Source organism: Oreochromis niloticus, linkage group LG1 (assembly GCF_001858045.2).
Source record: "Oreochromis niloticus isolate F11D_XX linkage group LG1, O_niloticus_UMD_NMBU, whole genome shotgun sequence".
NCBI lineage: Eukaryota > Metazoa > Chordata > Actinopteri > Cichliformes > Cichlidae > Oreochromis > Oreochromis niloticus.
This window is the reverse complement of record NC_031965.2, coordinates 4153056-4224403: the sequence shown is the minus strand read 5'-3', so window position 1 is coordinate 4224403 and position 71348 is coordinate 4153056. Positions and strand designations below refer to the sequence as shown.

The 71348-nt window shown below is 41.4% G+C and overlaps 4 protein-coding genes across 4 annotated transcripts; 3 read left to right on the top strand and 1 right to left on the bottom strand.

The window, feature by feature from the left end:
• The first annotated feature begins 16764 nt into the window (after positions 1-16764).
• On the top strand, positions 16765-22843 carry fgf19 (fibroblast growth factor 19). The gene is made up of 3 exons (XM_003456559.5): positions 16765-17014; positions 17116-17219; positions 20072-22843. Exons 1-3 carry the CDS (start codon positions 16807-16809, stop codon positions 20384-20386), a joined length of 627 nt encoding a protein of 208 aa, XP_003456607.1. The 5' UTR covers positions 16765-16806; the 3' UTR covers positions 20387-22843.
• Positions 22844-39519: 16676 nt separating this feature from the next.
• On the bottom strand, positions 39520-48490 carry zgc:153993 (apoptosis regulator BAX). Its single transcript, XM_003456558.5, has 6 exons — positions 47930-48490; positions 47017-47065; positions 42435-42596; positions 41112-41244; positions 40562-40666; positions 39520-40465 (listed from the first exon to the last, which is right to left on the bottom strand). Exons 1-6 carry the CDS (start codon positions 47991-47993, stop codon positions 40367-40369), a joined length of 612 nt encoding a protein of 203 aa, XP_003456606.1. The 5' UTR covers positions 47994-48490; the 3' UTR covers positions 39520-40366.
• A 4333-nt stretch (positions 48491-52823) lies between these two features.
• On the top strand, positions 52824-54032 carry LOC102076931 (paraneoplastic antigen Ma1 homolog). Its single transcript, XM_019354813.1, has one exon. The coding sequence runs from the start codon at positions 52824-52826 to the stop codon at positions 54030-54032; it is 1209 nt and encodes a 402-aa protein (XP_019210358.1).
• Positions 54033-62221: 8189 nt separating this feature from the next.
• On the top strand, positions 62222-64302 carry LOC109199456 (zinc finger BED domain-containing protein 4). Its single transcript, XM_019354814.2, has 3 exons — positions 62222-63427; positions 63649-64032; positions 64158-64302. Exons 1-3 carry the CDS (start codon positions 62355-62357, stop codon positions 64300-64302), a joined length of 1602 nt encoding a protein of 533 aa, XP_019210359.1. The 5' UTR covers positions 62222-62354.
• The last annotated feature ends 7046 nt before the right edge of the window (positions 64303-71348 follow it).

Here is a 71348-nt window from a genome sequence, read left to right as displayed (position 1 = left end):
AGGTCAGGGATGATCGACAGATCGTTGTAGCTCCATCAATAATAACACAGCACCTTTATCACACAATGTAAAGGAACTTGAGATATGATTGGGTGCTAACGCTGAATTAATCTGCAGACCTCTGTAAAAAACAGGAATTAATTTGTACTTCCAGGCAATTTCTGCCTTTTTGTTAATATTATCGAAATCCTATTTGTTTCTAGAAGTGCTAAAAGCTCTACACAGGGTGTCACACTCATTTTAATCACAGACCCACAGCCCACTTTGATCTTAAGCAGGCGGAGCAGTGTGTGGCGGAGGTGTGGTCCCGGCGCGCTGCAGGGGAGGAGTGGCGCAGTGAGCTCAATGGGGCGGTGCTGGAGAGGCAGGTGAGAACAGCTGATGGCGTTTGGACTGATGACAGTTTCCTGCCTTTTTAGTGAGACGGGAGAGGAGCGGAGGAGAGCCTGGGACTCAGCTGAGACCGGAGCTGTCAGACTGTGTACTGTCACAACAAACCAAAAACTATAAATAAACGTGGCCGCTGGCGACAAAGAACTGCGTGTGTGTACGCGTGTGAAGTGTATTTCACACAGTGAAACTCTCCTTTCTGTCAGTGTAAAGAAGTTACATATTTAATTGCTGTGAAGGAAGAAATCTGTCAGCACGACTCTTGGATGTAAATTGTAAGAAATAAATGTGTAAAATTACAGAAAAAGTTCTGGTAGCTCATTATCCATACTGTCCAGTTTGTTTGTTTGTTTGTTTTTTTAGTCATAAAAAACAGACATTTCTTTTGCAGAAAGTGAAAAACAGAAACTTTTCTGTTTTTCATAAAGTTACAGAGGGTCGTTTTGTAATTTGGGATAGTGTTTGAAAGTTGACATTTCTTCAGTATTGCATAGCCAAAATTAGGCTTTCTTGTCAGAGGTCATTTTGGGGAAAAAATGAAAAATGAAAATAAAGAAACAAGCCGACAAAAGTAGACTGGTGCGTAACAAGCAAGCAAATAATGAAGAAAACAGAGGTTTTTCACAGGAAACTGGTCTTGAAGTACACTGAGAGATAGAGCTCTGCAAGAAGTGGGATTTTATCGTGGTGGAAGCAAGACAGCCACAGTGTGGGGATTACAATGTTTTGCAAATGTGAAGTGACATTTTGGTCTTCTTCTGTTGGTGGCTCAGTGAATTTTGGTCGAAGAGTGACGAAATCTGCAGTTTCACAATCTGTAACTGTCACAGTCTGGCTGAGCAGACTGTATGTGTTATGAAGAGCAGACCCAAAATGCAGACACGAAGGAACTTGGACCAAAACTTGAGTGTCAACAAAAAGCGAGCCGTTTAATATGGCTGATAAAAAGTACAAAAACAAAAGGCAGATGCACACAAGAAAGAACCTAACTACAACTAAACTGGGAAAACTAGATGCTAAACACAAAAGGTAAAGAAGAACATTGCAAAAAACCTAAACATGGAAAATCCTAGAAACATGACGTGGAACAACAGACAACCTGACAATGACACACTGAAAACAGAGGACTTAAATACACAGGAGGTGATTAGGGGAAGTGGGAACACATGGAGGAACAGCTGACTGACATGAGCCTAATGACAGGACAAGGGAAGTGAAACTAAATACAATGAACAAAGAACACACGACTCCTTCAAAATAAAACAGGAAACATGAGAAGACATGATAATACAAACTTGATAACATAAGACATAAGCATGAAACACAAAGGTGAGGGAAACTTAAATACAGGGGAAGAAAACACAAGGAGTCTAATAACCAAATGAACTTCGCTAATCTAATGAACTTAAACATAACAACATGCAAATAAACTAAAACTTAAAACGCTGGGTCAACAGACCCAGGAACATGACAGTAACATGTCAGGTTTCAGCGCTTGACGGCATGTCCGTGTATGTGTGATCCATGCTTTGTGGAATTTTTTTACCTGCTCTTTAATCATTTGTAGTTTTAGCTGTTAGTGGTTCTTGAAATTGTTTTATGGTCTTATAGCTGAGATTTGGACGTTTCTGTGGATACCACACAATTCTATGTTTTTACTCACAGATGTGGCGGTACATTCTGTAAACCACATGTTCTCCCTCTCAGAACCTGTAGAAATGTTTAGCTTATTTTAGAGTTTAGACATGTAGGAATGTTTAGTTTGTTTTAGAGTTTAGAAATGTGTTAAGATAGAATGTAGAATTATGGTAGAGACACTGACACTGCCCTGGATATAAATAAAGGCCTGACTGTGTCATGAACTTAGGAGTAGATCTTAGGAGACCCTCCCCAGTTGAACTGTGAAAGTAAGACAAAGAGGAGTTAATGCTGAGTGGAAATTCCCCAGAGGATACCTGTGTGGGGGTCTCAACATGTAACTTGATAACTGTGGTCTGGAAGGGAGATGGTTTTTATGGCCCCTAGGAAGAGACACACACCCACAGTGCTTAAACTGTTACACTCACACATCACATGCACAGGCACTCACGTGCTCGTGCACATAGACACAGACACAGAGTTTGCAGCACATTGTGGGGGATTTATGATGGGGTCGCTTCTATAAAGCTGGGTGTAACTAACAAAGGGGTGAAGATCTTTACAGAGGGACACCGGCCTCGTCTTCCCTTCTAGAAGTGCATGCTTAAATGAAGATGAATAAAGATTTTGTAAAAATAACTACTGAGTTCCGGTGCCATCTCTGGATCCTTCGACGAATAAAAGAACCGGGGTAAAACTGATTTCGCAACAAACCCTACGTTCAACTTGTTTAAGGCACAGGTTAAAAACTGGTTATGGACAAATCAAGTGTGTGATCATGTATAAGTTGTATAGTTTTAATGTTTTATTTGGGAATAGAATGGTGTGTATGTGTGAGTTTGGTGATGGAGTTTTTATTATGAATGAATTATGAATTTTTTATGAATTATTATGTCTATTCTTTTATGTTTTATGGACAACAGATGGAAATTAGCCCTTGGCTATAATCTGGTATGTTTACATTCATGCAATTTTTTTACATGTATGTTCATTAACATGCACTGTCCTAAATTAAAAAAAAAAAGTGGGCATCAAAGGTACGGCCTTAGAGTGGTTCAGGACCTATTTATCTCAGAGAAGCTTCTCAAGCCACCTTGGTGGCTGTGTATCTCCACTCTGGCATGTGGTGTTAACCTGGGGCTGATTTTTTTAAAACATGGCCAAGCCTACCACTTCTATGCGAATCACACCCAAATTTACATGCATATATAAAGAACTATGTCAGCTCCTCTAAACCACTACTAGAGTGTCTGAAGTATATTAATGTGTGGGTGGCCTTAAATTTTAATTTCAGTGAAAGTAAGACTGAGGTTATTGTTTTCAGACCCAGTGGTGTGTGCTGCTCCTCTCTTTGACCTGGTTCTCATAACAAAAGGCTGCCCTCTGCAGCCGGCTGCAACAGTGACTTACCTCTGGAACAAACTGGACTGTGACTTTATAATAGATAAGCAGATAAATTCTATTATCAAAACAGAATCCTAGGTTATGAATACCATTACTGGTATTATGGTATTACCATACCAATACTTGACTCCCTGGTTTAACTCTCAAATGCGCACCTTAAAGCAGATAATTCGTAAGCTGGAGAGGAAGTGGAGTATCACAAATTTAGAAGATCATCATTTAGCCAGGAAAAATAGTTTCCTGTTTTATAAACAAGCCATCCATAAAGCCAGAACATCTTACTATCCATTATTGATTGAAAAAAATAAGAACAACTCTAGGTTTCTCTTCAGCATTGTAGCCAGGCTGAAAAAGAAGTCAGAGCTCTGTTGAGCCAACCATTCATTTAACGTTAACTAGTAATGACTTCACGAATTTCTTCACAAATACATTTTTAACCATTCAAAAAAAAAAAATTACTCGTAATCACCTCACAGATGTAGCATTAGCTACAGCTACTTTCAGTACTACTGATATTCATTTAGAGTCTTTTTCTCCAGTTGATCTTTCTGAGTTAACTTCAGTCTACCATTCAGTCACAGTAACATTCAGTCTTAAATATGATCAACCTATCTCTAATAATCAGCTATGTACCACAGACCTTCAAACTGCCCTAAAAATCTTAGAAATATGGTATCTAAACAGATTTTTTCTCTGGATGGCATTACCTTGGCGTCCAATAACACTGCGAGGAACCTTGAAGTTGTTTTTTACCAGGATATGTCCTTCAGTGCACATATTAATGAAATATGCAGGACTGCTTTCTTCCATTTGTGCAATATCTCTAAAATTTGACACATTCTGTCTCAGAGAGATGCTGAAAAACTATTTCATGCATTATTATTACTAGGCTGGACTACTGTAATCATTATTATCAGGATGTCCTAAATCTCTCTAAAAAACCTTCAGTTGATTTAAATGCTGCAGCACTGCAGTATTGAAGGGACTAGAAAGAGGGAGCACATATCTCCTATATTGGCTTCCTTAATTGGTTCTTTGTTAAATCCAGAATCAAATTTAAAATGCTGCTCCACACATACAAGGTCTTAAATAATCAGGTGACCCTAAATACTCCTTGTTACACTGCATAGCTCTAGGCTGCTGGCGGATTCCCAGGATGCACTAAATATTTTTCTTCATTATCTTTCACTCACATGTGTTTATGCGCCCTTTCCATTCAGTTATTAGTTATTACTAACCTCTGACTCTCTTCCACAGCGTGTCTTTGTCTATCTTCCTTCCCTTACCTTGCACACCACTGAAGATGGATCCCCTCCCTGAGCCTAGTTCTGCTGAAGGTTTCTTCCTGTTAAAAATTAGTTTTTCCTTCCATATTTGGCAAAATTAATTGATTCAATTCAAATTTAAACCACAAACAAAGTTGCCTCAAAGCGCTTTATATTTTAAGGTTAAGACCTCACAGTAACACAAAGAAAACAGAGAAAATGGCAACAATCATATGAGCCCCTATGCACAACAGCTGGAAGGAAAATTCTTTTAACAGGAAGAAACGTCCATCAGGCCAGGCTCAGGAGGGGCAGCCATCTGCCAGGACAGGTTGGGGTGAGGGAGGAAGAGAGGAGAAAGACACAGATAACGGGGAAGAAACAATGAAGACAGGCTGTGGAAGAGAACCAGAGAATAATACTAGCTAACTAGAATGTGCAATTCCTGGACAAATTGCATTGTTGTTGCTATAGAGTGAAAACAACTGTACCTAATAAAGTGCCAGACATTGTGAAATTGATGTCTTTATGTTACCCATATGTAAGCTGTAAGAAAGCAAGAATGACAAAAAAAATGTCATAGTCTCAAAACCATTCAGCAGACAAAAGTAACCTGTTCAGAATGACTATGTCACTAAGCCAGTAAGTGAACAAAACTTACTGGCTTAGTGACTCAAAAGAGTAGAGATATCATAGAGCAAAACTTTAAACATGAAATCAGTGTCAGAATTATGGTAAATAGTTCAACCTGCAAACTTTTTACATGTACAGTATGGGTAACATGCGTACATATCTCTTATCAGATAAAGATTATGCGAATCGTGCCTCATTGGGGTGGAGGGGTTTGTCTGTCCAGGGATCCAGGGCTATGTGGCTGAGGGCTTTGCCCCTGACAAATTGGTCCTGGGTGACGGACCAGACAAAAAGCGATTCAGAAGACCCTGTGAGTACACGATCAAGGGAACAGTTCACCCTGCCCAGGACAGGGTTACAGGGCCCTAACCTCCATGACACCTCCAGGAGGGCCATCCTCTGCAGGTTCACCACCAGCAGGAGGTGTGGGGTGCAATGTGTGCCGGGTGGACCGATCCCCGGCTACAAAGACTAGCAATTGGGACATGGAATGGAAGGTTGAGAGGTAATGGCTATATATAGTCGGGCTCACCTCAACGCATGGCTTTGGCTCTGGAATCAGTCTCCTGGAGAGGGGCTGGACTCTGTCTGGAGTTGCCCTTGTGAGAGGTGGCGGCTGGGTGGGTATCCTAGTATCCCTCATCTGCTGCCTGTACCCTGTTGGGTTCTCCAGTTAATGAGAGAGTTGTTCCCTGCGTCTTTGCGTCGGGGAACTTGTCCAGACTGTGGTCTGTGCAGCATGACGGTTCAGAGTAGCCTTCTTGGCTAGACATAGCTGGGCGGGGTGCTTGAGGGTGCTCCACCTGGGAATTCTGTTGTCCTACTGGGAGACTTCAACGCTCATGTGGGCAACGGCAGTGAGACCTGGAGGGGGATGGGAGGAACGACCTCCCTCATCTGAACCTGCGGGTGTTTTGTGTTGGACTTCTGTGCAAGCCACAGTTTGTCCATAACGAACACATGTTCCAACATAAGGGTGTCCAAAAGTGCATGTGGTACAGGTGCCACGGGGAGAACGCTGGACAGACATGGCACACCTAAATGTATAGTGAAGGTGCATAAGGAACCCCGGCAGAGGCCCCAGTCCATGAGATCTTCAACACACCTCCGGCAGAGCTTCAACAGCATTCCAGGGGAGACTGGGGACATTGAGTCCGAATGGACCATGTTCAGCAGCTCCATTGCCGAAGCCAAAGTGGTTCTTAGTTCTCTGTATGTATTCTTAGCTTCTGCCCTTGCCTTTGTATCTTTTTGGCCAGTTTATAGCATTAAAGCTGCCTTCCTAGTATCATGAGTCTTGCATTTGGGTCTGTAACCTGCCTGAAAGGATTAAGAAGGAAGAGAGTCCACAGAGACTTGATCACTGTTCCTCTACTCATTATGTTGCAGAGTATAGCATGGTGGAAAATGATGGAGAGATCCCCCACTAAGCTTTTGGGTTGGCATGATTTAGATTTTTTTGTATTAATGCTTTGGTGTTCTTTGTGTTTGGTGTGAGGTGTGGGCCACACCCATGTGGGAGTGGAGATTCTACTCTAGTCCAGCTGCCAGCTATATGGAGTTGAGTACTGGGGCAGCTGATTGGGAAGGATGGAGCCCTCTCTATAAAGGGAGAGGAAACGGGAAGGGGGGTTTGTTGTTGTTCTTTTAGTAGGACACTGGTGCAGCAGGGAAGCCTCGGAGACTCCAGGATGAAGTGTGCACATTTAAAGGAACAATTTTTAACCTGGCCTGGCTTGCTTTTAAAACAATCTGAGGATGTTGGAGGGAAGACTCATTTTAATTGGGATTGTGTGGACCTGCTGGGAGGAAAAAACACTGGATTGGAGACTCTCTGTGCCATGAACGGAAACTGGACAAGTTTTTGGGAAGTTTCAGCTTGAGAGTGGAAGCCCAGGATTTGATGTGGAGACCCAACTCGAACGACGCCAGGCCTGAAAGATGGGTGGCAAGCCTTTCTGAGGAAGATGCAGGATTGATATGTTTTTGGCTGCTTGTTCTTCCAAGTGACCACCTTTCCCTGTTTGTAACCAGGCTAACAACCTGACCGCGGTGGCTTTGGGCCTTGGATTTCTGGCCAGAGTTGTGTCTTCAGCCAGTAGTTTGAGTCTGAGGAAAAAAATAAATCTTGTGTAAACCACTGCATGGCGTGTGTGGTGGTTCCTTACTGGTCAATATTAGAGCTACTACTTTCTTGTATGGAGGCCATTTTGGGCCTTACGTAACATCTGGCGTTCGTCGACAGGATTTGTGACCAGTATACAAAACCACCTGCCTTAGACTGATCAATATGGCTGATGAGCTATCTGAAACCATTAATATGGTGTCACCATTCTTTATTGGTGCACCTTGGGTACCAAAATTTGTGGGCTTAATACGAATTATGAAGACTGGGAGAGCCAAATTAGTGCAATGCTCCGTGCTCAAAAGTGGTTCATAGAACAGCAGTGTGATTTTGTACTGAGTGCATTAGGAGGAGAACCACGATGCAAATTCTTATTTTGGAGCAAGTAGAGTGGGATACGCCAGATAAGATCTTTCTTCAACTTAAAGAACTGCATGGGGATAAAACAGCTGTGGGTACCTTGCGTGCCATGTTTTATGAGTGCAGACAAGGCCAGAAGAGCCTATTAGAAAGTTCACTTTGCGTTTAAGGGAGATAGGTCATTGCCTGCAAACAAAAGAGCCACAAGACCCTTGGTGTGCCGACCTGCACATGCGTGATCAGTTTGTCTTGGGCCTCAGAGAGGGTGAGATACAGTGAGATCTACGGCGTGTGTTAAGGCATGACCCTAATCTCTTGTTTGAACAGCTGTGTAATTGGAAGCAAATGCTTTGCATAGCTCGTATGAAGACTCCGCTTGTGCCATAGTAAAAGGGGATCTAAAGTGGCAGGATACCTTGAATTGGAAAGATAAATTTAAAGCAGAGATTCTTGCAGAAATGAAGGAGAAAATTATGGATCTCAAGAATACTCTTCAGGAGGAGCTGAGGGAATTTGTTTGACCAGCACCACTGCCACAGACGTGTCCAGCTCCCAGAGGTGAGAGAGAAAGGCAGAACTCTAGTTCCTATCAGTATAGGAGATGTGCTGAAGTGTCTGAGCCACCCCCAGCGACAAAGCAAATTTCATGGTTGGTGGAACGACCACGGCATAAGTGGGATGAACAAGGGCGACCCATCTGTAGTAAGTGTGGAGCCAGTGAACACATGGCAAGAGAGTGTTGGGGCACTCCATCTCAGATGGCTTTAAACGAGTAAATCCAGTCACTATGGGCCAGGTGACTGGAAAAGATGACCATGGTCCAGCCCAGCTAAATCACTCTCAATTTTTAGGGACATGCCGTCAAGTAGAGGTATTCGTTGACGGTAAGGAAGTGACATTTTTGCTAGATACTGGGTCTAATGTAACATTAATGCCAGAAGCCTGTTTTAAGACATTGTTTGGTGATCAGGAGCCAGGAAAAGAAAGTGAACTCAACTGGTTAAAGCTGAAGGCAGCAAATGGATTAGCTATTCCTTATGTGGGCTATGTGCTGGCTGAAGTACAGGTGGGAGGCATTACTTTGAAGGATATGGGAATTGTGATTTCAAAGGATGATCCCGATAATCGTAATGCATTACCTATCTTAGGTATGAATGTCATCGTTCCATCCTGGGATATGCTTTTCTCGAAACCTCAGATACAGACCCAGACCTGGCCTGTTGGCTCAACTGTAGACACTCAACAACCGTGGGCATCCACTTTTCAGGACTGTCAGAGAATTCAGGCGGGTGCTCCTGTACAACAGGTGGGGACCCTTCGACCAGCTTATCGCCATCTGGTGATGATCCTGGGCACAGTGAGCAGGTGATTTGGGCCAGGGCTCCACAGACACTGAGGAAAGGACAATGTATTTTGGTGGAGCCACTGAAGGGCCTAGTACAGTTGCTGTTGCTCGATCCCTAGGAATTGTCCGTAAGGCCGAGTCCCCATCAAAGTAAGGAATCTCAACCCTTTTCCTATCACTTTACGACGTTACGAGGCCCTTGCTACATTCTCCACGGAAAATGTTGACATTCAGGAACCTTTGAAGTTACTTTGAGCAAACCAGGCCAGGTATTGTTGAAGTTGGTGTGTACCAGGTGAGCCCGGAACCACCTGGTAACGCTCATCATATTGAAGTTATGACACAAGGGAAGTCAGACCTATCTACAGAGGAGCAAGAAAAGTTAAATGGTCTCTTGAGGAAATGGGGCGATGTGTTTGCTGCCCACGAAGAGGATTATGGCCACACGGATGTAATCACGCACTCTATCCCTACAGGTATGGCACCTCCCATTAGAGAGCGGTACAGGCCAATTCCCCTAAATGTATCAGGAAGTGCAAGAGTTGCTGAATAATATGATTCGATCAGGGGTGGTGAGGGAGAGTACAAGTCCCTGGGCAGTACCCATCGTCCTGGTACGTAAAAAAAAATGGGGAATTGAGATTTTGTGTGGATTACCACAAGTTAGATGCAGTGACACATAAAGATGCCCACCCACTACCTAGAATTGAAGAGACCTTGACAATGCTGACTAAATCAAAATACCATTCCACTCTTGATTTAGCTAGTGGGTATTGGCAAGTGAAAGTTTCCAAAGCTGACAGAGAAAAGACTGCATTTTGTACTCCTTTTGGCTTCTACGAATTTGAAAGAATGCCTTTTGGTTTGTGTAATGCCCCAGCAACATTCCAAAGGTTGATGCAAAGTTGCTTGGGAAGTCAAATCACAGAGTCTGCTTTGGTATACTTGGATGATGTGATAGTATACTCACCGGATTTCAACAGCCATCTAGAGCATCTGCAGGCAGTGTTTGCAAGATTGAAGAGCTATGGGTTGAAGTTGCGACCAGATAAATGTGTTCTTTTCCAGCAACGGGTTAAGTTCCTGGGTCACCTAGTGAGCAGTGAGGGTGTAGCTCCGGACCCTGATAAGATTGCCGCTGTACAGAATTGGCCAGCCCTGCAGACTATTCATCAGGTGTGTTTCTTTTTGGGCTTTGCCGGTTATTATCGGCGGTTCATTGCAGGATTTGCAAGTGTCGCTAGGCCTCTTAACTCATTGCTGGTCGGAGTACCTAAGAATAAAAAACAGAATATTCCCATAAACTGGGATGAGAATTGTCAACAGTCTTTTGATCTTCTGAAGCAGAAACTGCTAGAGGTGCCTATTTTAGCTTCTGCTGATTTCAAATTACCTTTCCGGCTCTACACGGATGCCAGTAAAGTGGGCCTTGGTGCAGTACTTTCTCAAGTACAAGATGGGAAAGAATGTGTGATAGCCTATGCTAGCAGAAGCTTGGCACCCACAGAAATAGATGATGCAAAGTATAGCTCCTTTAAATTGGAGCTGCTGGCTTTGAAATGGGCGGTGATGGAGAAATTTAAAGACTATTATGGGGTCTCTGTTTACAGTTTATACTGACAATAATCCATTGGTCCATTTATCGACTGCAAAAGTGGGCGCAGTGGAGCAACAGTGGGTAGCACAACTTGCAAATTATCAATTTGATATCAAGTACCGGCCCAGCCAGGAAAATGTGAATGCTGATGTTCTGTCTAGGATGCCATTACAGGTGCAACCCCAAGATCTGGTGTCCCCACAGAGGATGGGTGAAGGAGCATGGGTTCAGGCTGTGAACATTGATTGGGATCCAGGACACTGGAAAAGCTTACAGGAGCAGGACCCCACTTTGTATAAGGTGAGACAGTATGTGGCCCGAGGAACGAAACCATCGGGGGAGGAGAAGCATCAGGAGTCTACTGCAGTCTTAAATTACATGGGACAATGGTCACGGCTGCAGCTGTTGGAGGGTGTGTTGGTCCACAGGGAGTGGATTCCAACACATATGAGGTTTATTATCAAATTCTCATTCCTTTGCAGGAACAACAATTAACATGGAAGGCTTTCCATGAAAGGAATGGTCATCTGGGGGTGGCAAAGACGCTCTCAATGTTGCTTTGTAGTTTTTACTGGCTTCAAATGGAGAAGAGAGTGTGTGACTGTACGGCATCCTGTGAACGGTGTGTATGTCATAAAGGCCATGGTGATGGTAAGGCCCCGCTCGTTCCTGTTTATACACATGCACCTCTCCAAATTGTGGCTGTTGATTTCCTTACACTAAATAGACCAGCAGACTCATACCAGTATATTTTGGTTGCTACTGATATGTTTACCAAGTATGCTTGGGCAATACCTACCAGGGATCAGACTGCTTCAACCACAGCTAAGATGTTGTTGAAACACATTATTCAGCCAACTGGATGTCCAGAGCAACTGCACTCAGACCAAGGCGCCAACTTTGAGTCTGCCCTCATAAAAGAACTCAACCAGACATTAATAACATGTTGTCCACCCTGGTGGAAAAGAAGCGAACTCGGTGGGTGCAATATTTACCAGAACTGCTTCAGGCCTATAATAATTCTGTCCATGCATCTACAGGTTACACCCCCCACTACTTGATGTTTGGACGGAATGCTCGTCTGCCAGTTGAGCTGTCTATGGGGATAAAGAGATCCACAGAGCCAACAATCACCCAAGAGTGGGTTAAGAGACATCATGAACGCTTGAGGCTGGCATACCAAATGGTGGAGAACAGCAGTCAGAAGGCTGCAAGCCGGATGAAGGACAGGTATGATGTTGGAGCTAGAGCAGCTCCATTGCTCCCAGGAGAAAGGGTTTTAGTCCATACAACAAGAAGAGATGGACAAGGTAAACTGGCAGCACACTGAGAGTAAGAGATCCAAATCATGATATAGCGACAGTCTCAGATCAGTGGTTGCTTCTATGGAGCACAGCACAGCAGAGGCCAGGGTCAGATCACTATCCCCCTCCTACTAGTCTGCCCCTGCTGTTCAGGAGGGTCTAAGGAGATCTGCCCGTGAGAATTTTGGGAAACCCCCATGTCGATATAGTTAGTAGAGTGCCCGAGGACGGGCTACGAAAAGGTTGGGGTGTGTGTTGCAGAGTATAGCATGGTGGAAAAGGATGGAGAGAATCCCCCACTAAGCTTTTGGGTTGGCATTACTTTAGATTTTTTTTGTATTAATGCTTTGGTGTTTCTTTATGTTTGGTGTGAGGTGTGGGCCACACCCATGTGGGAGTGGAGATTCTACTCTAGTCCAGCTGCCAGCTATATGGAGTTGAGTACTGGGAGCAGCTGATTGGGAAGGATTGGAGCCCTTCTCTATAAAGGGGAGAGGAAACGGGAAGGGGGTTTGTTGTTGTTCTTTTAGTAGGACACTGGTGCAGCAGGGAAGCCTCGGAGACTCCAGGATGAAGTGTGCACAGAACAGATTTTTAACCTGGCCTGGTTTTGCTTTTAAAATAATCTGAGGATGTTGGAGGGAGGACTCATTTTAATTGGGATTTGTGTGGACCTGCTGGGAGGAAAAAACATTGGATTGGAGACTCTCTGTGCCCATGAAAGGAAACTGGACAAGTTTTTGGGAAGTTTCAGCTTGAGAGTGGAAGCCCCATGATTTGATGTGGAGACCCAACTTCGAACGCCTGAAAAGATGGGTGGCAAGCCTTTCTGAGGAAGATGCAGGATTGATATGTTTTTGGCTGCTTGTTCTTCCAAGTGACCACCTTTCCCCTGTTTGTAACCAGGCTAACAACCCTGACCGCGGTGGCTTTGGGCCTTGGATTTCTGGCCAGAGTTGTGTCTTCAGCCAGTAGTTTGAGTCTGAGGAAAAAAATAAATCTTGTGTAAACCATTGCAGTGCGTGTGTGGTGGTTCCTTACTGGTTAATATTAGAGCTACTACTTTCTTGGGCCTTACGTAACAAGTACATATGCTGTTTAGAGTGTTGTCTGTAATGTGTTCTGTGATGATCCTGATGAAGACCACGGCATAAAATGCATAGGTCAAGCAATCAAGTTTTCATATGAAAGGGTTTCAGGAAAAAAATGCACTTAAAACCTAGCTAAAAAAGAGATACAGTTACCAGCTTGTGGCGGAGGTGTGATCCCTGGCTCAGGTGCAGGGGAGGGGCGGTGCCAGGGAGGTTGGAGGGACAGGTCGATGTGATTGTGCTGATTAGGATTTCTCTTTTTCAGTGATGTTGGAGACCAGAGGGAAGTAGAGTGCACAGCTGACTGGAAGGTTGGCTGCCGTGTGTGTTGAGCTAGGAGAAAAATATAACTGTGCATGCAATAAAAGCAAAACAAAACGGAAACACGGTGTGTTGGGTCGGAATCCTTTACACAGCTGTTGATGGTTTTGCTTTGATTCAAGAGTTCAATGCATTTCTTACAGGTAATAAAATATACTTTTTGTAAAGCAAAATAAGATACACTGCTACATGAGTGGAACAGGAGTGTAAATGAAAAGGCAGTAAAACATTTTTACTGACTCAGCACTACTTGAATACATGTATTAGCAGATACACACAAGATTATGACTGCACATGTTGCTTGTGCATGTAATCAAAGTCATAATCTAATCAGCTTCACTTCTAATTTTGAATGAGATGAATACAATTGTTTTTTATGTATTTTCTCTCCGAAGAGAGGATTTTCTGTCCCTTTCTATTTTGAAAGTGTGGATGTGTTTAGCCAGTGCTCCTTGGGGTGCAGACATGGCTTATCATCCTGAGGTTTCTTTCAGCAAAACAAGCAGCACCATCAGTAGCCATCCTTCTCAAATGTCCGCGCCGGTCAACCCACTGCATTAGTCTGTAATGTAAAGCTGCTTTTCATTGCCTGTTAACAAGCAAAGCAATATTCACAAACAACTGTAATTTTTTCCTTTAAAAGCTAACATTCTAGGGAACATTTAGGGAACTTAGTGGATCAGTTGAATGAGTTTTTCTTTTCTTTTCTTTTTTTGTGTACAGTATACACACATTTATGCCAGGACAGTAATCAGAATACTGCTGAAAACCTTTTCAGGCCTGGGAGCACTGAAAAGCTGTTCAAATTAATTCACTTTAAACCAGTGTCATTTATTCATTTAAATCACAGAAATACTAATCAGAAGGAGATTTATATAGCAAAACAAGTTTTTTTAAAGAAAAAGGAAGATGATTCCTTAAGAACCAGATTGGGTTACCAGCTGTTTAACAGGAATGATTAGGGCTGAGGTGAAAAAGAAAAAAGAAAAGTATAAAAAGACAACAGATGCACACAAAAAGTAGAATTGAAGGAGAGGGAAGACACTCATTTAAGGACATGCAGCAATGGCATATAAATGCACTGAGAGAGAAAGGTACTGATACTGTCAAGCATATCATTATACTTTGATGCATTTTGCCACTTTATTTTGATAGATGCTTTCTTATAAACAGTATTTCTAATTAGACTATGTTTTTTGTTGTTGTTTTCATTTCACTTAGCACAGTTTATTTTATTTCATAACTCAACTGACCATAAATAACCCTGTGATGCTAAATTGAATAAGTGATGTACTAAATGGCAGTTAATCAGTAATGGAATTTTGATGATAAATTGTTTATGATTTTAATGGAATACTTGCCCATATCAGCAATGAAAGCAAATCTTGAAAAACAAGAGCGTAAATCACATGTTTGTTTTCACTGACAAAATTTAAAGGCCTCGCACCACCCACACGATCACAAGGTCTATACTCAGACACTCCATAATGTTAAAATTGGAATGATAAGGAAAAACAATGCAAAAGTTTTTGTGACTTCCTGACTGAATAAATCCCAGTGTCCCCTGCATGCTTTAAAGAGAAGAGAAATTCTAGTCTGCCATCTAGTGACAGAAGCTATGTAGACAGATTAAGTGATAGAGATAGAGCAGACCTGCATAGATGTGCAGTTTATGTCCTTATTGACTAGGCAACAAATAGACAGGAAATAGATGGTATTTGGATAAATGAGGATATAATATTGTTATTGTAATGATATTTAAAATTCAGCAATCATTGGCTCATAAAGTCAGCTTGATAAAATTTCAGACTCTTCAGTCCTAGTGATAATGCTCAACAACTATGGGTTCCACAAAGTTTCTGAAAGATGTTGATGTTAAAAATGATTTCTTTATCCATGATCATCAAAGTGTTTACCTTTCCAGCTTTTATATTATATGGCAACCAGAGCAAGTGGAAATACTGCATAATCAGAAGTAAGAAGAGATTCCAATAAAAAATAAATTCTTGTTGCAAATGTCAAGCAGCAAGTTAAGAATATGAAAGAGAAAAGAGCACGGCTTCTACAGGACAATGATCCCAGTAAAACCTTAAAATGCAACAACTATTCCTACAAACACAAATTAAAATCTTTAGAGTTCTCTGATTTGAACAGTACTGGAAATCTGTAGGGATCTTAAAAATGGTGTAAGACTGAGACTCTGCAGTAACATCAGTAACTTGGCCAAGGAGGTCACTGAACACTAACTAAGTAGACGCTGAAACTTTTGCATACCTTTACATTTTAAATGAATTTTACATTTTTGACCAGCTGGAAAAACTGCCATAGCCCAAATGGACATTAACACAATCTGCCTTCAGAAAGAATTAATTTACAAAGGTTATGGAGGTTTTTCAGATCTGGGCCTCGGGTTTCATTTTAGTGAATGGTGATATTTACTCTGATTACAGTTTAACTTGTATGTAAATGCAACACAGAACAGCGGAAGCACAGGCCAGAATGTGATAAGAGCGGAAAGAAGTCTGTTATTTTAGTGTAGAGTGACCCAATCTCACAACTTTGCATGGATTCTGACCAATGTGTAGACTTTACCCTATCCTCAAATAATGTGCAATTTGACAGTGTACATTTGGTAGCACTTTATGTAATGTAATTATGCAACACATTATTAATATAATATATCCCGAGGCTATAGGCATGAGCTGAAATTTACTTGGATTGTGATGGCTAATGGTATTTATGATATTGTATATATTACTGTGGAGGTATTTATAGTAAAAGTAAGAAAAGAAAGTTTTTTTTCTTTGAAATTGTTCCTGATTTTTTGTTTAAAAAATGAAATGCAGTCTTAATCCACAGTGCTTTGTTGCATTTGTATATGTCCTTCACATTTTGAGTGTGAAATATATCGTATTCATACAGCAGCGACTGTGAACAAGGATGCACAACAATATTGGCGATTAATTTACAACATACAATTGCTAAAACTGAAGTCTCCTACAGTATTTTTCTGTTACTAGTGATCTCCTTTTATGTGCTGTTTTTAACATCATATATTGTGCATAAAGAAAAACCTATATGATTGTGTTTATAGTCTGCACAACAGTCCGTATATAATGGCACGTTCAGCTGATCTTTGACTCTAACATGACTTGGGCTCGGTTGGGGCCAGCGGAGAGCCATGATTCAGTTGGATGTTGTGCAGGGGTGTGTTGTGGTATGTTTCTGGGAAAAGGGGTTATCTGCTGCTGATAAGAGCCACGTTTAAAAGGCTGTGCAGGAAGAGGTCCACTTACTTCACTACCAGCTGGAGGGAGCCACAACACGCGAATCATGCTGCTGCTCCTCATCGTATCCATTGTCAATATGCTTTTTGGTGTTGGAATGGTTTGCATGCCCCTGTCAGACAACGGGCCCCACATCGCCCACGGCTGGGCCCAGGTGGTCCGGCTCAGGCACCTTTACGCCACCAGACCGGGAATGCACCTGCTGATCAGTGAGGGTGGACAGATCCGTGGTTCTGCCGTCCAGACTCTGCACAGTAAGTGGAACACTTTGAAGCGCAGAGTCAAAAGGCTGCAAACTGCGGTACTTGTTACTAACCGCAGTGTTTCTTCGCTGTGGGGAACATTTCCATTTTAGGCCTAATGGAGATTCGTCCAGTCGGTCCAGGCCGTGTTGTCATCAGAGGGGTAGCAACCGCAAGGTTTCTCTGCATAGAAGACGACGGCACACTGTACTCATCGGTGAGCATAATAATAATACTAATAATACTAACAAAAGGAGAAGAATACATATTTTTATTTATACCACTTATCAAAGCAAGAGATACAAAATTCTTTCCAAAATCACACATAAAAGAATAAAATACAATGTAGAACGATGTAGCATATCTAATTAAGTGACAAATGCAGTTCATTAAAAACATGACAAATGTCACACACTTGTATTGCGTGCAGAGTGAATGATACTGATATCAAACAGTAAAGTATACATTTGTAGTAAAAGTTTGAATTGCACAGTGACACTGCTCACATGCAACGTTTAAGCTTAAGTTAAGAGAAATATTCAAATCTCAGAGTGCAAATAGAACAAACAAAATAGAAAAATGGCAACATAAACAAATGAAAAAAACTAATTATTACTAAATATTTTTAGTAATATCTGTCAGTTATTACATGTTTTTCGAGTTAAGAATACAATTTTTTTTTTTTAATGTTATAAATTAATTCAGTTATAGTTTCAGTTCGTGGGTTAAATTTTATGTGATAATTCCAAATAATAAAAGTTGTGAGGGAGGGGGGTGTTTTTGTGGTAGCTAACATTTTTTCTAAATGTTACATCTCAAGATGGAGTCATGACCAGCTTCTTCCTCCTCATCTTTCAGCTAGTCCTAGAGCTCAAACAGATTCACAAAGCAGCTCCAAGCAAAAGTAGACACTCTGCTTGTACGTTTTTCATGTGCCTCATTTTGGAAATGTCTCTGAAATTCCAGCACTGGAGAGTTTGTTCTGTATTAACAAGCAAACTACCCAACCCTTTGTTTGGAAAGTAAGAATATCTACCCCCACACATAGACCAAGCTTATATTGATGCTGCTTGTGGACTTTCCCGTGAAACATAACGTTTTCACTCTGTGCAGTCCTGTACGAAATTAAGTGCACACCATGATTCAGTAGCTTGTAAAACCACCTTTAGCAGTAATGCTCATTAGAAAGACTTTATTCTCTCACATCGTTGTGGAGGAATTTTGGACCACAATGATGTGCAACAAAGTCGCTTTGGTTCATTGCTGTTTGCAGACATTTGTTTATGCACAGGTCTCTTAAAGTTATGCCACAGCATGTTAGTTGGGTTGAGTTCTGGACTTTGACTGGGCCACTGCAACATCTTAATTAATTTTTTTTCAGCCATTCTGTTGTAAATGTATTGCTATGCTTGGGATCATTGTCCTGTTGAATGATCCATTTTCAGGCAAGCGTTTGGCTCAGCATACTTTGGTATACAGAAGAATACATGGTTGACTCAGTGATTTTAAGGTGCCCAAATGATCAGCACTCCACCACAGTGCTGACAGTTGCTTTGAGGTAATTGTGCTCATATACTGTGCTTGGTTTTCTCCAAACGTGGTGCTGTACACCATGGCCAGACATCTCCACTTGGACTTTGTTCCAGAAGTTTTGAGGTTTGTTTGTTGTTGCTGTCATGTTCTTTTTAAAGAGAAGAAGCAAGCCATACTTGTTCAGTCTTTTTCGAAATTTGCTGTGAAGAATTTTAACGTTTAACATACAAACTGAGGCCTATCGAGTTAGAGATGTAGGTCTCAGGTTTTTTGGCAGTTTATCTGAGCATTGCACAGTCTGACCTTGGGGATAATTTGCTGGAACATCCACACCTGGGAAGACTGAGACACGTTAACACAGACCTGCAAACTGCCTAAAGTTCTGCTTTTGTGGAGCATCTGGCTGCCTCTTCTCCTCTTAATTCCTATGGAAGTAGTACAGGTGCATTTAAGCGTTCACAAGATTGTATAGCCATGTGAATATTCATGATCCTTTCTGCCTGTGATTGCGACTATGTTATATTTATGTACTGCAACAGCTATAATAGTTACAATACCAGCTGCAGTTGCATCTCATGCAACAAGTGCTAATACACTTTACCTCACACAGACAATCACAATGTAACCATGATGACCACCGGTCCATCTAAAATGGAGCCTTTCTCAGCAGTGTCATGTTTTTTTCTCTTCATATGAGGAGACACACATGACAAGTAAAATACAAGACAGCCAAAATAAGCTTCTTCTCCATCTTTGTCCTATTTGTAAACTTTCTAAAGCAAAAACCTGTTGGAAAAATGTTTTAACTGATTAATCTGATTGATTAATAATTAATCTTTCTCTATTTCATAATCTGCACAGTTCTACTGAAATGCGATTATTACTGGTTTAAACTTTATATTCTGATACAGTGCTTTTACTTCAATAAATACTTTAGTTTCACTTGGTGTCAAGCTGGCATTTGAACTCTAAGTGGTGAACTGTTATTCCATAAAGAAAGTAGATGTAATTTTTGACTACAAACTTCTTCAGTGGCTATTCTAGAAAGGTTTCTGTAGACACAAGTGACGCAAGGTCTGCCGTGCTTGTGATATGTTGTTAATCGGCTTCCATATTCACTGCATGCAGCAGAGTCATTCATTCAAATAGTCGACCAGTTCATCAACCTTTGTTCAGTGTGGTGCAGGGCAGGATGTGTTTGCAAAGTGGAAAAACCTGAATGAAAAGACCCAGCAGCACCAACAACAACCTTGGCCTCTGGCTGGGTATCTTTGGTCAAAGTAAACAGCCATCGAAGAACTTGCAGTGCCATTTACGTATGTTTTTTTTGTGTGTTTTTTTTTTTTTGTTAATAGTCCCTGTTAACCCTTACCCCTCATTGTACAACATGTATATAGGATCAGCAAACAAATACATTTTTAGTCGAAACAAATGCCAAAAAGCCATATTTTTTACTTATTTCAAATAAAGGATACAATAAAGTATATTGTAGAATGTGGAGAGTGATACATGTGAATGTAATGTCAACTTTTCCAGCACGCCTACAGCAGAGAGGACTGCATCTTCAGAGAGCAGATCTTGCCAGATGGGTACAACATCTACATCTCTGACAGACATGGAGTCCTGCTCAGTCTGGGAAACCACCGGCAAAGACTGCAGGGCTTAGACCGAGGAGATCCAGCCCTGGCCCAGTTCCTCCCCAGGATCAGCACTCTGAATCAAATCCCTTCCCCTGGGGCAAACATCGGTGACCACATGAAAGTAGCAAAAACAGAAGAACCTGTGGACACAATAGATTCATTTGGAAAGTTCTCTCAGATCATTGACAGTCCCAGCTTCCATAAGAGATGAGACTGCAACTCTAAGACACCTGTTAATGCATGTGCCAAGGGGTGTCTGTGCACTCTTCTCTGAGTGTTGTAAAACCAGCGACTGGGTGCAGCATTCCTGCACCGGGGAAAGTACCTGCCAGCACTATTAAGTCCAAAAGACTACAAGTGACCCAAAAGACTACAAGAGCAGCATCCAACAGAGTGGAGAATGACAGCTGTCGTCTGTATGCTCTACAGGACACTGGTACGACAAGGCGAGGGTGCTCACTGATCACAGGCAAACAAAAAGCAGCACAAACACATGCAGGAAAAGGAATTAGAAGTCAGACTGACTGAGAAGGAGCAACGTAAATGCTGTAACATTAAAGAAAGAGTCCGACGTTCTGCCTATTAGGCCTTTCCATCACGTATTCCTGAAATATGAAGCAGGATTTGGGCTTAGTGAGGAAACCTCTGGTTTAACCTTGGGTTTTACTGTCATTGAGGTGCTCCACTTTTCACATCGCCACAGTAAATTATGCTCTGGAGCAGATAGTGTTCAAGATAAGCAATCAACACATACAAAACCTTGGCGTGCAGGCAATGAGAGGGTTTCTAGTTTGTGAACATTTTTAAAGACTTTTCCTGAAAACCATCAATGGATTTTTTTTTTTACTTCTGTGTTAAGCCAGACCCTCTTATGCATATATGATGTAGCAGTGATGCTGATAAGTTGACACGCAACTGGATTTTTTACTAATTTATTTAATTTCATTTTAACCTAATTTAATTTTTCCCAGCTTTTCAGTTTTACAGACCACTCAAAACTCTTAACACTATAAATTAAACACTTCTTAATACAACCTTTTTAATATTGCTTAGCCTGATGTCAGTAGTGGGGTAGGTTCAATCAGATGAGGTATACAGATGAGGATAATATGGATATGTTGAACTTGCTTTATAGAACTGGCCTCTGTAGGAAAGAGGGCAAGTGGTGACTGAGGGTAGACTATCTTTCTGAATTGAAGATGATGTGTAGAATAAGATCAACACAAAGCATGCAGGAGGCAGTACCTGTTTGGACATCCATGTTTTCACACTGAGCTCTGTCAGGTAATGTCTGAAGAACTTCACGACTACAGTATATAGTGTAGATGGTACTGTAAAACTACAGCAAATACTTTAGTTTTTAAATATCAGTGTCATTCCTGTTTAATCATTGTACCTTCATATTTCCTTAATATGTCCTGTTTCCTGTTACATGTAAGGATGTAGGGGTGTGTGAGTGGCTCATCCAGTGGTTTGCATCTTAAGCTCAATACTGTACACCAGTTTGTCACAGACGCATTCATCAGTGTGTGATAGATTGTTGTATAAAGCGCTATGAGTGCTCCAGGAAAGCGCCATATAAGAATCAGTCCACTTAGCATTTCGTCCATGATAGATCATATATCCAATGAGGTGGTATACTAACCTCTGTGAATGTGATTTGCAGTCAAAAGTACTTTATATATGTACTAATTTAATGTGATAAACCATTTCAAGCTTGGTCACTGTGCAGTTCTGTTGCTCTTAGATATATTTAAAAAAAATTATAAATAATCACACGCACAGCACACTAAGTATATCAAAGAAGCACTTACTACAGTAATTAGCAATGTATAATACCAACAGGCTATGTGCTGCAGGCTTTTAAGCTGGCTATAAATAAACAATTGCTTAAATACCTGGTACTATATCCAGCTGTTAAAGTTCATTACAGTCCAACAGTGCTTTTACTTTGAAACTTCTTAAATGAGCTGTTTTAAATTGTCCATGGTTTATTTGAAGAATTTCAGAGAGGGTTTAGAGCTCATCATGGCATAGAAAAACATTTTTAAAAAATATGAAGAGGTTAATAAATGAAAGTCTAAACATGATACTATAAGCGGCTTAAATCTAAATTTAATGCAGGTATTGTGCTATGGGGGTAAAGATTTTCTTTATCTGTCCTTGTGGTACTGAGACAGAGATGTTAGAGAAAGTGTTCACCTGCACTCCCAGTAAGTAGCGCAGTCAGGATCCATTAATTATCCACAGCCACAGAGCTCTGGATGACCTCTGCTTCAGAAAGAGCATTATTGTTGTCCAAACAGCTCACATTCAGCTCCAGCACTTTAAGCCTGCCTTGCCTGGATTATAGGTACTGATGGCCAAATGAAGCTTTCTGAAGCATTGAAGCTTGTGTTGAAATACGGTTCATTACTCTAAGCATTTCAACACAGTCCTCTCTGGTGACATCTGGTGGACAAAAATATGAAGAGCAGCTTGAATCTACAAAATCAAATGAACTACTTCATGATGACTGCCCATTCTACAGAGTGGAGTTTACAATTCTGTCTGATATTGGGCCACCATTGTGTTGCTTTGAAAATGTATTTTTTGGGGTAAAAAAAATTGTTATGTTTATTTGTTTAATAAATAATTTTCATCAGTAAACTTTGCTTGTTTAAACTTGTTCCATAGTGTGGTCTTTCTTTGCTTGTGACTTCTTGATGTTGGTAAATACAATAGATGAAAAATAGATATAATATAGATATAATATTGTACAACACATTATGGAGTATACTTCTGCTGTAATTCAATTCAATTCAATTCAATTTTATTTATATAGCGCCAAATCACAACAAAAGTCGCCTCAAGGCGCTTTATATTGTACAGTAGATAGCACAATAATAAATAAAGAGAAAAACCCAACAATCATATGACCCCCTATGAGCAACCACTTTGGCGACAGTGGGAAGGAAAAACTCCCTTTTAACAGGAAGAAACCTCCGGCAGAACCAGGCTCAGGGAGGGGCGGCCATCTGCTGCGACCGGTTGGGGTGAAAGAAGGAAAACAGGATGAAAGACATGCTGTGGAAGAGAAACAGAGATTAATAACAGATATGATTCGATGCAGAGAGGTCTATTAACACATAGTGAGTGAGAAAGGTGACTGGAAAGGAAAAACTCAATGATCATGGGAATCCCCGGCAGCCTACGTCTATTGCAGCATAACTAAGGGAGGATTCAGGGTCACCTGGTCCAGCCCTAACTATATGCTTTAGCAAAAAGGAAAGTTTTAAGCCTAATTTTGAAAGTAGAGATAGTGTCTGTCTCCCGAATCCAAACTGGAAGCTGGTTCCACAGAAGAGGGGCCTGAAAACTGAAGGCTCTCCCTCCCATTCTACTTTTAAATACTCTAGGGACAGCAAGTAGGCCTGCAGAGCGAGAGCGAAGTGCTCTAATAGGGTGATATGGCACTACAAGGTCATTAAGATAAGATGGGGCCTGATTATTTAAGACCTTGTATGTGAGGAGCAGGATTTTGAATTCAATTCTGGATTTAACAGGAAGCCAAAACAGGAGAAATATGCTCTCTCTTTCTAGTCCCTGTCAGTACCCTTGCTGCAGCATTTTGGATCAGCTGAAGGCTTTTCAGCAAGGTTTTAGGACATCCTGATAATAAAGAATTACAGTAGTCCAGCCTGGAAGTAATAAATGCATGAACTAGTTTTTCAGTGTCACTCTGAGACAGGATATTTCTAATTTTAGAGATGTTGCGCAAATGGAAGAAAGCAGTCTTACATAGTTGTTTAATATGTGCGTTGAAGGACATGTCCTGGTCAAAAATGACTCCAAGGTTCCTCACAGCATTACTGGAGGCCAAGGTAATGCCATCCAGAGTAAGAATCTGGTTAGATACCATATTTCTAAGATTTTCAGGGCCGAGTACAATAACCTCAGTTTTATCTGAATTAAGAAGCAGAAAGTTAGCGGCCATCCAGCTCTTTATGTCTTTAAGACATTCCTGCAGTTTAACTAACTGGTGTGTGTTACCTGGCTTCATGGATAGATAGAGCTGCGTGTCATCTGCATAGCAGTGAAAATTTATGCTATGTCTTCTAATGATGCTGCCTAGGGGAAGCATGTATAATGTAAATAGAATTGGTCCTAGCACTGAACCCTGTGGAACACCATAATTGACCTTAGTGTGTGAAGAGGACTCTCCATTTACTTGAACAAATTGGAGTCTATTAGATAGATATGATACAAACCACTGCAGCACAGTACCTGTAATACCTACAGCATGTTCTAATCGCTCTAATAGGATATTATGATCAACAGTATCAAATGCAGCACTAAGGTCTAGCAGGACAAGCACAGAGATGAGTCCACTGTCAGAGGCCATAAGAAGATCATTTGTAACCTTCACTAAAGCTGTTTCTGTGCTGTGATGAGCTCTGAAACCTGACTGAAACTCTTCAGATAAGCCATTCCTCTGCAGATGGAAGGTCCTGCCTCCATGTACCTATGCAATTAATCACTGGACAGCTGGACAGGTATGTTTATAAATTATATTTATAGTTTTCTTATATGTATTTTTGACCAGGGGGTAGAATTGATTGTGAATTGGAAAGGGAAATGCTTATGAACTTGTAAAGTAAAAACATGATGCATTTAAGGTTATCGTGTTCTTAAATAAAAACCTGTTTGGTTTTTATTTAAGAAAAGAATTTGTTCCACTGTGTGATGGCCGAGTCTGTTTCTTTTCTTGGGGATAATTTCCCCTGCCTTAGAGAAAATCCTCTCACATGGAGCAGAAGCAGCTGGAGTGCACAGGGAAAGCAAAGCAAGTCGGTAGAGATGCCACAGACTATCACCTAAAAAGAAGAAACAAATGAAATTGCTGCAAATTTTGTAGAAGAACATTTTAAGATTATTTTAAAAATAAAATATTTTTTATTATATTAAATTGAAGTCAAATGGAAGTCTTTCTAAAGTTATTTAATGATATTTATATTACGAAAAGCAGATTTTTTGTTTTGTTAAGACATTTTAAGTTTTTCACGTTTTGAGATAAAATAAACAAACACAAATCAAAGGCAAACAACAAGAACACAAACCTGGCAAATCTACCTGATTGACCAAAATCAACTCAAAATACTCCCATATGACAGAACCTCCTCTCTTCCTCGCTGACTCCGTTTTTCTCAATAGAATGATCAGTGGTTTGCTATCTCTCACCATCATAAACACTCCACATGGATGAGTCACTTCCTTATAAACCATTGAATCAAGTACCAAAGCAGTTATGTTCTAAATAAAAAAATAAAAATAAATAAAAACTTTATTTATAAAGCACACTTAAAAACCAAGGGTATGCCAAGGTGCTTAACAAGTAACATAGAGAATAGAAGGAAGATAATAGAAATAGGACCAAAGCAAGTACTAGGTATGCAAGCAGGTAGCTGTCACTGATACATAGGAAGGCAACAGGTACAGAGCAAACAAGAAATTAAATGAGCATAAAAGTGCATAATATAAAATAATAAAAGAAATATTAACTAGAGGGAAAGGCAAGATTGAATAAGTGGGTTTTTAGTCATGATTTGAACAGTGCAATGGAATCAGATGCGCGGATGTCAAGAGGAAGGGTATTCCACAATACTGGGGCAGCCAGAGCAAACGCACGGTCACCCCGGGACTTCAGCCGAGATCTAGGTTGCGCCAGAAGTAGTTGAGTGGCAGATCTAAGTGTTCTAGGAGTATGTGGTTTGAGAAGTTCACTGAGAAAACTTGGCGCTAATTTATTAATAGTTTTGAATGTGAGGAGTAATATTTTAAATTGAATAGGGTACTTTATGGGCAGCCAATGCAAGCTAGCTAGAACAGGAGTAATAGGGCAAAATTTCCTGGTACGAGTCAAGAGGCGGGCTGCTGCATTTTGGACTGTTTGTAGTCTAAGAAGAAGAGAAGAGGGAAGACCGTAGTACAAGGAGTTACAATAATCCAACCTGGAGGTCACAAAAGTGTGAATAAGCTTCTCCAGGTCCTCATGCGGAACATAATGCCTAGCCTTAGAGATAAGGTGCAGTTGGTGGAAGCTAGATCTCACTACAGCAGACACTTGCTTATCGAGTTTGAGCGAGCTATCCAGCAGTACACCCAAGTTACTGACATAGTCACAGGAAGAGCTAGCAAAGGAACCCAGGGCAGCACCGAGTTGGGCACGAGGGATTTTACTGTTGAACACCACAATCTCAGTCTTCTTATCATTTAAAACAAGAGAATTGCTCAGGAACCATTCTTTGACCTCCCGCATGCATTCTTGAAAGTAGTGTAGGGACAAAGCAAGGTCGTCAGTAAGTTCAAAATAGATCTATGTCATCGGCATAACAGTGGAAGGCGATATTGTATTTTTCAAAGATTGCGCCTAGAGGGAGCAAATACAATGAGAAGAGAATAGGGCCTAAAACTGATCCTTGAGGCACACCACAACAGACCGGAATGGAGGAAGAGGAGAAGGTGCCTAAGTTAACTGAAAAGGATCTATCAGCGAGATATGATTTAAACCAGTCGAGGGCAGTGCCTCTAATACCCACAGTGTGCTCAAGTCTTCATAATAAAATGTTATGGTCCACCATATCAAAGGCCGAAGAGAGGTCCAGTAAAACTAGGACCATAGAGCGTCCAGTATCAGTGACTACAAGAATATCATTAAGAACCCTAACCAACGCTGTTTCAGTGCTATGCAATGGCTTAAAGGCAGATTGAAATTTCTCAGCAATATTGTTCGTGTCCAAGTACTCCTGGAGCGTACTTGGACACTAAATGAAGCTTCATTGATCACGTAGCTCTGGCCAAACTAATGAAGCCTCAACACAGTGCCTCTGAAGCAGTGTGTTGGGTTTTTTTGACACACGCGCCGGACCATCAGCTTCAAGCAGGCCATCTCAAATTACAGGCCTTGTTCTGGGCAGCAGGACTGTCAGCGCCATCCGCTGGTCAAGGTTCTGTCTTGCCAAGAGGGTAATGTGCAGGAAAAGTTATACCGGGCTTCGTGAGACTTCCAAGACAAAAAGTTGCCATTTCTCTTTTGCATAAATCACAATGAAGAAGAAAAATAAACATTTTCATTTGATAAAGTTAACATTAAAATAAAACAATAACGAGAGCTGCTGCAACAGACTGTCAGTCAGCATAGTGCCAGGACACAATGTCTATATCCTCCTGAGAACCGAGAAAAAAATGAATATTCCGGTTCAACTTTTCTGTGATTTCCTTCCTCTGGAGGAGCAAAAAGGGGCTAACCAAACACATGAGATATTGATGGAAAGCCCAGGATGTCCTCTATTTAGCACATCAGGACTTAAGTCAAATGTCCATCACAGAGGACATAAATGAATAGGCTGGTTTCGGGAGGATATACAGGGAGTGCAGAATTATTAGGCAAATGAGTATTTTGTCCACATCATCCTCTTCATGCATGTTGTCTTACTCCAAGCTGTATAGGCTCGAAGGCCTACTACCAATTAAGCATATTAGGTGATGTGCATCTCTGTAATGAGAAGGGGTGTGGTCTAATGACATCAACACCCTATATCAGGTGTGCATAATTATTAGGCAACTTCCTTTCCTTTGGCAAAATGGGTCAAAAGAAGGACTTGACAGGCTCAGAAAAGTCAAAAATAGTGAGATATCTTGCAGAGGGATGCAGCAGTCTTAAAATTGCTAAGCTTCTGAAGCGTGATCATCGAACAATCAAGCGTTTCATTCAAAATAGTCAACAGGGTCGCAAGAAGCGTGTGGAAAAACCAATGCGCAAAATAACTGCCCATGAACTGAGAAAAGTCAAGCATGCAGCTGCCAAGATGCCACTTGCCACCAGTTTGGCCATATTTCAGAGCTGCAACATCACTGGAGTGCCCAAAAGCACAAGGTGTGCAATACTCAGAGACATGGCCAAGGTAAGAAAGGCTGAAAGACGACCACCACTGAACAAAACACACAAGCTGAAACGTCAAGACTGGGCCAAGAAATATCTCAAGACTGATTTTTCTAAGGTTTTATGGACTGATGAAATGAGAGTGAGTCTTGATGGGCCAGATGGATGGGCCCGTGGCTGGATTGGTAAAGGGCAGAGAGCTCCAGTCCGACTCAGACGCCAGCAAGGTGGAGGTGGAGTACTGGTTTGGGCTGGTATCATCAAAGATGAGCTTGTGGGGCCTTTTCAAGTTGAGGATGGAGTCAAGCTCAACTCCCAGTCCTACTGCCAGTTTCTGGAAGACACCTTCTTCAAGCAGTGGTACAGGAAGAAGTCTGCATCCTTCAAGAAAAACATGATTTTCATGCAGGACAATGCTCCATCACACGCGTCCAAGTACTCCACAGCGTGGCTGGCAAGAAAGGGTATAAAAGAAGAAAAACTAATGACATGGCCTCCTTGTTCACCTGATCTGAACCCCATTGAGAACCTGTGGTCCATCATCAAATGTGAGATTTACAAGGAGGGAAAACAGTACACCTCTCTGAACAGTGTCTGGGAGGCTGTGGTTGCTGCTGCACGCAATGTTGATGGTGAACAGATCAAAACACTGACAGAATCCATGGATGGCAGGCTTTTGAGTGTCCTTGCAAAGAAAGGTGGCTATAATGGTCGCTGATTTGTTTTTGTTTTGTTTTTGAATGTCAGAATATTTGTGAATGTGGAGATGTTATATTGGTTTCACTGGTATACCAGTGAAACCAATTTTTATAAAAAATAAATAATTGAAATGGGTATATATTTGTTTTTTGTTAAGTTGCCTAATAATTATGCACAGTAATAGTCATCTGCACACACAGATATCCCCCTAAAATAGCTAAAACTAAAAACTACTTCCAAAAACATTCAGCTTTAATATTAATGAGTTTTTTGGGTTCATTGAGAACATGGTTGTTGTTCAATAATAAAATTATTCCTCAAAAATACAACTTGCCTAATAATTCTGCACTCCCTGTAAATTTGAAAAAACAAAAACAAAAAACCACATAACCTTGATGATGTGCCAAAGCCTTTTGTTTATGTATGTATTGGTATAAAATATTTTGTACATTAAGCTTACACCCTGAAGTCAGCATTGCTTTGAAACATATGACCTAGGTGCCCTCAGTACTTAACTGGAGGTCTGCTGTGTGAAAGTTATTTCTCTGTGTGCCTGGCATCTCACTAATAAAACCTGTATGCATATCCATCTGTTCCTTGCCTCCTTCAAACATGGTGGGTCAAATAAACAATTAATTTAACAACAAATATATGTAATGAATGGTACTAAATAACAGGTCCCAGATCAGTCAGACAGCAATCAAATCACATGTCACCTACACACTGCAAACGTAAAACAATAAAGAAGAAAAATAAAAAGTTTAATGAAATAATTAAAACAGACAATTATATGTTGTCTATTCAGTAAATGAATGGGTTCATTTACTGAATAGACAACATATAATTGTTCAGTGATGGACATAAATCAGGGGTCTCAAACTTGAGGCCCGGGGGCCACTTGCAGCCCGCATATTGACGTGAAGAAATATAAAGCAATTTGGCCCTTGAAGTTACTTTTTTTGTTAATTCAATTCAATTCAATTCAATTTTATTTATATAGCGCCAAATCACAACAAAAGTCGCCTCAAGGCGCTTTATATTGTACAGTAGATAGCACAATAATAAATAAAGAGAAAAACCCAACAATCATATGACCCCCTATGAGCAACCACTTTGGCGACAGTGGGAAGGAAAAACTCCCTTTTAACAGGAAGAAACCTCTGGCAGAACCAGGCTCAGGGAGGGGCGGCCATCTGCTGCGACCGGTTGGGGTGAAAGAAGGAAAACAGGATGGTAAATAAATGGTAAATGGCCTGCATTTGTATAGCGCTTTACTCAGTCCCTAAGGACCCCAAAGCGCTTTACACTACATTCAGTCATTCACCCATTCACACACTGGCAATGGCAAGCTACATTGTAGCCACAGCTGCCCTGGGGCGCACTGACAGAGGCGAGGCTGCCGGACACTGGCGCCACCGGGCCCTCTGACCACCACCAGTAGGCAAACATGGGGTTAGTATCTTGCCCAAGGATATTTGGCATGCAGCCAGGAGGCAGCCTGGGATCGAACCACCGACCTTCTGATAAGTGGCTGACCTGCTCTGCCACCTGAGCTACAGCCACCCCCGGATGACAGACATGCTGTGGAAGAGAGACAGAGATTAATAACAGATATGATTCGATGCAGAGAGGTCTATTAACACATAGTGAGTGAGAAAGGTGACTGGAAAGGAAAAACTCAATGATCATGGGAATCCCCGGCAGCCTACGTCAATTGCAGCGTAACTAAGGGAGGATTCAGGGTCACCTGGTCCAGCCCTAACTATATGCTTTAGCAAAAAGGAAAGTTTTGTATATTGTATATAGTGTATTATACTGTGTGTGCTACCATTGTATATAGTGTATTATCTTACTTTTTTCATTGATTGTACTTATTTGTATTTTTGTATTTCCTTCTGATATCTGTACCTGAGCTGAGGTGACGCAAAAATTTCCCCGTCGTGGGATCAATAAAGTCTTATCTTATCTTATCTTATCTTATCTTATCTTATCTTTAAGCCTAATCTTGAAAGTAGAGATAGTGTCTGTCTCCCGAATCCAAACTGGAAGCTGGTTCCACAGAAGAGGGGCCTGAAAACTGAAGGCTCTCCCTCCCATTCTACTTTTAAATACTCTAGGGACAGCAAGTAGGCCTGCAGAGCGAGAGCAAAGTGCTCTAATAGGGTGATAAGGCACTACAAGGTCATTAAGATAAGATGGGGCCTGATTATTTAAGACCTTGTATGTGAGGAGCAGGATTTTGAATTCAATTCTGGATTTAACAGGAAGCCAAAACAGGAGAAATATGCTCTCTCTTTCTAGTCCCTGTCAGTACCCTTGCTGCAGCATTTTGGATCAGCTGAAGGCTTTTCAGCAAGTTTTTAGGACATCCTCATAATAAAGAATTACAGTAGTCCAGCCTGGAAGTAATAAATGCATGAACTAGTTTTTCAGTGTCACTCTGAGACAGGATATTTCTAATTTTAGAGATGTTGCGCAAATGGAAGAAAGCAGTCTTACATAGTTGTTTAATATGTGCGTTGAAGGACATGTCCTGGTCAAAAATGACTCCAAGGTTCCTCACAGCATTACTGGAGGCCAAGGTAATGCCATCCAGAGTAAGAATCTGGTTAGATACCATATTTCTAAGATTTTCAGGGCCGAGTACAATAACCTCAGTTTTATCTGAATTAAGAAGCAGAAAGTTAGCGGCCATCCAGCTCTTTATGTCTTTAAGACATTCCTGCAGTTTAACTAACTGGTGTGTGTTACCTGGCTTCATGGATAGATAGAGCTGCGTGTCATCTGCATAGCAGTGAAAATTTATGCTATGTCTTCTAATGATGCTGCCTAGGGGAAGCATGTATAATGTAAATAGAATTGGTCCTAGCACTGAACCCTGTGGAACACCATAATTGACCTTAGTGTGTGAAGAGGACTCTCCATTTACTTGAACAAATTGGAGTCTATTAGATAGATATGATACAAACCACTGCAGCACAGTACCTGTAATACCTACAGCATGTTCTAATCGCTCTAATAGGATATTATGATCAACAGTATCAAATGCAGCACTAAGGTCTAGCAGGACAAGCACAGAGATGAGTCCACTGTCAGAGGCCATAAGAAGATCATTTGTAACCTTCACTAAAGCTGTTTCTGTGCTGTGATGAGCTCTGAAACCTGACTGAAACTCTTCAGATAAGCCATTCCTCTGCAGATGATCTGTTAGCTGTTTGACAACTACTCTTTCAAGGATTTTTGATATGAAAGGAAGGTTGGAGATTGGCCTCTAATTAGCTAAGACAGCTGGGTCTAGAGATGGCTTTTTAAGTAAAGGTTTAACTACAGCCACCTTGAAGGCCTGTGGTACATAGCCGATTATTAGAGATAGGTTGATCATATTTAAGATTGAAGAATTAATTAATGGCAGGACTTCTTTGAGCAGTTTTGTAGGAATGGGGTCTAAAAGACACGTTGATGGTTTGGAGGAATTAATTATTGAAGTTAACTCAGAAAGATCAATTGGAGAAAAAGAGTCTAACTTAACATCAATGGTACTAAAAGTAACTGTAGATAATATTACATCTGTGGGATGATTATTGGTAATTTTTTCTCTAATGATAAAAATTTTATTTGTGAAGAAGTTCATGAAGTCATTACTAGTTAACGTTAAAGGGATTGTTGGCTCAGTAGAGCTTTGACTTTTTGTCAGCCTGGCTACAGTGCTGAAGAGAAACCTGGGGTTGTTCTTATTTTCTTCAATCAGTGACGAATAGTAAGATGTTCTGGCTTTGCGGAGGGCTTTCTTATAAAGCAGCAAACTATTTCTCCAGGCTAAATGATGATCCTCTAAATTTGTGACATGCCATTTCCTCTCCAGCTTACGAGTTATCTGCTTTAGGCTACGTGTTTGAGAATTTTACGACGGAGTCAGGTACTTCTGACTTGAGGCCTTAGTTTTCACAGGAGCTACAGTATCCAGAGTCGTACGTAGTGAGGAGGTAAAATTATTAACAAGATAATCGACCTCTGTTGGAGTAGCGTTCAGATAGCTGCTCTGCTCTATGTTGGTACAGGGCATTGAAGATGATAACAGTGGGTGGATTATATTCTTAAACTTAGTTACAGCACTTTCAGAAAGACATCTACTTTGATAAAGTCTACTCTCCACTGCTGTGTAATCAATTATTGTAAATGTGAATGTTATCAGGAAATGATCAGACAGCAGAGGGTTTTCAGGAAACACTGTTAAATGTTCAGTTTCTATGCCATATGTTAAAACAAGATCTAGAGTGTGATTAAAGTGGTGGGTGGGTTCTTTTACATTTTGAGAGAAGCCAATTGAGTCTAATAACAGATTAAATGCGATGTTGAGGCTGTCATTTTTAGCATCTACATGGATGTTAAAATCACCCACAATAATTATTTTATCTGAGCTGAGCACTAAATCAGATAAAAAGTCTGAGAAATCAGAGAGAAACTCTGTGTAGGGCCCAGGTGGATGATAGATAATAACAAGTAAGACTGGTTTCTGAGTTTTACAGCTGGGTTGGACAAGGCTAAGCATCAGGCTTTCAAATGAATTAAAAGTCAGTCTTGGTCTTTCGTTAATTAATAGGCTGGTGTGAAAAATTGCTGCCACACCGCCCCCTCGGCCTGTGCTTCGAGATTTCTGGTAGTTAGAATGACTCAGGGGTGTTGATTCATTTAAACTAACATACTCATCCTGCTGCAACCAGGTTTCTGTAAGGCAGAGTAAATCAATTTGTTGATCAATTATTAAGTCATGTACTAACAGAGACTTGGAGGAGAGAGACCTAATATTTAATAATCCACATTTCACTGTTTTACTCTTTGGTTCAGATGTGGATACTGTATTGTTCTTTCTTTGTGATTTTTTATGTTTAAGTTATTTATTGCTGGTTTTTGGTTTGTTTTTTGTCTTTTTGGGAGCTGACACAGTCTCAATGGAGATGGGTTTTTGGGAGGGTAGCAGGAGGAGAGAAGCTGCAGAGAGGCGTGTAAGACTGCAACTCTGCTTCCTGGTCCCAACTCTGGATAGTCATATTTTGGAGGGGTTAATAAATTGGTCCATATTTCTAGAAATGAGAGCTGCTCCATCCAAAGTGGGATGGATGCCGTCTCTCCTAACAAGACCAGGTTTCCTCCAGAAGGTTTGCCAATTATCTATGAAGCCCACATCGTTTCTGGGACACCACTCAGACAGCCAGCAATTTAAGGAGAACATGCGGCTAAACATGTCACTCCTGGTCTGATTGGAGAGGGGACCAGAGAAAACTACAGAGTCCGACATTGTTTTGGCAAAGTTACACACCGATTCAATATTGATTTTAGTGACCTCCGATTGGCGTAACCGGGTGTCATTACTGCCGACGTGAATTATGATCTTACTGTATTTACGTTTACCCTTAGCCAGCAGTTTTAAATTTCATTCAATGTCGCCTGCTCTGGCCCCTGGAAGACAATTGACTATGGTTGCCGGTGTCTCTAGCTTCACATGTCTGAGAACAGAATCACCAATTACCAGAGTTTGACCCCCGGCGGGTGTGTCGCCAAGTGGGGAAAAACGGTTAGACACATGAACAGGTTGGTGGTGTACCTGGGGCTTCTGTTTAGGACTATGCTTCCTCCTCACCGTCACCCAGCCGCCCTCTTTCCCCAGCTGCTTGGGGTCTGCCGGGGAACAGCTAGCGGGGCCTACATTATCTTCGGCTGCACCAGCTACAGGGGCCTGGCTAGCTACGGGTGAATGAAGGGTGCGAAGCCGAGTCTCCAATTCAGTAATCCTGGCCTCCAGAGCTGCAAATATGCTACATTTGTTACAGGTATCGTTACTGCTAAAGGAGGCCGAGGAGTAGCTAAACATCTGACACAATGAGCAGGAAAGTGCAGGAGGGACAGGTGAAGTAGCCATGGTGCTAACGAGTCGGCTACGAGCTAAGCTAGCGAAACAGTAAAGAGACAGTGAGTGAATACTTTGGCTATAAATTAGGTAGTGAGCACACAGAAAGGGTGATTCAGATGAAGCACGTTAAGATTATACTATGAAAAAGGGATGTATCAAAAGATTTAAATTAAATTGCTAAGCAGAAAAGCTACTCAGAAACACCACTGTGTTCGAGCAGGAACAGGAAGTGATACTCTACCACAAAGCGAGCGGGAACACCAAGTGACAGCTGTTAGGTAGGATTTGTTTGTTGTTGAGTGCAATGTAAGTTCTTTAAAAAGCCAAAAATGATTTAATATGAAGGCAATATGAGCAGAGAGTACAAACATGCTGAGGGATTGGCTGTGTTAGTTCAGTGAGAGACTCAAAAACTAAAGTGTACACTTATGTCTGCATTCTGATTTTGTTAAATACGAACAGAATGATAGCAGAAGTGCTGCCATGTGTCTGAACAGAAAGAGAGGACCAGTGTGTTTATTTGGTAGTTCAATGAAAGGCTTCAGTTACTTAAGAGTGAGGAAAAAAAGATTTGGACTTACATTTGCAGTTTTGTCTTGTTACACAATATTTGAAGGAAAAAAAACAAAGCACAAAATTTTCTGATATACGGGGTGGGCCATTTATATGGATACGCCGTAATAAAATGGGAATGGTTGGTGATATTAAAGTCCTGTTTGTGGCACATTAGTATATGTGAGGGGGCAAACTCCTCAAGATGGGTGGTGACCATGGTGGCCATTTAGAAGTCGGCCATCTTGGATACAACTTTTGTTTTTTCAATTGGAAGAGGGCCATGTGACACATCAAATTTATTGGTAATGTCACAAGAAAAACAATGGTGTGCTTGGTTTCAACGTAACTTTATTCTTTCCTGAGTTATTTACAAGTTTCTGACCACTTATAAAATGTGTTCAATGCTGCCCATTGTGTTGGATTGTCAATGCAACCCTCTTCTCCCACTCTTCACACACTGATAGCAACACCGCAGGAGAAATGCCAGCACAGGCATCCAGTATCCGTAGTTTCAGGTGCTGCACATCTCGTATCTTCACACCATAGACAATTGCCTTCAGATGACCCCAAAGATAAAAGTCTAAGGGGGTCAGATCGGGGAGACCTTGGGGGCCATTCAACTGGCCCACGACGACCAATCCACTTTCCAGGAAACTGTTCATCTAGGAATGCTCGGACCTGGCACCCATAATGTGGTGGTGCACCATCTTGCTGGAAAAACTCAGGGAACGTGCCAGCTTCAGTGCATAAAGAGGGAAACACCTCATCATGTAGCAATTTCAAATATCCAGTGGCCTTGAGATTTCCATTGATGAAGAATGGACCCACTATCGTTGTACCCCATATACCACACCAAACCATCACTTTTGTTGTTCCAACAGTCTTGGAGGGATCCATCCAATGTGGGTTAGTGTCAGACCAATAGCGGTGGTTTTGTTTGTTAACTTCACCATTCACATAAAAGTTTGCCTCATCACGGAACAAAATCTTCTGCGTGAACTGAGGGTCCTGTTCCAATTTTTGTTTTGCCCATTCTGCAAATTCTGTGTGCCAATCTGGGTCATCCTCGTTGAGATGCTGCAGTAGCTGGAGTTTGTAAGGGTGCCATTTGTGAGTAGCTAATATCCGCCGAAGGGATGTTCGACTAATGCCACTCTCCAGTGACATGCGGCGAATGCTACGCTGTGGGCTCTTGCTGAATGAAGCTAGGACAGCCACTGATGTTTCTTCATTAGTGACAGTTTTCTTGCGTCCACATTTTGGCAAATCCAACACTGAACCAGTTTCACGAAACTTAGCAAGCAGTTTGCTAACTGTAGCATGGGAGATGGGTGGTCTCGTAGGGTGTCTTGCATTGAAATCTGCTGCAATGACCCGGTTACTGCGTTCACCAGATATCAACACAATTTCGATCCGCTCCTCACATGTTAACCTCTTCGACATGTCAATGGCTGTGAACAAAGAGAAACTTGTAAATAACTCAGGAAAGAATAAAGTTACGTTGAAACCAAGCACACCATTGCTTTTCTTGTGACATTACCAATAAGTTTGATGTGTCACATGGCCCTCTTCCTATTGAAAAAACAAAAGTTGTATCCAAGAATGCCGACTTCTAAATGGCCACCATGGTCACTACCCATCTTGAGGAGTTTGCCCCCTCACATCTACTAATGTGCCACAAACAGGACTTTAATATCACCAACCATTCCCATTTTATTATGGTGTATCCATATAAATGGCCCACCCTGTATTTGTGGGTCTTTTCTTATTTTTTGGGGGGTTTTTTGTACTGCCTGAACACTAAAGTGGCCATCCAATGAGATGACAGTCCCAGCAGTGGCCCACAGCTCATTTCAGTTTGAAACCCCTGACAGTTCAAATTAGTAGTAAAATGTTTACTAAATGGATTTTTTTCTTTTGTAAAACTAAATAGTTCAAAGATAAGAAATGGTATAAATAAAAGCTTGATGAGGTAAGTCATCTACCACTGCTAAGAAGCCTTTCTACATTACCAGCTACAGTTTGTTTGCTTTACAATGAACTCCCAGTAAGTGTCCCAGACACTTTGGATTTCAAATGCCCTAATTAAAAGTGGTACTGTACAACTTTTGCTATTTACAACAAAAAACTTTATCTACTTCAGTTACAGTGTTTTGCTGCCCCTTTTCACAGGGGGTAGCCATTTCAAATTAGGTAGAATATTAAGAAACCAGCTGCAGAGGTTTGTTATTTCAGTTTTTTGTGAAACCTTCAGAAAAACTGTTGTCATTGCTCCTATCCATTCTTGTACAGACACTGGGCTATTAGCACATCATGAATTACCAACTTAAATCCGTGTACATGCTGAAAACTGTTCGCAGTGTTTCCAGTTGCCAAATATTCCCTTTCTGTCCACAGCTTCGGTCCTTGTATTGAACTTAGGAGCCTATTTTTAAAGATCTTGCCCCATATTCACAAAGTTTTATGGTACAATGACTTATACCTAGTGACAAAATTCTGAGACAATTCTTATATTATGTTTTCAAAGATTTTCCCTTCAAACGTTGCCAAAGGTTTAAAAAGAAAATGTTCGAAATGGAGGACTTTTAAAAGTTTAGGAGAAAGACAAAGTCTAGTGTAATTGGAGCAGTTAATTCATTTTTATTTTAAGCTTAGAAGAAGCATGTTTTGTCCTAGTCACGAAACCCTGGACCAGACCAGGTCCCAGGTCATCTTTTGAATTTTGAGTCATTTTCTCCAGGAAAGGACAATGTAAATATTAACAGAAATGTTGCCATTACCAGACATTGCTTACAACTAATTTGCATCCGCAATCTCTCGGGAGGCTAAATTATCTTTCATTAAAAATGCCTTCTCTCATTGCTGGAGGTCATCATGTACAGTCTTTTTTTTTTGGAACTATCCCAAAGATGTTGGAAAATGTAGATTTTCTTCTCATCTGGAGCTGATAATAATAATCTGCATCTATTCCAGCAGCATGTGTGTTTAGCAGAAGAGTTCGGGTGCTGAACTGGCCTGCCTGCAGTATAGACTCTAGACCTTTCACCAGCTGAGAACATCTGGAGCATCACCAAAATCGAACCCTCCATCAGACAACAATGGGACAACAATCCTCTCCTCAGTTCCCAGACGATTACCTACGGATATTAAAGAACAGGATGCTACACAGTGGGAAACTTATCCATGTTCCAAATCTTTTGAGAGATGTTGCTGCCATCAAATTCAAAATGAGCTCATATTTTTCTTTAAATGGTTCTCACTTTAAACATATGACATTTTCTATGTTCTGTTGTGAATTAAATATGGATTTATGAGATTTGCAGACCCCAAACTTAAGATAACCTCTTCCTATTTACTTTCAAATAGACCTGCCAATTGTTAAGTGGATTGAATGAACAAGACATGACGGAACACACACAGAGACCAATGAGAATTTGCATAATTATGATTAAGGAACTGGCCTCCCAGCCCATTGTTCCTTCAGTGGGCTGGTTTCAGTCATTATGCAAATGTACTGTTTATAAGATTTGGGGAAACCTGCAGCCAGCTGAGACTGAAGAAGTCACTTGGATGAGTGACGAAACGTTTCTCCCACAAAACACTACGTCCAGATGAACAGAATCAACTTTTGGAGACAGCGACCAAGTTATTAGTAATTGTTAATTTTGGATTTAATGCTGGCAATGCATTTCAAAAAATGCTGTCTTTATTTATTTTTTTTTAAACAACAGTCTGAAAAAAAAAAAAAAACTTCAGGAAGTCTAGAAAATAAATTCCCTGATACAGAATGCACCTGGTTACTTTCTTTCCCATTGTGATGCTCATTTTGAACTTGAGCAAGTCATCTTGGCCATGTCTACATGGTTAAATGTATGGAGTTGCTACCACATAATTAGCTGCGTTAACTCTCAGTTGAACAGGTGTTCCTATTAAATTGACCAGTGCCTGTATATTTTTCATCATTAATGGTGCTGTACAGGTGTGTAAAATACTCATGACAGAGATGATATACAAGCTAGATAGTCTCGCCTCCTCTTTTTGCCCTGGAGGATGTAACATCTGTGTTTGCCAAGGCAGAATTTCACTTTTTCTTTGGTCAAACTAGAGAATGGTTTTTCATTATTAGTGAATTCAGGCCCAGAGGAGACAGCAGCATTTCTGCATTTTTTTTCCCCCCAACGTTTGTAAACAACATTTCAGGTCTTTTGTTGCCCTTCTTTTTTTCTTTAAATTTGCATATGAAAAAGAACCAAACAAACACTGAATATTTATATCTTTTTACTGTTTTAATTAAATAGGTTTTACATTTATTCCAAACCATTGCACTGTATTTTTTTAAACATTGTTTTCTTGATAAAAGCTCATTTAACCAGCACATTTTTCCCTCTGTAATTTCAAATTTTGTTGAAACAGTTCAGTGAAGAACTCTTTCAGAAAAACTCTACATGACGTGTGATCATTTTGAGGATTCTTGTCCATTTTTTAAAATCCATAAGGAACATTTGCAACATTTTTTTTACAGTGTGATTTTAAGTCCTTTGATACGAGAAACCTAAACAAGTATATAAAAAGACTTTAAAGAGACAACAAGACTGTCATTGAGACAGAATACAACATAATTCAAATTTCAGGCACAAGCTACGGTGAAAATATGGCACATTCAGTTGGCTTAATTAAGATAATTATGTTGTTGTAAACTCCCTCGGGTCTCTGTGTGTCCTCCACAGTGAATCTAAAATTTGCACAGACATGAGACCCAGTCTGAACTGACTCGAGCCTCAGGTGTGGTTCAGGTAAGATCCAGTCCAACAGCAGCATCTGCTGACAGCTGAGAGCCTCCAGTGTTAGATACAGCAGCTCAGAAATCCATGGGAGGCACTGATTACCTGCTAGTGAAGAAAGGCTGAGATGCTAACTGGACATCTTGCAGCAAAAGCGCTTTTGTTCTTTGAAACCTGAGACAAGAAAAGTTCCATCCCTTTAAGTACAGTACTTTACCTCCTCTTATTAATGAGATGGAGGCTGAGGAGTGACTGCGACACATTTCCTAACAAGCTGAATGTATCCAGATGAAGGCACTGCAGTCTTGGTTGTGAGGTCCGATGTTTTTATCGTACTTTCCGGTAGTAAACGAAGGCTACCACCAATACTACTGATGCTACCATGGCTGCTGTCCTCCATCGAGAAAAACCACGGATCACCCCCTCCTGCAAGATCAAGAGATCAATATTAGGAGCTGTGGATGTACCTGAGGCATCCAAACAGGAGACCGTAATGAGTTTTATGAACGTTTAATCACTTACCCAGCCCCCTTGCGCCACAAGCCAGCTGTAGACCTGCTCTCTGATAACCTGGAGGACCCAGCTGATGATCATTTGGATGTTCTCCAAGTGATTGGCGGTAATAGCCTTTAAAGGAGAAATGGATATGGAACAAAGCAATTAACATAAGTTGTAGGTACCCTGCTGTCAAATGTGAATGAGACCCTCCTGCAGGCATTGTTAGCCCTTTATGCACACTTACTGTAAGTCTGTATTTCTGCACTTTACTGCCTTTTAATTAATGTGAGGAATTTTGAACACGTTGCTGAACATACTGGAACCTCAGTGAGGTAACATTACTCACAGTGCAGAGATTCCACCAGAAAAGCTGTTAAGCCCACTGGCTGCAACAAGTTGGTGCCACAGCAATTACGGTCCTTTTTTTTTGGCTTTTTCTCACAGCCATTATGTTTGTACGTTTGGTGGGTGTGAGAAAAAGACACACTGGGAAATTCCTTTCCTATATCCAGCATGAAGAGAAAGATTCTGACAGGCAGGGAGCACAGAATAATAGCTGTAGCAGATGGTTTACCTTGTGTATAAGTTTACAGGCCAGATGGAAGAGAGCCACTATTCGACCCCAGTTGATACCATCAGCAAAGATGTTTCTTGCAACAGTCATGAAGACGTCTTGAGCACAGTTCCCCTGAACCTGGTTTATCAGCCTGATGGGAGGACATGGACACATTCAAATATGAGAATGATTTCATTTGACTAAACAGATTTACTGACCCAAGTTTTTCTTGCAAGTACTGTTCATAGTTAAGATATGCTTGCTCAGCAGTTTTATTGTATACCGACTTGTCATTCAAATGCCACACAAACAATCTGAATTTCCACAAAAACTTTAAAAAACATTGCTGGCCACCAGTGCTACCCCTCAGCCTCCTGGTATCATTTTGAAAACCTCAGATGACATCTTTCTCTTTAATGTGTTCACAAGATTTTCAGAAGACATGACCTCTGACCCCTGGAGTTGCCTACCCTTGCTAAAAATGCTAACCGTCACCGGTGACAGGTTAGGGTTTAAAGCAGGGGTCCCCAATCCCAGTCCTCGAGGGCCGGTGTCCCTGCAGGTTTTAGATCTCACCCTGGGTCAACACACCTGAATCACATGATTAGTTCATTACCAGGCCTCTGGAGAACTTCAAGACATGTTGAGAAGGTAATTTATCCATTTAAATCAGCTGTGGTGGATCAAGGACACACCTAAAACCTGCAGGGACACCGGCCCTCGTGGACTGGGATTGGGGGCCCCTGGTTTAAAGGGTTAATGTCAAAATTCTCAAGTTATCGCATTCACAAACTTGAGCACCCATGCTGTCCGTTCACCCAGCACGGTGACCACAATGCCACATCAGCCTTTTACAGCTGAGGGGTTAAAGAAAGTGACTCAATAGTTCAATCCACTGCTAGAGAGTAGCAGTAGGTGGAGCCAATTCTCCAGTCAGTACCACTGTGCTACGAGATAGCATCATGGAAAGAGCCATGGTCAAAGCTCAAGAAATTACACATTCCAGTTTGTATTTTTCCCATCCCTGTGGTCAGATTTTCATCGCTACAACTGGAAGTATTGAGTGAACTTCAACTAACATGAGTTACGATATGGCACTGGGATATTAGGAGAGATGGGTGATGAAATCCTGCATTTTAGTGTCACCAGTCACATTCAAAAGTATGTAAGCATTTACATAATATTTAAAAATTGCTTTAAACACATTGAACTTTGAAAACATTAAAAGAAAGTGAGGTTTTGCATTGTAAATCTGCCAATAGTAGTGTCAGCATGATGTGCAAAGGGCATATCAATTAATTGGTAATCAAAGAATCTGCTGAAACAGCTGATGCAGCTCACCTCTGAAGTTCAGCATTCCGATTTAAACTGTCCGCTATCTTGCGCAGCTGTTCTACCACTTCTTTGATTTGTGGATCCTGTTGTTCATCTGGCCTTCCTCCCAAATCCTCAGAAGTCACATGTCGACTAGGGTCCTCTGTGTTTATATGTGCAATCACATACCTGTAGCAGACCAACACACACACACAAAAAAAAAAAACACCCACAATTTTATTATACAAAGATTCTCCTCAGTAAACTTAAAACAACACCAAATCACAAGAGCGGTCACCTCAAGGCGCTTTATATTGTAGGTGAAAGACCCTGCAATAATACAGAGAAAACAGAAAACCCCAACAATCAGAAGACACCCTATGAGCAAGCAAATTAAAAAAAAAATAAAAAATCCCTTTTAACAGGGAGAACCCTCCGGCAGAACCAGGCTCAGGGAGGGGCAGCTATCTATTAGGGCAGGCATGTCCAAAGTCCGGCCCGCGGGCCAATTGCGGCCCGCGGTCCAGTTTTAATTGGCCCGCAAGTAATTTTATAAATTGAATAGAATATGGCCCGCACTCCAACTTTTGCTTGAGTGTATTGCACTTCTTAGTTTTAACACCAGGGGGAGCTGCTGTTGATCAAGGCAGTTGCTCCACCAAAAAGGACAATCACAGAAGAAATTTACTCTCAAGTTACTAAACATGGCAGAACCAAAGAAGCGAAAGATAAAAAGTGAATGCAGAAAATTTCAGACAAGGTGGGAGAGTGAATATTTCTTCAAAGAATTCATGGGGAAGTGTATCTGTTTGATCTGCGCTGAAACTGTGGCAGTTATGAAAGAGTATAATTTACGACGTCATTATGAAACCAAACATCAGGCCTATGCATCCTACACTGGTGCTGAGCCAGAGCAGAAATTAAAGCAAATGCTAGCTCTCCTGCGGGGTCAGCAACAGTATTTTTTTTTCGTGCTCAAATTGTCCAGGAAAGGGCTCCAATAGCAGCTATGAGGTCGCCCAACTCATCGCAAGACACGGCAAGCCTTTTTCAGATGGAGACCTCATAAAACACTGCCTCGTTAAAGTCACCGAAATAATGTGCCCGGAAACAGTGCAGGACTTCAACAACGTCAGACTCGTCAGCCAACATTAAACTGCAACTGTGTGATAAAGCTGTGCTTTTGATTTTTACTCCATCGCATGTGATGAGAGCACCGATGCCACAGACGCCGCACAGCTGCTAATTTCTTTGCGGGGAGTGGACGAGAGCACGAGCACTTTAGGTGAGTAAAAATATCTTCCACAGTACCCGTGTGTTAATGTGCAGGTGCACATGCTTCAAATATCAATAATGCGCATCAATTCTGTCACTACCCTGCTTTTGCGCACCGCTTTCTTATATGCGTTTTTCTTGTTAACACACAGAGTACACACCGCTGTGCACAGCGCACGCACACGCAAAGTCAGCTGATCTCATCTGATGCAGATTTGCTCCTTGGTCAAGTGACATTTGTCCGGATTTTTGCCACGATCAGCACCGCAGCTGGATGGCCCGATTTACATACCCAGCGCAGCTGATACTCACCAGAATAATTGACTAAAATTATATGCACTCCTGTTATTAAGTCCAGTTCAGTCTGTTAATGTTGATAACCGTTTCAAACGAACGTTAATAGGTGTGTTGCTAAGCCTAATAACTTAAATAACAAACTTGAAATGTACCCGTCCCATTTTCCCCTTTATTGTTTTTTCTCTGTGCTGTAAATATTCCCTCTAAGAAGAAATCTGAGGCTGCTGTTCTGAGAATGAGCTACCAAAGCTTTTTCTGAATAAATCAATAAAGATCCATTTATGGAAAACTGTGATGAAGGCAGTTTTGTCTTTAATTATATTCAACAATATAACACATTTGACCACTTTTAAATGATTTTTAATACAGTAAAGTTAAGGTTATATACCTAATTTCTAGTAAGTGGCCCAGCCCCTCCTATATTTTTATGTATGTGGCCCTCAGCGAAAAAAGTTTGGACACCCCTGTATTAGGGGGACTGTATCTCAGGAAGTAGAGCAGTTCATTTACTAATCAGATGGTTGGTGGTTCAATCCCTGGCTGTTACACTCTGCGTGCAAATATCCTTGGGCAAGACACCTAACCCCAAGTTGTTGTTAGAAAGCACATCAGCATTATAAAAAGTGCTTGTATGAAGCACTGAGTGCTCAGGTGGAAAAGAAAAGCCAATTCATTTGTCATTTACCATCTGCTGTGACCGGTTGTACATGCAGATTTATATAGAGAAAGTACCATTATAATTTTTTTTAAAGTTTTGTCTGCAAAATAAACTACAAGCTCAATGTAAAACCTACCTATGATCAGTGTTGTGATTTTTGTTCAGACCAAACAACCTCTGCTACTTTGTCAGCCCAGGACTCTACAGTCTATTTACACGTACAGTGCACATCCTGAAAAGGTAATGCTGATTTGAGCAGGCAAAGAGGCACGGACTTCAAAGAAGTATAACAGGAATGACTGCTCGCCCACTGGGTCCCTAGCTGTCTTGCAACCTAATAGATGTTCTTGTAAATGGAGAATCCTCTACACACACTAAGGTTAATTATGGAGTTCCACAGGGTTTAGTGCTAGGACCAGTTCTGTTTACATTATACATGCTTCCCTTAAGCTGTATCATCAGAAGGCATAGCATACATTTTCACTGCTATGCAGATGTCACCCACCTTTATCTATCCATGAAGCCAGATAACACACAACAATTAGTTAAACTGCAAGAATGTCTTAAAGACATAAAGACCTGGATGACCTCTAATTTCCTGCTTCAAAATTCAGATAAAACTGAAGCTATTGTACTCGACCCTGAAAATCATAGAAATACAGTATGTAACCAAATGCTTATTCTGGGCTCTAATAACACCGTAAGGAATCTTGAAGTTATTTTTGACCAGCATATGTCCTTCAGTGCGCATGTTAAAAAAGTACGAAGAACTGTTTTCCTCTATTTACACAAGATTTGTTTATAAGGGTTCTCTCCAGGTACTCCGGCTTTCTCCCACAGTCCAAAGACATGCAGTTAGTGGGGTTGGGTTAATTGGTAATTCTAAATTGCCCATAGATGTAAATGTGAGTGTGAATGGTTGTCTCTCTATATGTGTTAGCCCTGTGACAGACTGGCGAACTGTCCAGTGTGTACCCTGCCTCTCACCTTATGGTAGCTGGGATAGGCTCCAGCCCTCGCCCCCCCGCAACCCTGACAAGGATAAGCAATCTCTGGCACTCTTCCACAGTGTGTCTTTGATCTGCCTTCCTCTCCCATCACCCCCAACTGGTAGATGGCTGCCTCTCCCTGAGCCTTATTCTGCCAGAGGTTTCTTTGTTGTTAAAAAGGGCATTTTACCTTCCCGCTGTCACCAAACCGCTAGCTCACAGGTGGTTTTCTCTGTATTATTGTAGAGTCTTTACCTTACAATATAAAGCACCTCGAGGCAACTGTTGTTGTGATTTGGCACTATATAAATAAATTGAATTAAACTGAATTGAATTGCAATAGAGTATATGGATGGAGACTTAAGAGTACATCTTTCACCATCTACAGCTCTGTGATTGCAGCTATTCCCCTTCTACCTCTGAATAGTACTCATGGATACTGATCAATGGAGATGTCAGTTTAATTAATAGCTATCCTGAAGCTGACCTCGCGGCCCACTGTTAGTCAGTCGTGCTAGTTCAAATGCACTGTTTATCATGTTGGGGAAACCTGCAGTCAGCTGAGAATGAAGATTTCACTTGGAAGTAGGGCTGTTCGATATAACGATATATATCGGTTGACGATATGAAAACATCTATTGTTTCATACTATGCTATCACTTGTTTCGTGGTGTCGCAAAATAAACTGTTTACGGCAATATTTTTTCATTGTTTTGATGGCAACTGTAGAATTTCTTAAACTTCTATCTTTCTGTTATATTTAATATAACCACACTACGGACAGACAAGCGACTGTTTTTACACGTTATTGTTAGCAACAACGACGGTAAAAGCATTGCGTGGCTCCGCCGTCCGCTTGTTTATTTTCCACATAAACCTTTCACAATAAAGCTGAAGATCCTTTTGAGATTTTTCAAAATAAACTGAATCACGTGAAATAGTATGTAGAGTGTTTACAGACGAGAAGCTAAAAAGAGCCGTCAGGTGGTAAAAAAATAAACCTCAGAACAGGCTTTTTCCCGCAGCACACCCTGTAATAACTACTAACAAAGAAAGCTGCGGCCATTTCAACTTATTTAACACTCGACTCGACGCTCAGCTGAAAACACTTCATGCAAGTCAAGTTGCCCGAGATTCACAGAATTTACAGAAAATGTAAACTTTTTGTGATATATATCGTTGTCGGGACGATAAATGTCTTATATCGGGATATGAGATTTTGTTCATATCGCACAGCCCTACTTGGAAAAGTGATGAAATGTTTCTCCCACTGAAAACACTACATCTAGATGAACAGAATCAACTTTCTGTATCCATTCTCAGTTTAAAATGTAGCGACTTTTTACGGTCAAACACATGGGTATGACCGTACAGCAACGTTGAGACTTACCCTCTAAAGACAACCGCTCCTTCTTCGAGGATGGGATCATCAATGACATCTGGAAGAGCAAGCAGATAACTAATAGACTATTTACTCATATTTATATTCAAGGTGGGGGGGGGGGCTTTTTCCTGCCATAATACAAAACCTTTACAATCAGTAGTAAAGCAATGTAAACAGTACAAAACACATTGAAGTTTTTAAAAACTGCCAACCAACTTATGTCATCATTTCTTACTGGACAAAGATACACTGATTTAATCAAAGAACATGAAGTGTGGTTTCTTTCTGAGGTAGTTTGAGCTTGCTTTCACTTTTGCCAAGATTGCTGTTTCCACCTGTAATGTCTACTGTGAAACAGCTGTTTGAGACAAAGCAGTGAAGAATTACTTTTTGTGGCTGTCTTTGGATTTAATTGCAGAATTCTGGTTAAAGCAGATATAAAGAAAATTCTATTCACGTTCACTCCACCAGCCTGCAGTCTCTAATAGTCGCATTATCAGTTAACTACATTAAAGTTAGGCCGTTAAACTTGTCCTCATGTGACGTCACGACGACGGCGACGTCATGAGTGGCCATAATTATCAGAGGTGTAGCATAGTCCAGACAGGCTTCCTGGTGACAACTAGCAGACCGACAGCGGCCTGTTGAGACTGTAAAGCACACACTGTGTCGGCGTATGTCCCGCTTGGGATCATCCAAAGCAGTCAGCAGGCACAGCCGCGTTAAGCTTAACCAGGCTCGGGTTTAGTGACAGGAACCAAGGTGATCTCGAACACACCAGCCCGCTGGTAATAAAGTCTAAAAGTAGTTAGAAGCAATTCTTTCATTCTAATTTTTTATTCCGGTTCGGACTCGTTATACTTTTGCCTCCGTTTAGCCTTTCAACTTCAGCGGCTGAACCAAAAATGTCTCCACTTACCGTCTCCACCCGCGGCGCCCCTAGGCTCCTGCTCCGGATTCTCCCCCTCTCGGCCGTCAGCCATGGAGCCAAACTTTGAGTCCGCGCGGAGATGGACGAAATTTTAGCTATTCTAATGTTCAACGCTAACTCGACCCAGTACAACCAAGAGAAGTCACGGGTCCTTACCTAGTCTGTGGAAACCCGTCTTTCAAGAGAAGAACACGGAAGTGATACGGAATTATCGTAGCGACGGGACCAGCAGTACGTGGACACGCCTCACAGATATCCCACAGATGGAGACAATCGCCCAGAAACCTGCCCACAGAAGAGTATTTATCTGTTTTACTTTGTGTTCTTCCACAGTTCATATACTCCGTACGAACTATCATTGTCAAAGCTGGACACTTGCCACAAGGCCCGCTTAAAGATTATGTTAGTGATGGCGTTTTTTTGTTTGTTTACTACCGCGGTCAAGTGAGCCGTCATTTGTGCGCTGCGATGAAGCCAGCCGCCTCTTATCCACATTATAAATTTTCTTGCGCTTCAACACTATCCTTTACGGCAGCGCCTGTTCTCGTTCATTTCTGATCGCAAAAGATAGACGCTCGCACAAACGCGCACTCACACATACACGCCCACGCACGCATTACATTGGGACAGCCTGGTTGCATCATATTCACAAATTCATTAAAAGCCACTCTTGATAGTTGACGTGAAACGTTGAACACATTCGACCTCTGGTCCACCTACTGTACCTCTGAGCCAACTTTATTTTTCTTTGGGCTGCAATATTCAACAAAAATTAAAGGACAGTTATGCCCAGATTCAATACAATAAATGCAAAACAATCACATCATGTTCAAAAATTCATTACAAATCGTCCTTGACAATTGACATTAAACTTTTAACAGATTTTGTTTCTCTTATCTGTGCCAAGTTTCGTCTCAAGCTGCTTTCATACTCCCAAGAAATCAAAGGACAAGTTTGCTCAAATTCAAAAACTTCAAAGGAATGTTACAATGTCCTGTGAGAAATGTATTAAAAAATCATCTGTGAAGGTTGAATTTCTCAACTTTTCTTGGACACCCATACTAGTTTCATCAGTTTTTCATGCACAGTTTCATCTCAATCGGCTGCATAATTCTGGAGAAATTAAAGGTCTTTTCTGGTCAAATTCAACATGCTCAATCGATTATAACATCATAAAAATAATTTAAAATCATCTGTGATTGTTGACATGAAATTGTCAGTTGACTCCTCTTTGTTACCTTTTCTGCATGTGTGCCAACCTTCATCAAAAAATGCTGCAAGATTCCAGAGAAATTAAAGGACATTTCTACTCAAATTCAACAAGGTTATTTTAATAAACAAAACCATAAAAAAAAGTCATCTTTGATAGTTGACATGAAGTTCTCCACAAAAGCATCTTCTCTGCACTCTCACTACATATCTGTAAAGTTACTGCATGTGATGGCTGCACTTACAGCCACACAGTGGTAATACCCACCATGTTAAAAATGGAGATAGACACCAATTCACAAATTACAGGCCTGTTTCTCTACTTTCACAATTTTCAAAAATACTGGAAAAAGTTTTCATTAATAGACTTGACAAATTTATAGATAAACATAAAATAATGGACAGTCAGTATGGTTTCAGACCAAATAGATCAACATCTGGCATTAATGGAACTAACTGAAAATATCACCAACAATATAGATCAAAGACAATGCACAGTTGGTGTTTTCATTGACCTAAAAAAAGCCTTTGACACAATTAATCATGAAATATTACTTGATAAACTGGAGTACTATGGCATTAGAGGAGTGGTGCTAGAGTGGGTAAGGAGTTACTTGAGAGACAGGCAACAATTTGTGAAGATTGGTGAATATCAATCAGAGTGCCTGGACATTGTTTGTGGAGTTCCACAGGGGTCAGTATTGGGACCAAAGCTGTTTATCCTGCACTCTAAAAACTATTGTTTAAGCTCAACAAAAAAAATTAACGCAACAGTTTCCATTAATCTTTTTGAGTTACGATAACTTATGTTGAAATTATATTGAACCAACAAACTATATTCAGTTAGGGGAATTAACTTTTCCTCCATAATCAAAGGTGATTTTAATTACCACTTACTTAATAATTGGTAGCTTAAAAACATGTTTTTAAGTTGTTTACTCATAAAAATTATGTTCCTCCAATTACTTTTTCCACATTACTTAAAATGATTTTTAAGTGTTATGTAATTAATTACAGCAATTACAAAAACAATTTTTTAAAGTTAATCATTTAAAATATTAAGTTGCTGATTTTCTTCATTATTATCATCGTTTTAGCTTTTTCTTATTTTTTTTTATTGTAATAGCTTTTAAAAAATGAATTCATTCAACATTTTTTTTAGCAAATAACTTTTTTATTTTTTAACTGTAGGCATTTCAACACTTCATATTTAAAAAGTGAAAATAAACCAGAAATTTAGATTTGTACCATCGTAGCCAAGTTAAACAATATGCTTTTATGTATTTAAGACCACAGAAATAAATGTGTTCAATTGGTAAAAAATCCACTTAGAAAACATTTTGTTACAGTACTACTTCCAAGCAAGTGTTCAATAAATGTCAACTTTCAGTGCCTACCAAACTTTACAAGATCTTGCATCTTTCTTGTACACAATGCAGCAAACACCTTTAAGATCAATGTTACACATACAGGATTCAAAACAGTTAACAATTTTTGAAACAGAGTCAGCATCTTTAACATAATGCTGGTTCCATCAAGGTCAAGGAACAGCTTCTGAAAAACTTCAAAAGTATATTTCAGATCCTTGCATTAGCTCAGATTGAGAGCATATATTATGCCCATGAGTAACACACAGCACCTTGGGAAATTCTGGCCCTCCAGGATTTTTGTTCCCGCACCACAATGGTTGCAGTCTTATGGTCAGATCCAGGGGTGTACCGGTCACCGATGATGGCAGTTTTCATCACCTGCCTTTCAAGGTTGGCCTTAAATTGTCCTTGTAAAGCAAATTTTAAAAAAATAGGTTAGTGGATTATACATTAGACTTTAATACTTACTGAATCTTAATGAATTCAGATGATCAGTGGAATACACACACACACACACACACACACACACACGATGCTGAATTACTTACACCAAACTCCATGAAAAGGTCCTCTTCCTTCTCTCCAAGGTATGTGATAAGGCAGCAGATGGCTACTTCTCTGTGTATTTCAGTTGAATTGTGCTATTTAAGAAAAAATAAAGTATGAGTATAAACTACATGGGTGACTGCCAACAAAGTGCATTTCAAAGCTACCCAAAGTCTAAATAGCTGTCCTACCTCAAGAAGCATGTACTTGATCTGCCTGATTCTCACTCCTTTAGCTCCTCCCCTTGAAAAAATGACGTCCATCAGTTTTGGGGTCAAGTGTAGCCATTCAAGGCTTACAGTGGTTGAACTCTTGAATTCCTCCTTTATCTGTATGTAGCCCGGATGGGAGTTTGGGAATGGATGCAATGTTCCCATGGACTTGAACGCCACAGTAGCATGAGGTATTCACAGTTAATTTTATGTGATGTAACTGTACTCTGAATGAAATTTGCCCTGTAATAAGTCACAAGGTGAATACATGTATTTAGAGCAATGAAACTGTTGTGTTAATCATAAAGTATTATGTTATGTGATTTTGAAGAGAGTTGAAATGTGGATCGGAGTTCTGATTTTCTAGAGGCCCGTGAAGGTAGCATAGGACGGGACCTGTGTTTTTTGTTGCAGAGACGGAAGGGAGGTGTGCACGCGCAAGCTGAACAAAAAGGAGAGACTCAGCTAGTTTTTGACTGCGGTTGACTAGCGGAAAAGAGTGCGTGATTCGGAGGTCCACCGGGCTAGAGCTTCGCGGCAGAGGCGGGCGAAGCAACCTTTCGGTTTGGCGGTCGCACCACCGTGAGAACCGTGTTTCCAGCTGCAGCGGGGCTGGAGGCTAGCTTGGACCTGCTTGGCTGCGTCACGGAGGCGGCCGCGGAGGGCTGTTGGGCAGCGGGACGGCGTCTGGCTGATGCGCCGCGGCAGAGACAGCATCGGATCCGCCGGGAGAGCGGAGAGTGGATTTAGTTCGGGACTGGAGGACGGTAACCTACCGAGCAACTGAACTGTAAGTTGGATTTTCGTGCTGTTACGGGAAAGAAGAGGATTTTTCTCTCCATCATCCATCGTGAGCAGCAAACAGGCCTGCAATCAGTGTGAATGTGAATGTGAATGTGAGTGTGTGTGGGGCCCATGTGTGAACAGTGTGTATCTAGTGGATTTATATAGCCTAGTCTCGAGTATATATTAGTGTGTTATGTGCCAAGAGGTGATAACATAAGTTGTATTGTTTAACCTAATTTCAAAGGGGAATTAGTTCATTTACCCAGCTTGTTTCATTTGTTTATGGAGCTGGATATCATTTGAGTTGAGCCGAGAAAAGGGTGTGTTGTACATTATTTTTCCTGCCTTTGCATCCAGTAAACTTTTTGTTTATGTTAAAGAGTTGTCTGGGGTCGATTCTTTTATTGCTGGTTAAGTTTAACTTGCAGGTCAGGGCTTACTGGTAGTTTCCCTGATTCCTGTCTATACCAGAACCATTCGTGGTATCTGGGCTGTAACGAACCTAACACCCCGCCTAGGGGGTCCAAACTGAGGTACGTGGGTTTAGACTCAGTATAACGGGTGGGGTGCTACATAAAATGGAGGCACCGCTGGGATAATGACTGGTAGTAATTTGTAGTAACTTGTGACCCAGACAACCCTTAAAGAGAGAGTGATTTGAAGTTACAGTAAACTACAACAAAGCAAAATTAGTTTGTGTTCGGTATTGTGTTACACTATACACATACAGTAAGATTCACACACACCCAGCACCAAGAAATGGCTCAGTTACGGCACTGGTGTAAAGGAGAAGGCCTTAACCCTTCGCATGCCATACTACTTAAAGATGTTCCCGAAGACACAGAGATTGAAGTCATAGAAAGGACTCTGCAATCCATCAAAGTTCTTGGACGTGTGAAGGTTAGAGGACGTATGTATGATCCTCAGAGCAAGTGTTTGACCGTACTGTGTGAATGCAGAGAAAAGGTAAATACTAAAGCCATTCCTCTGGACATTTTAGCTGATGGCAGCAATTCACCCTGGAGAATCATCGGCCACTTAGAGGAGGATGATGGTTCAGTTGACCAGCTGGTTGCAGATGACTGGCAGGCACCTCAAACTGATTTGGGACGTGCCGCCACACTTCAGGCCTCTACTCCTGAAGCAATCATTAGAGCGGTTGGAGACCTTCTGCAAAATACCTCTAGGCCTGCCAGTGACCATAGCAGCTATAGGAGGTTGCGCACCTTCTCAGGGGTTATTCCCACACCCCCAGGAGAGGAGCAGTTGGAGAACTGGATACTACAGGCTCGATTGATGATAGAGGAATATGATCGGCCTGACAGAGAGAAGAAAATCAGGATAATGGAAAGTGTAAAGGGTCCCGCATTGGAGATTTTACAGGCTGTACGATTTAATAACCCTGAAGCAACACCTCAAGAATACATTGATGTGATTGAGAATACTTTTGACACACCAGAAACAGGAGAGGAACTCTATTTCGCCTTCCGTATGCTATGCCAACACAGAGGGGAGAAACTTTCTGAGTTTCTGAGAAGGATGGAGAGATCTCTGAGCAAGGTGGTCAAAAAGGGAGGTCTGTCTCCCGCTCTCATAGACAAAGCACGTCTTGATCAGCTCATTAAAGGTGCAACGGGATCTGACCTGATGCTGTTAAGTTTGCGTTTAAGGGAGCGAAAAGATAATCCCCCTACCTTTCTGCAGCTGTTAAATGAGGTCCGCATTGAAGAGGAGCATGAAGCTTCTCGGCGCAGACTCAACCCCAACAAAGCTGTGCATGTCAAAAGTGCTACTGTACCCACAGGGGCACACGTGGAAAATCTCAGACTTGAGATACAAGGTCTGAAAACCCAAGTCAATGAGCTCACCACTACAGCAGGGGTGCCAGGTGTCCATTCACCTGGGCAGCATCCACAGAAAATGCTGAAGCAGAAAGCTTGGGAGAAGACAAAAACCTCCAAGCTTTAAAGAAAGAAGTGGTGAGGCTAAGAAAACAGATCTCTGTCATGTCAGTCAACCCCAGCAAAGGGGTTGCGGTGCCCTCGCCCAGGCACCATGGATCTCCCACGCACCTTCAGCGTGGGGCGAGAACACCCAGAGATACCAGTCACTTTTTCTGTTATCGCTGCGGGGAGGATGGGCACATCTCTACCAAGTGTAGGGCTCCAGAAAACTACCCCAAAGTGATACAGAAATTCATTCAGGCTCAACGGAAGCAGGGAGAAAGTAATAAAACTCCCAGTCCTGACAAAGAACTGACTTCCACCAATGTAGGTGTTAACCGGAGTGTTGTCAATGTCAGGACGCCTAGTTTCCCTGAAGGACTGGTAGGACCACCTTCCACAACTTGTGTGAAGGTAGATGGTGTACCTTGCACTGCTCTCCTCGACAGTGGCTCTCAGGTGACCATCATTTTTGACAGCTGGTATTCAAAACACTTGTCTCATGTGCCTTTACGCTCTGTCACTGGTCTAGATATTTGGGGCCTAAGTGAATCAGAGACCAGCTACCCTTACCGGGGGTACATTCAAGTTGAATTGGGATTCCTTGAAGAAACACAAGAGAAAGTTGAGACTATCCCAGTCCTCGCTTTGGTGTGCCCGGACCCTCGGTGCTCAGATACCATACCAGTGTTGGTGGGCACCAATGTTCATAAAATCAGACCCGTTTCCGCAACTGGAAAGAAAGGGAGGGTGGATAAGGTTTTCCCTACCAAAGTGAATGTGCAGCAGCCTCAGAACCTACCGACTATTAAGTCTGAGTCTGCCAAGGATGATGACAGTCCTGTAGCTAATGTTAAGTGGACTGGTCCTGGCCCACTGGTCATTCCAGCTGGGAAAGAACATATAGCTGTCTGTAAAGTCAAAGACATTCACACTATTGGAGACAGCATCCTCATCACGGAACGGGCAGCTTCACATGCCCTTCCCCCAAGTGTGCTTGTGCAGCCAACCGTACTGTTCTCCAAGATGCTTGATAGAGACAAGTTTCTAGTGCTCATGCGCAACCAGTCACTAAAGGACACTGCCATTCCCATGGGCACTGTGGTTGCACACCTGCATGTAGCTGATATAGTGACTGATGTCCCAGGCCCAAACACAAACGCTTCTCCTAAGCTTGACCCATCTTTGTTTAATTTTGGGGACTCTCCTATACCAGCTGAATGGAAACAGAGGCTTAGTCAGAAACTTGCAGAGAGAGGCAAAGTTTTCTCAACGGAGGAATGGGATGTGGGTTTGGCTAAAGGAGTGCAACATCACATCCGTCTAGTTGACCATACCCCCTTCCGAGAGCGGTCCCGCCGTGTTGCCCCAGCTGATCTGGATGACTTACACCGCCACCTGCAAGGACTTTTGGCAGCGGGGATAATAAAAGAATCAAGGAGTCCTTATGCTTCCCCCATCGTCTTGGCACGAAAGAAAACGGGGCGATTGCGCATGTGTGTGGACTATCGGACCCTGAATCGCAGAACTGTCCCTGACCAATACACAGTTCCTCGCATTGACGAGGCGTTGGACTGTTTGTCTGGGAGCAGGTGGTTCTCTGTCTTGGATTTGCGTAGTGGATACTACCAAATCCCCATGGCAGAAGAGGATAAGGAGAAGACCGCTTTCATATGTCCTTTGGGATTCTTTCAATTTGAGAGGATGCCCCAGGGTATAACAGGAGCTCCCGCGACCTTTCAAAGAGTAATGGAGAAAGCAGTGGGAGACATGCACATGATTGAGGTCATAGTGTACCTTGACGATTTGATTGTGTTCGGAAGAACGTTGGAAGAACATGAGCAGAGACTAATCAAAGTTCTTGACAGACTGGAAGAGACTGGCCTAAAATTGTCCATCGACAAATGTCAGTTCTGCAGACCACAGGTGACATATGTTGGACACATAGTGTCAGAGAAAGGGATTGCCACTGACCCAACCAAGGTTGAAGCGGTAGCTCGCTGGGAGCAACCCACTGATCTCCCATCACTGCAGTCTTTCCTAGGGTTCTGTGGGTATTACCGTCGCTTTATAAAAGACTACTCCATCATTGTCAGGCCATTAACCGAGCTATGTAAAGGTTACCCACCGACCCAGAAAAGAAAGAGAGCTGTTAAAGTCCCAGAAAAGACCTACCATCGGGTAAATGAACCGTTTGGGGACAGATGGGATGCTGCATGTACAGGAGCTTTCCAGAACATTATACATTCTCTTACAAATGCACCTGTGCTGGCATTCGCAGACCCAACCAAGCCTTATGTGTTGCACATTGATGCTAGCCTTCAGGGGTTGGGCGCTGTGCTCAACCAAGAACACCCGGAAGGGCTGCAACCAGTTGCCTTTGCTAGCCGAAAGCTTAGTTCATCAGAGAAAAACTACCCCGTGCACCAGCTTGAGTTTTTGGCGTTGAAGTGGGCGGTAGTTGACAAGTTTCACGACTACCTGTACGGAGCACAGTTCACTGTGAGGACGGATAACAATCCCCTCACATATATCCTCACCACAGCCAAACTCAATGCCACCGGTCATCGGTGGTTAGCTGCTCTTGCCACCTACGATTTCACTCTTCAGTACCGACCTGGAAGCAGCAACATTGATGCTGACGCATTATCGCGTAACCCCTTACCAACAGAGGACACTGATTGGCAAACTCTGCCCTTGGACAGTGTCAAAGCTCTGTGTAAGCAGATCTCCTGTAGAAAGTTAGCAGGAGGAGGGGCGGTCAGCTTTGCTGAATCTTTGGGGGTTTCCCCTGAGGCGCTCCCCGAGTGTTTTGTTTTCCCCACTCATCTTGACTATGGGTGTTTGGCCCAGATAAGCAAAGCTGAGCTTATCACAGCACAAGACAATGATCCAGTGATTGCTCCTGTAAAGAAATCCATGAATGGAGCGATTCCCTTTACTTTTGACAAAGACTCCAATGCAGAAGCCATGCTGCTTCAAAGAGAGGCAAACAAGTTGGTAATCACTGATGGAGTACTCTACAGGAAAGTACAGAGACAACCTGGAAAGGAAATACATCAGCTTGTACTGCCCCGAGAGCATGTGGCCATGGTGCTTAGATCGCTTCATGATGAGTCAGGGCACCTGGGAGTGGACAAGACAGTGGAGCTAATACGAGACCGATTCTACTGGCCTAGGATGAGTGCAGAAGTTGAGCAGTACATCAGGAATTGTGGGAGATGTGTTGCACGTAAAGCACCTGCACAACGAGCTGCACCATTGAACCAAATCACCAGTAGTGGGCCACTAGATCTCGTGTGTATCGAGATCTAGTGGGTACTCACCCTACCTGCTTATGTTTGGCAGGGAGGCCCGGCTGCCTGTGGACATCTGTTTCGGAACCAACAATCAGACACACAGCAGTCTGACACATCACCAGTACATAGCTAAGCTGAAAGCCGATTTGCAACAAGCTTACCGCCTAGCGACAGAGGCTGCTGACAAAAGTCATCAGAGAAACAAGAAAGCACATGACAAGCATGTGAAAGAACAGACCTTGGCACCCGGAGACCGAGTGTTGCTAAAGAATTTTGGTGTCACTGGAAAGCACAAGTTGAAGAATAAGTGGAGAACTGCACCCTACGTTGTGCTTGACAAAATGCCCCATCTACCAGTATACAGAGTGAAACCTGAGAAGGGACTGGGGGTGGAGAAAGTAGTGCATCGTAACCACTTACTGCCTATTGGGTATCTGGTGAGACTTTCAAATGATAGTGAACCAGAGTTGTTTGCTCGGCCTGTCACACGATCCCGAAGGGGACTCGGCAAGGCTAAACCGGTTGACAATCAGGGAGATGCAATATCTTCGTCAGAGTCGGAATCCGAAGATGCATGCCTGACACAATTCCCATACATGGGTTGTCAAAACCTTCCTTCGCTGTCAGAACAGCTTTTGAGGAACCAGGGTCAAAGGCCAAATGTGTTGGATCTTGAGAGTTCAACCACGGATTTGGCAGATATTGAAAGAAATCCAGATGATCATAATCCTTTAGATCTTCATCTAGACCCCGAGGCAATGGCAGTGACTGGCCCAGAGGAGGGAACCGAAGAGAGTGGGATGTCGCTGGAGGGAGAGGAGCATCCAGTGGGCCGCCCACAGAGACTAAAGAGGCCTGTGGTGAGACTGAGTTATGATGAACTCGGTCAATCATCAGATCACCCTGTAGTGGTTCTGAGCCATGGGGTTTTGGTGGGAAGTGGCATTTATAGACATGCACGAGATCACACTTGCCAGACTTCATGGTGTCACCCACTAGCACTGTGCCCTTCCTGTGTTAAGTTAGGGCTGGACTAACAAAGCTCAGATTTTTGTGTTTATAAATCTGTGGGGTTTGATAGGGGCATCAAACACATTTAGAAGGGGGAGGGTGTAGCCCGGATGGGAGTTTGGGAATGGATGCAATGTTCCCATGGACTTGAACGCCACAGTAGCATGAGGTATTCACAGTTAATTTTATGTGATGTAACTGTACTCTGAATGAAATTTGCCCTGTAATAAGTCACAAGGTGAATACATGTATTTAGAGCAATGAAACTGTTGTGTTAATCATAAAGTATTATGTTATGTGATTTTGAAGAGAGTTGAAATGTGGATCGGAGTTCTGATTTTCTAGAGGCCCGTGAAGGTAGCATAGGACGGGACCTGTGTTTTTTGTTGCAGAGACGGAAGGGAGGTGTGCACGCGCAAGCTGAACAAAAAGGAGAGACTCAGCTAGTTTTTGACTGCGGTTGACTAGCGGAAAAGAGTGCGTGATTCGGAGGTCCACCGGGCTAGAGCTTCGCGGCAGAGGCGGGCGAAGCAACCTTTCGGTTTGGCGGTCGCACCACCGTGAGAACCGTGTTTCCAGCTGCAGCGGGGCTGGAGGCTAGCTTGGACCTGCTTGGCTGCGTCACGGAGGCGGCCGCGGAGGGCTGTTGGGCAGCGGGACGGCGTCTGGCTGATGCGCCGCGGCAGAGACAGCATCGGATCCGCCGGGAGAGCGGAGAGTGGATTTAGTTCGGGACTGGAGGACGGTAACCTACCGAGCAACTGAACTGTAAGTTGGATTTTCGTGCTGTTACGGGAAAGAAGAGGATTTTTCTCTCCATCATCCATCGTGAGCAGCAAACAGGCCTGCAATCAGTGTGAATGTGAATGTGAATGTGAGTGTGTGTGGGGCCCATGTGTGAACAGTGTGTATCTAGTGGATTTATATAGCCTAGTCTCGAGTATATATTAGTGTGTTATGTGCCAAGAGGTGATAACATAAGTTGTATTGTTTAACCTAATTTCAAAGGGGAATTAGTTCATTTACCCAGCTTGTTTCATTTGTTTATGGAGCTGGATATCATTTGAGTTGAGCCGAGAAAAGGGTGTGTTGTACATTATTTTTCCTGCCTTTGCATCCAGTAAACTTTTTGTTTATGTTAAAGAGTTGTCTGGGGTCGATTCTTTTATTGCTGGTTAAGTTTAACTTGCAGGTCAGGGCCTACTGGTAGTTTCCCTGATTCCTGTCTATACCAGAACCATTCGTGGTATCTGGGCTGTAACGAACCTAACACCCCGCCTAGGGGGTCCAAACTGAGGTACGTGGGTTTAGACTCAGTATAACGGGTGGGGTGCTACATGTAGACCACACAAACAGAAGAATTAAATCTTGCAGACTATTAGCTATTTTGCATTAATTAATGCTCTAATACATTAGTTAAAGATGATAGATGTGATCTAAGGCTACCCCAAGGGAACAAAAACAATCTTAGTGAAGAGAAGAGAGACATTCCCCACCATAACCATGGCGTAATCTGTAATGCTTTAGCAACCCTGTTTTTGTAGAGGTTTCAAATTTACACATTGTGCACTCCCAGCCCATTTTGTAAAAAATGTGTACCAACTTAACAACTCATTAATGACCCTAGATTATCATACTATACTAACTGCTTACATAAAGTCTTAATGTTAAGTAGATTCACATAGCCTATGCTAGAATAATGCTACTGGAATGACATTAATGATATTTCACACAACCTGATATGTTAAAAAAGAACAAAACAAAACCAGCGAAATTAGATTGCATTGTGTAGCAAAACTTTAACCATGCTTTTCCTAGCCACAGCAGCTCTCTCTAGCTGAAGACCTTTGTCAAATGAAACTTTATTAGTCTTATCCTCTCCTGTGCTAAAGTTTAGAATGGTTAGCATTAGCTACATGTGGTAGTGCAAAATATTTCCTTAACTGTATGAGCACAACATGGTACACAAATCCACTACAAGTGACTAGCACAAATGCTTTGCTTTGTTAGAACAGTTATTTGTAAATGAAATGTTACTTACCTTGAAATGTCTTTTACATAAGCTTGCAAGTCCACCAAGCAATGCACCATATATGAATTTGCCCGGGCTAGTTAAGTGGGTAGGGGAGGGAACTTGAAATCAAAAGTTACAGTGGAGAAAAAATAAGTTACATATTCAATTTCTTTAAGTAATTACAACTTGAATTTTATTTTGAACCCACTAACATTGGGATTTAATTTCAAATTACATATAAAATTAATTTAATGTAATTACCAACATTATTAATTCAACGCAACCCCCCAAAATAAAGTCAGCAACTTAGAAGGTCTATCTTAATCAGTAAATTAGAATTTTTATCTTGCAGCCATGGATTTAATAAAGTGGTGGTAAAAGGCCTGATGAATTACTTTTTAGAGTGACATCTGATATATTACAGTTTATTTTATTTGCAGATGATACAAATATTTTTTGTGCTGGAGAGAATTCACAGCAGCTTTTGGAAATTGTCACACAAGAAATGATTAAACTGAAAACATGGTTTGACAGAAACAAGTTATCACTAAATTTGAAAAAAAAAACTACATTTATGTTATTTGGAAATTGTAAAAAAGATGCTGGAGCAAAATTGTTAATAAATAATGTTGAAGTAGAGCAAGTTTCTCATACAAAATTTCTGGGTGTGATAATAGATAACAAAATCTGCTGGAAACCTGACATAAAGCATATACAAGCTAAACTGTCAAGAAGCATCTCTGTACTGAGTAAAGCTAAACATTTTTTGCCTTCCAAATCACTCCGGGTACTTTACTGTTCACTTATATCGCCATATTTGGAATACTGTGTGGAAATCTGGGGAAATACATACAAAACTTCACTTCAACCATTATGTAAAATTCAGAAAAAAGCAATCAGGATGATTACTAAAGCAGGATTTAGAGACCACACTAACATCATGTTCTTGAAATTAAAAATTCTGAAGTTTATGGATCTTATAAAATATAAAACCGCAAAAATTATGTACAAAGCCAGATACAATATGTTACCAGGAAATGTACAGAGGATGTTTTTTGACAGAGAAGGGGACTATGAATTGAGGGGAAAATTAAATCTGAAGACTCTTAAAGCACGGACAAAGGTTAAAACCTTTTGTCTTACTATTTGTGGGGTAAAACTGAACAGTTTTACTGTGGACCTACAGCAATGTTCAGGCATTAGTCAGTTCATAAAGATGTTTCGAAAACTACTTTTGGAAGAATATGAAACTGATAAAGTTGATCACCCATTATATATGTTTATACATGTCCTCCTTGTTTATTGTGTGGGGTAAGTGATGATGGGAATTAGGGGTAACAATGAATGGTGGGATTCAATAGAATGTTGAGCATGGGGTAGGGATTAATAAGTATGTTATACTTCTTCCTACTCCATTTCAGACTTAATAATTGTCATTTCATGTCATTTAGACACTGCATTCTAAAATAAGTGCGCACATTTTAGTTTACACTGTTATGTATGATTAATCTTTTGTTTTCTGAGTTACCTTAGTTGCAGCTGCTCCAGTCCCTTGATTGAGGAGCCAAGAGGTGGAAAAGGGGCGGAGCGAGCTTTGATGGAAGACTGCTAATTGGTTCATTCCATAACTCGGGACCATGGGGGGGGGGGGGGATTGGAGTTCATTATGTTAGTTTCAGTTAGGTTTTGTGTGTTTTACCCCTTTGTATTTTTGTGGGCTGATCAGCCACTATTTAAGTTTCCCCTTTGTCTCGTTAAGTTAGGTCAGTTTGTTTGAGTTATCAGTAGTGTTGTCAACTTTGAGTAGAGTTCTGTTATTTTGACCTCTTTTATGGGCCCAAGATTTTGATTCTTTTTGCATGATTTAACCAATTATGTTTTTGGTATAGCTGTCGAAATTAACGCGTTAATTGCGATAATTAAATTTTGGAATTAATTACGTTAGAATATTTAACTATTTAGCGCAACACGCAGATAAGTCGCTCCCATAATTCCACTTGATTTGTTTACCGCGCCACTGAAAATGGAGAAGCAGGAACAGGATGGCCTTCTGGATGGGGAATTTAAATACAAGAAGAACATAGATGGGACAATAAACAAACCCGTTGTAATTTGCACTCACTGTAGTAAAGAGTTTCAATTTCACCGTTCAAATTCGACCTTAAAATACCACCTTAATGCCAAACACGCGTTTGTCGGGGCAGCAGCTTCACCCGGCCTGCGTCAGACCACTCTTAGTGAACGCAGGCCACTCGGTAAGTCTTCTTTGGACAAACTGACCGACAATATAGCCAAATGGATAGCAAAGGACTGTAGACCGCTAAGCATTGTGGAGGACAAGGGCTTTGCGGATGTTTTAAAGGTTGCATGTCAGGACGCGTCCTACAAGCCCCCAGCGAAAAGCACAATAACAATTCGAATCCACGAACTGTATGAAACGGAGAAAAAGAAAAAAGAAGAGGCTTTAGTTCACACAGAATGCGTGGCTCTGACAGGAGACCACTGGACATCATTGAGTAATGACAATTACCTGGGAGTTACTGCGCATTTAATCACTGAAGCCTGGGGTCTGACATCCTTTGCGCTGACTATAATGAAAACGGAAGAGCGGCACTTTGCGGAGGCTTGTGCAGAGCAGTTCCAGACTGTTGCTCGCAGGTGGAGAATTGAGGAGAAGGTGAGAACAGTAGGCACGGACAGTGCGCGCAATATGATCGCCGCGGCTCGCATCATACCATTCAATCACATGCCGTATACCGCGCACATTCTACAGAGATGCATCACAGTGAGTCTCGCAGACAGTGGCTTTGTCACTGCGCTGGCCAAATGCCGCAAAATTGTTGGCCATTTTAAGCACAGCCCAGCAAACACAGCAGAGCTGAACGCAGAGCAGGTGTCACTGGGGCGCAAGCAGGAGCCGTTGCCCCAGGACGTGCCTACGCGCTGGAACTCCACGCTGGAGATGGTGAAGCGCTTGATCCGCAACCAAACTGCAGTAACCGCGACTCTGGATAAACAAAAGCATAAACTTGTCCTCCTGACGCCTCCAGAGTGGGACAAACTCCAGAGACTGGAGACACTTCTAGAGCCCTGCAGGTGAGCCTGTCATTGTGACCATAATTGTAGGTTTAGATTAAATGTATCAAACATACATCTTAAATCAGTTTTGTTATTATGAAAATGTCTTATTTAAAAAATAAATGAAATCAAATATTTTATTAATATTACCTAGTATTAAAAAGCTTTTTTTAATTTGCTGTCTTATCTGTGTTTGTGTGTGTGTGTGTGTGTGTGTGTGTGTGTGTATTCCACTGCAGATATGTGACTGAACTGCTGGGAGGAGAGGCCTACGTCTCCTGCTCTGTAGTTCTACCAGCCTTCTGCCACCTGCGCCGTGTCATGGAAGTAACTGATGAGGACCCTGCATATGTGGTGAGGTTTAAAGAGAAGTTTAAGGAAGACCTTGCTTCCCGCCAGGAACATACCAACTATGCATGGCTCCAGATCGCAACTGCACTGGACCCACGTTTTAAAGACCTACGCAGTGTGCCCAAGACTGACAGAGAAGCAGTGTGGACCACACTGGCAGGCATGCTGCATGAAGACTCTCCTAGAAGATCACACACTGCAGAAGAAGGTCCAGCCAAGAAGAGGCTGAGCCTGCTGCAGATGGACTCTCAGGATGAGTACCAGAGGAGGAGGTACAGCAGGACAGAGCCATACAGCGCTACAGAGCAGAGCCCTGCACTGCCTTAGAGGACTGTCCCTTACAGTGGTGGGCAGCTCATGCAGGAGCCCACAGCCAGCTGGCCCGCCTTGCTCGCAGATACCTGGCCACTCCTGCCTCCACAGTGCCCTGTGAGAGGCTGTTCTCTGTAGCAGGGCACATTGTGAACAAGAAGAGGTCTGCTCTGCACTCAGAGAACGTGGACAAGTTGGTTTGTCTCAGCAACTGGCTGAAGGATGAGTAGACCAGAGGACCGTGTGTTTAGAGCTTGTTCTATGGTTGAATGTGATTTAAACAATACTTTTCACTGTTGTTCATATTTTTTTGCACTAATCTACCTTACCCAAAAGGATGATTGGAGATTTTTTCTATTTTGCCTGTTGAATTAGGCCTATGTTCTGTGAACTTGAAGATGTATATGGATAAAACAATGTGCTAGATTTAAACGGGTGGAAAACATTCAGTAAAAATCCCTCACAATTATTTGAAGCCCTGTTCTGCTTGTACTGCTTGTACTCACAATTAATAATAAATAAAACAAACAAGTGTGTTAAAAACCACTATCTGTCCCGATTTTTACACATATATACACATATACACATATATTTCGAGTTGCGATTAATCAATTTTTAGGCTGTGATTGATTCGCTTCCAGCACAACACCCAGCCTACGTCAGACCACGCTGAGTGAACGCAGGCCACTCAGCGTGGTCTTAGCATTAAATAACACTAACAAGTGTGTAAAAATCCGCTATCTGTCCGTATGTTTGCACACATTTTGGTCATATTTCGAGTTGCGATTAATCATGATTAATTAATTTTTAGGCTGTGATTAATCTGATTAAAAATTTTAATCATTTGACAGCCCTAGTTTTTGGGTTAAATAAAAAATCCTTTTTTTGGACTTTAACCTGTGCCTAAGTTTCCTTCACTGCTCGGTCCATCACACTGCAATATTTCTCTTTTTTGACTTTACTGGATAGTGAAGTCAAGACAGACAGGAAAGTGGTGTTGAGTACGCTAGTACAGTATGGATTGGCTGTCTGTTTAAAGAGTCCAAATCTCTGATCGGTCTTGTCCGGTAAACAGTGCAGACCCATTTTCCTTTTTTCGGTATTCCGAAAAAAAGTAGAGTGAGATGGATGCCTTCCTCAAACCATGATCCAAAGTGCGCGAGCCAAAATCACAAGCAGTGTCACAAGATTTAACATTGCTATATTATTGACTTACTTCACTTGAACATGATACGAACAATTTAATATACCCTCTCTGCATATCATGTAGTTTCTCCACTATACAGTGTTATGAAATCAGTTTCACCCCGGTTCTTTTTATTCCTCGGGCATCCAGAGACGGCACCGGAACTCAGTAGTCATTTCACAAAACCTTTATTCATCTTCATTCATCTTCATTTAAGCATGCATCTTCTAGAAGGGGAGATGTGCCAGGCCGGTGTTCCTCTGCAGATCTTCCACTCCTTTGTCTGTTACAGTCAGCTTTATAGAAGCGACCCCATCATAAAACCCCCATGGTGTGCTGCAAACTCTGTGTCTGTGTGTGTATGCACGAGCACGTGAGTGCCTGTGTGTGCGCGTACCCGTGTGTCTATGTGAGTGCACGTGAATGACTGTGTGCGCGTACCTGTGTGTATGTGTGAGTGCACGTGAGTGAGTGTGCATGTAGGTGTGGGTGCGTCGTAACAGTCAAAGCACTGTGTGTGTGTCTCTGTGTATGTGACTTCCTGCCGGTCATAAAAGTAATCTCCTCACTCAATCTACACCAAATTCCTCTACACAACATAGAAAACAGAGTTAACATATTACAAACACTGAGACCCTCACTCTGCATCCACTGGGCCATTGGCCTCTTGTTGTCTTACGTTTACAGATAAGGTGTAGAGTCTCCTGCAAACCTACTTCCAAGTTATAACAATTATGAGTTTTTATTAAAGGTACAAGCATCAGCATCAGCAACCCCCAACTGTAGCTTCCTGTCTCCTTTTATGACAGCAGACCCCCAGTGTTCATAAATTCCTTTCCCTCTAAACAATTACACACACTCTCAGGCCTACAGCTAAGCCAAACTAAAACACACAGACTAATCCTTTCCTATTCATCTGATCTACTGCTGGACCCTCTCATCTAAGCAAATTTAACACATTGTATTCTAATAATTATTTTCTTGTACTCACAACAGTTACATTTAACTTTAAAGTATGAGGCTAATGTGTTAAATACACGCAAGATGCTTACATAAATCCAAGAGACGGGGAATCCCTTTTTTTCAGTGTGTGTGCGTCAAATATATTTGACCCACAGAATATATTTAAAAAGGGCTGAAGACTATACCTTCTCAGATAGTATTGTGTTCTTTACACATGTTATTGAATATCTTAATTTGTATTTAATTCTATTTCGGAGCAGTTTGATATGAAAACTCTACCTTATAACTCAAAATAAAAGAGTTGTTCATTCAACAGGGCACAAGTCCAAATGCTTTCAGGCAAGTTAACAGTTAAACACAAACCTGTGCACTTGTCCATCTTTGTGAGTCTTACCTCACAAAAAATGTCACAGTCCTGGGTCAGTTTTTGGCTGGATTATTCTGGAGCTGCAGGTGAGAAGTAGGACCCAAATGCAGGACTCTTATAATGAACAGTGAATTTATTTACAAAGTGCACAATGAATAACTATTTACAAGTCCCAGGCACTTATAATGTAAGACAGACCTACGGCAGGGCAACACACGAGGATTGCCAGCCGGGGGTAAGTCCAAAACACCCAGACCCAGGACCATGACAGTACCCTAAAAACCTGGAAAAGATCACATGGAGGTCTGGAAGTAAACTTAAGGCATGATTATATTAAGTATTAATAGAATAGTTTTTGGCTTTCATTCTTTTGGGTCAAATGGGTTATATTCCAGGTAATATGATTTTTTTTCTTTCTTTTTTTTGTTCAACAACTGGATTATTCTGCAAGCTCCACATGATGGCGATGTTGAAAATGCCTTCTAGCACTCATATTTATTCAGAGGGATGGAACAGCGAGTCAGTGAGTAATATGTCGAACTGTGTAATGGGGTGTTTCATCACCACACCCACCCACCACTACCGTGCACTACAAAACTAAAACCAGCCAGTCAGGTTTTTTATCAGTCACATCCGAGTGAATGGCTTGAATAAAACAGTGTGTATCCTGGGGAGCTGGTAGTTTTCCATTCTATTAGCTATTAGAGTTACAAAAAAACAACAACTGGCAAGACAAAACAGGCCCCTGCAGATGTGACAACAGTTCATGTGGAATGTGAGCCTACTGCAAACACAAAAGTCCTCTTTTCGAAAACTTCTGCACTAAAAAGACAAAAAGACACAGAGAGGTGTTTATATGGATGAGGCATTGGACCCACATCACACTGAAAAGATAGAAGTAGAAACATTTTATTTTTGCATTTTGAAAATAGATCTGGAGTGTCATGAATAGAGTTGATTATATGACTAAAAGTACTAAATGTTTAGCTTCATTTGACATTTAAAATTTAAAAGTCTAATCTGAGCACTCTGTTTCTTTTCAGTAGTCTTTCAGTTGCAAGCATATGCATATTTGTGAAAAGATCTTCCTACTGTCAGTAATGAATATGTACGAAGTACTTACATAGGAAGCAGTCATTATATTAGTGTGCACTCTTGTTGACATCAGAGTTAATATTTGCCAGAAACCTAACCATGGCAACATTTGAAGATGATGATTTTAGAATTAGAATATGCAAAGTGTTATTACCTCTGACAGTGAGCTTAGTGATAACAAAAAACAGATATATATATATATTTTTTTTTTTTTTTTTTTTAAGCTCTGAGCTATGGGCAGTAAGTCTTGATATAGCTAATGTATGTCCTATATGGCATATCAACAAAGTGTGCATTTCATTTGTTTGTAAACTTCAGCACTATGCATCAAATTCAATTTTATGTATATTATTAAAAAAAATTATTTACTTTACTTATTGTTGGGTGGCCCTAAAAGTTAAAATTTAGTGTGACTTAGAAAAATGCTGCAAAAGTACACAAAGCACAACAGAACTTGAATAAAATACAATGAAAGCAGAAAAAACAATCTTGCAAAAAAAGCAATAGAAGTGTTTTTGGTGCGACGTTAACTTCACAGAACAACTGCAGAAACCAAAGCATGGATCACACTTACAATTAAAAAAAAGAAAACAACAGAAATAGAAAAAATGCCACTCACAAAAAACCCTCACAAATCGCAACGGAAGTGTTTTGGAGAAGGCAAAAACATGACGGAACAGCTGCAGAGGTGACCAGTTAACAGTAAATGGCAAATATTTCACCTTCACAACACAAAAGAGTCATCAGCTCCTTTTGACATTGCTATTTCCAAAGTAATTTGTTTGCAACCTCTCAGAACCACCGTATTATGGAAAAAATGTTTTCTGCGGGATTAATTATGCTTTACTTTGTCAACCTGAAATTCCAAAGAAGAGAGCGTACAAGCACACTATCAATAAAAAAGCCCCTCTAATGGAGCAGATCATAGGGCACAGTGTGGATGAAGATTTGGCCTTAAACTTAGTGTCTTCAGAATAATGTTTTTCTAATATTTTATATGTTATTCCAGTTGTACTTGCAATACTCCAACACTAAAGACTGACTGAAGTAATATGAAGCACAAAGTGATTCAAAAGGATCACTGCTGGTTTCTAGCACACTGCCTGCTATCCTCCTGAGAGCTAACAGAAGCTAACAGAGCTGTTTTGTGCTTATCACTGCTGATCGAACAGCTTTTAAATGTGCTAATTTCACTTTCACTGTGCATTACTTATCTTATTGAGATGACAGAAGACAAAAAATCTGAAATGAACGAAAGTTAATGCTCTCAAATAAAAACTGCTTGTTTTGTTTGTTAGATAGAAAGGCATGCTGTATGAAAGTGTGTGGATGAGGCAAGCTGTAGAAAGCAGCTTTGGGTGCTCAAGTACAGTAGAAAAGCACTATATGAGGACAATTTCATTTTACATTCACACACACACACACACACACACAGAGGGAGAGAGAGAGAGAGAGAGAGAGAGAGAGAGAGAGAGAATGTTTGGAAGTTGTACCCCACTGCTTCTATCTGCATAAGACTGTGAGAAAATATCCCAACATGTGTGCATGTGTGTGTGTGAGAGAGAGTGAAAGAATGAGAGGGGGAGAGAGAAAGAAATACAGAGTGTGTTTGGAGGAGTGTGGGGAACAACAGGAAGTGGAGAGGATGATGTATGGGAAATAGTTAATAGAGCTATTTTTGCAGAGGATGATGATGTGAGGAGGGCTTCTTGACCTCAGTCCTGTTCACACTGATGCTAAATATGGCAACAAAGAACTAATAAAGTTGTGGTAGTCATAGATAACTGCATGTTATTGCAAAAAGAAAAATACAAGATCAAGACAAAAAGAAGACAAAAATTTAAGCTAGGTGTCATTTACCTTTCGCTGACGTATAATTCTCTGACAAACATGTTATAACTTGAATAAATCCCGTAAATCCCAGTAATACAGGGGAACTGTCCGAAGTCAAACTTTTCTTTTCTTTTGTGTGTTAAGTTCCACACAGTGTGATTAAAGTCAGAGAGGAAATTGTTCAGTTCTAACAACAACTAGTGCATGGCACATGGTATCTGCAGAGTCACTGTTGTCTGATATCGGTGTCAAAAAAAGGAAGCCTGGAGTTGTCTGTTCATGTGTTTTCCACAGCAGGAAGAACACATACAGGGCACACATACATGTACTAGCCTCTCTTTCTCATTTTCTTTAAAATGCAAACATGTTTGCATTATAAAAATGAAGTGACATAATCACAATTATGCTGTGCCTACAATGTCAAAAAAAACTACATCATTTTCATAGGATATTTAATCACTGTAATCAAAGCCTGACAGCTAACTTCATGTTACCTAATTCTGTCAAACTTTGAGATATTTAGATACATCAGATTCATGTATCTTTGTTGCAGGTCGCACTACTTCAGTGAACACCAGTTATCCCCAACAATTAAATTATCTGCCTAATATCTTATAGGTTTCCTCATGCTATTAAATTATATCTGACCTGCAGAGACATGGATTTACATGAACTCCGAATTAATCCTGTGGTATCAGGGAACAAAGATGTTTAGCAGCAGGTCCTTAAAATTCTTCAATATACAATTCAATAATTTAACATGAATGCACATTTCACAGATGCACAGTCCAGTTGAGAGACCTTAACTTCTTTCTCATTTTTCTCAAATCATTTAACAACTTTGGTAAGGTCCATTTCCTTCTAAAAGATGCCAGTGGTTAGTTGTGGCTTAGGAGGTGGGTAATCTACTAATTGGAAGGATGCTGGTGCAAAGCCAAAAGTATCCTTTGCATGCAGACTGGATACTGTAACCTCATGCACCCTCCTCTGCATCAGTTATGAACCAAGAGTAGCTCCCAATGTGTTATTTGAAGTGTGAAGGTTGGATGAAAATGTAAAGAGATACTGCTGAAGAAAATTAAAGAAACATATCAGAGCTCAGTTGGAATAACAATGCTGGATATCTATACTGATATGGACTGGGTAATGTGTTAGGAAGGAAAAAATTCCACATTGTTTGATTGAAATGAAAATTATCAACCCGCAGAGGGCTGAATTCAAAGACACCCTGAAAATCAAAGTCAGAATATAATGCGGTTGTCACGGTGCCAGAGTCAAAAGTAAAGGGGACCCTAATGCACGACCAAGCTGAGACTGAATAGTGTAGACTGCAGAGAGGTGTAAAACTGAGAAGGTCCAGCCAAAAGTGTCAAAGAACAGTAAAAAACAGTGTCTACAAGCACAGTCTGTCTGCGAGTGGTGACTGAGGTTCACAGAAACATTCCAAAAGACTGGTGAAGCGTGGATGTGTTCTATTGAGAACTAAGGCGTATCTGAGATGTGGCTGCAGGTCCAATCCTTTCTGCTATTTAGATCCACCTCTAAAGTGCAGTCATAAACTTGAATACTCCTATTCAGTGCACTCTGGTCTACTGCCTGCCAAGCAACAAATATTTCTTATTAGAATTTGCAGAGTATGTAGGAGAAATAACAGTGAATTATGATCAGTTTCTGAGCATCTGTTATTTCAACATTCATGTCAGTTGTGAATCCAAATTCTTGGTGAAAGGATATCTTGATCTTACTGAAACAATTAACTTCACTGAGTGTCTGTTCCAACACATGAAAACAGACGCACACTCATATTTCAGACCGTTTTGCAGTTTTATTGA

Excerpts from the sequence above, each read along its gene's own strand:
- fgf19 (XM_003456559.5), top strand. The coding sequence starts at position 16,807 with ATGCTGCTGCTCCTCATCGTATCCATTGTCAATATGCTTTTTGGTGTT. Across the intron at positions 17,015-17,115 it reads TGCCGTCCAGACTCTGCACA|GCCTAATGGAGATTCGTCCA; the intron begins GTAAGTGGAACA and ends TTTCCATTTTAG. Across the intron at positions 17,220-20,071 it reads ACGGCACACTGTACTCATCG|CACGCCTACAGCAGAGAGGA; the intron begins GTGAGCATAATA and ends CAACTTTTCCAG.
- zgc:153993 (XM_003456558.5), bottom strand. The coding sequence starts at position 47,993 with ATGGCTGACGGCCGAGAGGGGGAGAATCCGGAGCAGGAGCCTAGGGGC. Across the intron at positions 42,597-47,016 it reads GGAGCGGTTGTCTTTAGAGG|GTATGTGATTGCACATATAA; the intron begins GTAAGTCTCAAC and ends GGTCTGCTACAG. Across the intron at positions 41,245-42,434 it reads CGGAATGCTGAACTTCAGAG|GCTGATAAACCAGGTTCAGG; the intron begins GTGAGCTGCATC and ends TCCTCCCATCAG.
- LOC102076931 (XM_019354813.1), top strand. The coding sequence starts at position 52,824 with ATGGCTCAGTTACGGCACTGGTGTAAAGGAGAAGGCCTTAACCCTTCG.
- LOC109199456 (XM_019354814.2), top strand. The coding sequence starts at position 62,355 with ATGGAGAAGCAGGAACAGGATGGCCTTCTGGATGGGGAATTTAAATAC. Across the intron at positions 63,428-63,648 it reads ACACTTCTAGAGCCCTGCAG|ATATGTGACTGAACTGCTGG; the intron begins GTGAGCCTGTCA and ends ATTCCACTGCAG. Across the intron at positions 64,033-64,157 it reads GATGAGTACCAGAGGAGGAG|ATACCTGGCCACTCCTGCCT; the intron begins GTACAGCAGGAC and ends CCTTGCTCGCAG.